At 43.0% G+C, this 71,910-nt stretch overlaps 2 protein-coding genes across 3 annotated transcripts; both read left to right on the top strand.

The window, feature by feature from the left end:
* The first annotated feature begins 27,107 nt into the window (after positions 1-27,107).
* On the top strand, positions 27,108-42,889 carry UPF3B (UPF3B regulator of nonsense mediated mRNA decay). 2 transcript variants are annotated; one of them, XM_079911541.1, is made up of 11 exons: positions 27,108-27,392; positions 28,051-28,157; positions 28,332-28,438; positions 32,696-32,794; positions 34,095-34,205; positions 35,239-35,282; positions 35,750-35,932; positions 36,336-36,374; positions 38,227-38,387; positions 38,723-39,017; positions 41,896-42,889. In XM_079911541.1, exons 1-11 carry the CDS (start codon positions 27,216-27,218, stop codon positions 42,043-42,045), a joined length of 1,473 nt encoding a protein of 490 aa, XP_079767667.1. In that variant the 5' UTR covers positions 27,108-27,215; the 3' UTR covers positions 42,046-42,889. The 2 variants fall into 2 exon arrangements, with proteins under 2 accessions (XP_079767667.1, XP_079767668.1); XM_079911542.1 differs by lacking the exon at positions 36,336-36,374.
* A 14,891-nt stretch (positions 42,890-57,780) lies between these two features.
* RPL39 (ribosomal protein L39) lies at positions 57,781-60,752 on the top strand. Its single transcript, XM_079911548.1, has 3 exons — positions 57,781-58,066; positions 59,298-59,401; positions 60,564-60,752. Exons 1-3 carry the CDS (start codon positions 58,064-58,066, stop codon positions 60,610-60,612), a joined length of 156 nt encoding a protein of 51 aa, XP_079767674.1. The 5' UTR covers positions 57,781-58,063; the 3' UTR covers positions 60,613-60,752.
* The last annotated feature ends 11,158 nt before the right edge of the window (positions 60,753-71,910 follow it).

Below are 71,910 nucleotides of genomic sequence, written 5' to 3'. Positions count from 1 at the left end.
TGTTTACATGATATATCTTTTTCAGCCTATTTATATCTTTGAATCTAAAGTGTGTCTCCCGGGAATTCCCTGGCAGTCCAGTGGTTAGGACTCCTTGCTTCCACTGCAAGGGGCACAGGTTCAACCCCCGGTCAGGGAACTAAGATGGCACAGCCCCCCCCCCCCCAAAAAAAAGGTGTGTCTCCTGTAGACAATAACAGTTGGATCTTGTTTTTTTACCCAGTGTGACAAACTTTATCTTTTGCGTTGTTTAATCCATTCACATTTACTGTTACTGTTGATAGAGTTGAATGTATGTTTGTATTTTACTTTTTTTCATTTATGTTCCTCTGTTCCAACTTTACTGCTTTCTTTTGCATTAAGTGAATATTTTTCTAATATAGCATTTTAACTTCTTTAATGATTTTTTCACATTTTTGGAATTATTTCCCTAATGGCAGCTCTAGGGTTTACCATTCATGTCTTTTTTCTTTTTGGCTGTGCTGGGTCTTCATTGCTGCGCACGGGCTTTCTCTAGTTGCAGCAAGCAGGGGCTACTTCACTGCCATGCTTCGGCTTCTCATTGCAGTGGCTTCTCTTGTTGTGGAGCACAGGCTCTAGAGTGCGTGCCACAACTACTGAGCCCACGTGCCACAACTACTGACACCCATGCGCCTAAAGCCTATGCTCCACAACAAGAGAAGCCACTGCAGTGAGAAGCCCGCTCACCACAACAAAGAGTAGCCCCTGCTCACCACAACTAGAGAAAGCCCGCGCACAGCAACGAAGACCCGATGCAGCCAAAAATAAAATTAATTAATTAGGGCTTCCCTGGTGGCGCAGTGGTTGGGAGTCCGCCTGCCGATGCAGGGGACACCGGTTCGTGCCCCAGTCCTGGAAGATCCCACATGCCGCGGAGTGGCTAGGCCTGTGCTTCGCAACGGGAGAGGCCACAACAGTGAGAGGCCCACGTACCGCAAAAAATATATATATATATCCTTTATAAAAAAAACCTCAGATTTATACTAATTTATACTAATTTATTTCCAGTGAGATATAAAACATTCCTATATACTTCTATACCCTTTTGCCCCTTTTTGTGATATTACTGTTACACATATTACATCTATAAATGTTACAAACTAATAATACATTATTATATTACTTTATATAATTTTATGACTTTTACAGGAGCTAAGAAAAGAAAGGAGAACAAGTATATATTTATACCTTCTGTTATATTAACCTTCTTTTTATCATTTTTCCTTAGCCCAATACATCTTTGTTCCACCCACCTCCTTTGTGCTACTATTGGAAAATATATTACATTTCTATGTTATAGGCCCAACAATACACTATAGACATATCATTTTCTACAGTTAATATATAAACTGGTTAAGAGAAGAAAGGAGAAGAAATATGCATTTATATTGTCTTTAATAATTATACAACTACTGTTGGTTTGTAACCTCAGGAGTTCCCCAGGTGAAATCTGAAATTGGCCCCCTTACATGGAGGGTAAGGAGATACCAATGAAAGAGGCAGACCACTCCAGATTTGTAGGTGGCAGTTTTAATAAGCAAGGGAACTTACATAGGAGGCGTGTCTTGGGTGGTTGCAAGCTAAGTAAATCTCTGCATCCACCCATCAGAATCTTAAAAGTTTACATAGAGGCCTTAACAGGGTTCAGTCACATATTCAGTCCAGGTGGTCTCAACAATTCAGCATTACTCTCTCAAGGCTACATTCTTGAAATGGCACCTAGTGTGGGAATGGTGGGTAGAATACATATTCCACTGACTCAGGTAGTGGGGATAAGGAGCCTCTAATTGCCTGGGTCCAGCTTTCGGGTCAACCAACGATCACATCTTGATGACCTCCTCCAACAATTACCTTTACCTTTGTTCTTTGGGGTTTTTTGTATGGATTTGAACTAATATCTGGGGTCACTTGATATCAGCCTAAACAACTTCCTATTTCTTGTAAGGTAGGTCTACTAGCAATGAAGTCTCTCAGTTTTTATATACCTGGGAATGTCTTTATTTCACCTTCTTCTTTTTTTTTTTTTTTTTTTTGTGGTACGCGGGCCTCTCCCTGTTGTGGCCTCTCCCGTTGCGGAGCACAGGCTCCAGATGCGCAGGCTCTGCGGCCATGGCTCACGGGCCCAGCCGCTCCGCGGCATGTGGGATTCTCCCAGACCAGGGCACGAACCCATGTCCCCTGCATCGGCAGGCGGACTCTCAACCACTACGCCACCAGGGAAGCCCCACCTTCATTTTTGAAAGATAGCTTTGCTCAATACAGGATTCTTAGTTGACTGTCTTTTTATTTTTCTTTGAGCACTTTGAATACATTGTCCTACTTTCTTCTGGCCTCCACTGTTTCTGATGAAAAGTCAGCTTTTAATCCTATTGGGATTCCCTTGTAAATGATGAGTCATTTTTCTTTTGCTGCTTTCGAGATTTGTTCCTTGTCTTTATATTTCAGCATTTTTATTATGATGTGTCTGTTTATGGATCTTCTTGCATTTGTTTTACTTGGCGTCCATTGAGCTTCCTAGATGGGTAGATTGTTTTTCAATAAATTCAGGAAAGTTTTTAGCCATTATTTCTTCAAATATCTTTTTTTCCCTCCTTTCTCCCACTCCTCTCTTTCTGGTACTTCTGCTACGTATATGTTGGTGTGCATAATGGTGTTCCATATTTCTCTGAGGCTCTTCATTCTTTTTTCTCTCTATTCTTTGGATTGCATAATCTCTATGAATATATCTTCAAGTTTATTAATTCTTTCTTCTGCCAATTCAAATTTACTGTGGAGACCTGTTATATAGGCAGAATTGTTTCCCTCCCAAAAGTCATATGTTGAAACCGCCAGTACGTCAGGATATGACTATATTGGGAGATAGTGCCTTTAAAGAGTTGACTAAGGGGGAGGACTAAATTGGGAGATTTACACACTACTATATATAAAATAGATAACTAATAAGGACCTACTGTATAGCACAGGAAACTCTACTCAATACTCCATAATGACCAGGACTTCCCTGGTGGTCCAGTGGTTAAGACTCCATGCTCCCAATGCAGGGGGCTGGGGTTCGATTCTTGGTCAGGGAACTAGATCCCGCATGCCACAACTAAGACCCGGCACAGCCAAATAAATAAATAAATAAATATTTTAAAAATACTCTGTAATGACCTATATGGGAAAAGAATCTAAAAAAGAATGGATATATGTATATGTATAACCGATTCACTTTTCTGTACAGCAGAAACAAACACAACATTGTAAGTCAACTATATGCCAATAAAATTTTTTTTAAGATTGATTGGGAGTTTGGGATTGACCTATGCACACTGCTATATTTAAAATAGATAACCATGGAGGGCTTCCCTGGTGGTGCAGTGGTTAAGAATCCGCCTGCCAATACAGGAGACACGGGTTCGAGCCCTGGTCCAGGAAGATCCCACATGTCACGGAGCAACTAGGCCCGTGTGCCACAACTACTGAGCCTGCGCTCTAGAGCCTGCGAGCCACAGCTGCTGAAGCCCGTGTGCCTAGAGCCCATCCTCTGCAACAAGAGAAGCCACTGCAATGAGAAGCCTGCGTACCGCAACGAAAAGTAGCCCCTGCTCGTCGCAACAAGAGAAAGCCTGCACACAGCAACAAAGACCCAATGCAACCAAAAATAAATAATAAATTATTTTTTAAATAATAAAATAAAATAAAACAGATAACCAACAAGGACCTACTGTAAAAAAAATTAAAACTCAGTGGGATGAATTGGGGGACTGGGATTGACATATATACACTAATATGTATAAAATAGATAACTAATAAGAACCTGCTGTATAAAAATAAAATAAAATAAAATTCAAAAAAGAATTAAAACTTAAAAAAAAAAAAGGTGACTGGGCTTCCCTGGTGGTGCAGTGGTTGAGAGTCTGCCTGCTGATGCAGGGGACACGGGTTTGTGCCCCGGTCCGGGAAGATCCCACATGCCGCGGAGCAGCTAGGCCCATGAGCCATGGCCGCTGAGCCTGTGCGTCCAGAGCCTGTGCTCCCCAACGGGAGAGGTCACAACAGTGAGAGGCCCGTGTACCGCAAAAAAAAAAAAAAAAAAAAAAAAGGTGACTAAATTAAAACAAGACTGTTAGGGTGGGCCCTAATCTAATCTGAGTGGTGTCCTAATTTTTTTTCTTCCAGTATTATTGAGATATAAATGATATACAGCACTGTGTAAGTTTAAGGTATACAGCATAATGATGTGACTTACATACATCATGAAATGATTACCACAATAAGTTTAGTGAACATCCATCATCTCATATAGATACAAACTTAAAGAAATAGAAAAAAATGTTTTCCTTGTGATGAGAACTCTTAGGATTCACTCTCTTAACAACTTTCATATATAACACACAGCAGTGCTAATTATATTTATCATGTTGTACATTACATCCCTAGTACTTATTTATCTTATAACTGGAAGTTTATACTGTAAACAGAGAATGTGGCCTGCCATTCCAGTTCTACAAGGATCAAGTCATTGGCCACTGCAGTCACTGACCTACAAGGGCACCCTGAAAGGAATTCAGGATGAAGCATTGTGTGTTTTGGATATATGAGCCCCTGGATAGTTAAAATGCATATGTAAGGAAGAATTTCAATGACACCATATGCTCGCACCTTCCCATACTTAGAAAAGTACTAAAATCATTGACTGAGATATTTGATCCTCATGAGCAGTAAACCTTTACCGAGATCTTGACTGCACTATATATGCTGGCTCTTCCCCTACCTCTTCGGAACTGTTTCTCAGAGTTATCTGAGGGGCTATCTCCTGGGCTACAGTCCTCAGTAAGACACGGAATAGACTCAGCTCACAGCTCTTACATTGTATGTGTTTTTTCCAGTAGCTTTAGACTACTTTCACCCAACTCTCCCTCCCCCCCAACTCTGGTAACCACAAATCTGATCTCTTTTTCTAGGAATTTGTTTGTTTTTGAAGTATAATTGACCTACAACACTATGTTAGTCGCTGGTATACAACATAGTGATTCAATATTTATATACATTTCAAAATGATCACCATGATAAGTCTACTTACCATTGAGCAGTATCCTTATGAGAAGAGGAAATTTGGATACAAAAAGAAACAACAGGGGCACATGGACACAGAGGAATGACCATGTGAGAACACAGTTAAAGATAGCCATCTGCAAGCCAAGGAGAGAGGGCTCAGAAATAACCAAACCTGGGGATTTCCCTGGTGGTCCAGTGGTTAAGACTCCACGCTCCCAATGCAGGGGGCCCAGGTTCGATCCCTGGTCAGGGAACTAGATCCCACATGCTGCAACTAAGAGCCCACATGCCGTAACCAAGACCCAGCACAGCTAGATAAATAAATGGAAGGAAGGAAGGAAGAAAGAACCAAACCTGCTGACACCTTGATCTTGGAATTCTAGCCTCCAGAACTGTGAGAATATAAATACCTGCTGTTTACGCCACCCAGTCTGTGGTATTTTGTTATGGCAGCCCTAATAAGGTAATATAAGACCCTCTAGTGAGTTTTTCTTTTCAGTTACTGTACTTTTCAACTCCAGAATTTCCAGTTCTTTTTTATATATAATTTATATTTATTGAATTCTCTATTTGATACATTGTCTCATACTTTATTTCTTTAATCATGGTTTCCTTTAGTTCTTTGAATGTATTTATAATGGCTACTCTGAAGCCTTTGTTAACTCTGACATCTGGTTACTCTCACAGGAAGTTTTTGCTACCTGCTTCTCCCCACCACCCTATAGTGTATGGGTAATACTTTCCTGTTTCTTTGTATATCCCATAATATATTTTCTTTGGAAACTGAATGTTTTAGGTAATATACTAACTATGGGTGGAGGCCCCCCAGCCACCACTCTGGGCTTATTATTGTTACTTGCTTAGTGAATGGCTGGATCATTACTGAAGTCTATCCCTGCTGTCCCGCCACCCCCCAGTGTTAATCCTCTGATGTTGGTCCTCAAGGGGTGCGGCCTTGGGTGAACCCTTAGTCTCCCAAGATGACAGTGGTTTTGACAGGTTTTTCTTTGTCTCTTTTCCTGACAGTGCCCAGCTGTTAAACTCTGTTTGCAAAATGATTGTTCTATTGTCTTCAACACCCTGGGGCATAAATTGCTCTACTGTCCAAATTACATTTTTCAGTATTTACCTTACTTCTCTGCAGCATACAAATTAGAGCTCCTTTGTTTTTTTTGCGGTACGTGGGCCTGTCACTGCTGTGGCCTCTCCCCTTGCGGAGCACAGGCTCCGGACACGCAGGCTCAGCGACCATGGCTCACGGGCCCAGCCGCTCTGCGGCACGTGGGATCTTCCCAGACCGGGGCATGAACCCGTGTCCCCTGCATTGGCAGGCGGACTCTCAACCACTGCGCCACCAAGGAAGCCCCTCCTTTGTTTTTTGTTTGTTTTTGTTTTTTGGCCATGCTTCATGTGGGATCTTAGATCCCTGACCAGGTATTAAACCCACACCCCCTGCACTGGAAACATGGAGTCTTAACCACTGGACAGCCAGGGAAGTCCCTAGAGCTCCTTTGGAGGAACAGTTCCTGAGATCAATGTTTGAGAGTTGTTCTGAGCCTAGGAGGGCTCCTCCCAGCCATCTCCTTACCCAGTTCTCTCTTGTAGATGAGGTGGCCTACAGTTTAGTTTATATATCTCCACTGAACCTACCAAACTCCTCCCAAAGGCCACTACCTCCACTGTTTTTGAGAATACCCTTAAGCTCGAACTTCCTATTCTGTGTTGCTGATGAAGTCAGTTCCTTTGGGAAGAGATTATGGACTGTTTTGTAACCTTCTCCCCCAAAGAAAAATCTCCAAGCCAAGACTATGGGATTGAGGGGCGAGGTTGCTTCTCTCTGAGCAACATCCCCACTTTAGGACTTAAGTGCTAGGTAGAGGTGGGGTGGTAGCCTCAGGTCTTCTCAGCTTGCCTCTGCCAGTGTGGAACCACCATACCAGCCTGGGCAACGGTAATCAGGGTCCCAGTATTTTCAGCCCAACCATGCTCAAGGTAGAGCTTCTGTCCCACCAGAGGGGGCTGGGTGAAAGAAGGGACCCCTACCTTTCAGCCACATTACCCCAGAACTTAGCCTCAGCAACAGGTAGCTAGCTGGAGGCAGGATGAAAAATGGTGATGTCCCACCCCTTCTGGGAAGATAGTCCTCTATGGGAGCTGCATAGAGGGCGAGCCCTGTATTCTTGGCTACACCCATCTGGAATGGAGCTTCCATCTCACTGAGCTGGGAAAGGAAGGGAGAGAACAGTCCTGGTTCAAATACCACAGGCTCTTGCTGTTCTTATGGAATCCTAGTAGATATTCTTGAATAGATATTTTCTTCATTTGGTGTATACTCTTAGGATTATTTCCAGAGACTGTAAATGGTTGTTGCTTTTTAATAATCTTCACCAGTTTCACTGGGGAGTGGGTCCATGGAGCTCCTCATGCTGTCTACAAGAATGCAATCTCTCCTCCCACTTCCTCTTTAGCTCACCAAAAAAGCCCTCTTTGGGCTTTACCATTTCTCAGGGACATTATTAATGCTGACCAATATCTTGTTTCCCTTCCTTATGGGGCATAGGGAGACTACACTTCCCAATACTCTTGTATTACACAGTGCCACATGACTAGATCTAACCAAGGAAATGTGAGCAGAAGCAATACGTGCACAAAGCCTCTATGTGATTCTCCAGTTTCTCTCTTCCTCTGCTCAAGTGAACTTGGAAGCCTCAGGTTGAGATGGTGAAGTTAACATATCAAAGCATATTCAATTGCTTAGTCAAGCCAGGGAAGGCAGCTGTTTTTTTTTTTTTTTTTAACATCTTTATTGGGGTATAATTGCTTTACAATGGTGTGTTAGTTTCTGCTTTATAACAAAGTGAATCAGTTATACATATACATATGTTCCCATATCTCTTCCCTCTTGCATCTCCCTCCCTCCCACCCTCCCTATCCCACCCCTCTAGGTGGTCACAAAGCACCGAGCTGATCTCCCTGTGCTATGCGGCTGCTTCCCACTAGCTATCTATTTTACGTTTGGTAGTGTATATATGTCCATGCCACTCTCTCGCTTTGTCACAGCTTACCCTTCCCCCTCCCCGTATCCTCAAGTCCGTTCTCTAGTAGGTCTGTGTCTTTATTCCTGTCTTACCCCTAGGTTCTTCATGACATTTTTTTCCTTAAATTCCATATATATGTGTTAGCATACGGTATTTGTCTTTCTCTTTCTGGCTTACTTCACTCTGTATGACAGAAGATGTGGCACATATATACAATGGAATATTACTCAGCCATAAAAAGAAAGGCAGCTGTTTTGAGGAGTTGTCTGGACCTGCTGCAGACTTTGGATGAAGGAGAAAGAGACTCTTATCTTACACCATTGAAATTTCTGGTATTGTCTGTAGTTGCAACATAGCCTAACCTATCCTGATAAATTCAGCACTCCAGGGAATTACCTGGAGGTCCAGTGGTTAAGACTCGGCTCTTTCACTCCCGTGGCCTGGGTTTGATCCCTGGTTGGGGGAACTAAGATCCCACAAGCCGTGTGGCGTGACCAAAAAAATAAAAAATAAAGGGCTTTAAAAAAAAATTCAGCACTCCACTGTAATGACGTTTGCTAAGGTCACTCAGCCTTAGCAAAAGGTTTATACCTTTCTAAGGTACGACCCAGTTCCAAATTACATTTTTTAGTATTTACCTTGACTTCTCTGCAGCATACAACTGCTACTATTTATTGAGACACACGTGACTAGCATTTTATAAACATTATCTAATGATAATAAAACAAAATCAAACTTGTCAGATTGTGGGTCCTAATTTGGGGGTGGTGGGAACTAAGTCACGGTGGCAGAGAAGTTAGCACCTGTTTCTAGAAAAATAGCCCATGGTTGAGACCGCTGGTCTAGGTATACCACACAGCCAGCATTTCCTAACATGACATGCTGTTTCATACCTCTGATAATTTGCATAAACTATTTCCTTTGCCTGGAATATCTTCCCCCTCCTCCTCTGTCTGACAACTTTTGTTAATGGTTCAAATACCTGCTTTAAAGCAATACTTCTTGGGTAAAGTCTTTGTTTCCCGTGTTAATTTCATTTTTTGTAGCTCCAGTGCCTAACACAGTTCCTGGCATAGAATAGATGCTGAATGAAAAAAAGGTAAAAGAAAAAAATAGGTGCTGAATAAATGTTTGCTAAAAGGATTAATCATCATTATTAAGAGATTTTTATTGAGCTCCTTGTGAGCACTGAATTTCATAAAAGGTATAAAGCAGAATCCTAATTCTAGGGTGGTTTATAATTTAATAGGTGTGATAGAAACTGTTAATTATTCCCCATTATCCTTTCTCTCCTTTTGTCTTGAATAAAAGAAGCCCTGATGTCTGCCTAGTAAAAACATTTCCCAACTTCCCTTGCTAAGTCCTAGCCAAGTGATGTAAGTGAAAGTGGTATGTGTCCTTTAAAAGAGGGGGGCATGCTGTTTGTGCCTTCCTCCTTCCTTTTGGCTAGAATGCAGATGAAGTGGCTGGAGCTCAAGCAGCTATTTTGGGGGGTTTTTTGTTTGGGTTTTTGTTTTTAGGTTTTTTTGTTTTTTGTTTTCAAGCAGCTATTTTGGACTATGAAGCAGAAGCCTCATGCTAAGGATGGTAGAGCAACAATAGAGAACATGCCTGTGTCCCTCATGAACATCAAGCCACCATACCCACCTTGGACTTCATGCCTTCTGACTTCATTTATAGCAGAAAGAAATAAACTTTTATCTTGTTTAAAACAGTGTTAAACTTAATCCTAAATAATTGAGTTGGGAATACCCAAAGCAGACAAGACTGGATTGAAGCAGAAGAGCGAAACAGAATCCCAGGAGGCATGAGGTAGTTTGCACAAGAGTAAACAAATGCAAAAGTGGGTGCAACATCAAGGATGCATCAGGCCCAGAGATGCTTGGGAGTAGGGTTTAAATTTTTCACACCTGCAAAGTGCAGGGTCCCTCAAACTGAGAAACAAACAATAGTAACAACAAAAACAACAGTAAAACAGATCTGAACTGGTGGGAATCAAGGGACCCAGTAAAGGCAAACACAAACTTTCTCTGTAAGGACATTGTCATACACAGGTACATGGGACTTCTACAGAGAGCAAGCCCAATGAAGAAGGGCTTACAGCTAAGATTACAGACCATATCAGGAAATTAACTGCCTTGAGAGAGGAGTCACAATAGGCAACAAATGGGATAATTTACATCTAAGGAACTAGAGATAATAGAGCAATCCCAAAGAGCTTTTGGAAAAAGGAAGGAATAAGAACCATAAAACAAACATGTTAAAGCATTAAAAAAGATGGATTTGAAAAATATACAAATAGAAATTTTATCAGCATATCTGTTTTCTACTCACTAGATGCCAGTAGCACTCTCCTGGTTGTAACAACTAGAAAAATGTCATTAAATTTTAAACAAAGTTTAAAAATTATGGACTAGACACAGCCAAGGAAAGAATCACTGAATTGGAATACACATATGAAGAAATGACCTGGAACCCAACACAGCAAAACAATGAAAAAGAAAAGGAAAACCTGGTTACATGGTAGGGGGAATGAGACATTCTAACACACATCTAATAGGGAGTCAAGAAGGAGAGAATGGGAAACAGACAATATTTGAAGAGATAACAATTGAGAAATTTTTAGAAATAAAGTAAATCTTCAAGGTAAAGGAGCAACCTTAAGTACTTAGCAAGATAAATAATAACAAATCCACATCTGACATGTTGTAGTAAAATTGCAGAGCATCAAAAACAGAGAGAAAATCTTAAAAGATAAGAGAGGTAGAGTACCCAAAAAGTAACAAAAGAAGAATAACTACAGACTTCTCAAAAAAAAAAAGATACCAGAGATGATAGAATAAGGTGATAAAATAATATCTTCAAAGTGCTGAAGAAAATAAGTCAATCAGGAATTCTATATTCATTCAACAAACTCAGCAAGTGCAATGAATTTATTTTTTAAAAACTCTGCACCTTCTGCTTGCCAGGTATTTTTCTAAAGGCTTGGGATACATAGTGAATGAAATAGACAGAAATCCATGCCCTCATAGAATTGACATTCTAGTGGGGAGAGATAGGAAATAAACAATAAACAAATAGATGAATTATGTAATAGGCAAAAACAAGTAAGGGAATTGATACTGCCTGGGGCAGGAAATGGTTTGAAAGTTATTAAAGGTTTGTCAGGGTCACCTCATTAAGAATGTGACATCGGAGCAAAGGTGAGGTACTTGGTTAAATGTATCCAGCTAAATTTTCATTTGAGAATGAAAGAGAAATAAAAGCATTTTTAGATATATAAAGCTTGTGGGCATTTACTATTTATTTGCAGACCCTCACTGACATAACTATTAAAATGAAGATTTTTGCAAGAAGGAAATTGAACCCCAAAAAGGAGAACAAAGCAAAAAGAAATGGTGAGTAAAGACTTTGTAAAATCTAAATATGTACTAACTGTTAATATAAAAAGGGGAGGTTAAAAAAATGAAGCCCCCCCCGCCAAAAAGAAACCCAAATACCTTACAACCATAACAGAAAAGTGGATGGTGTGATTGGAAGGACTGGAGTTAAAGCACTGGAAACTCCATCTATCAACTCTAAACTCATTAAAAATTAAACATGCATGTTGAAATTTTAAATCAATACTAAAAAGACAGCAAAAACATACATCTAAAAACTAAAAACACAACCCTAAATAGCCAACGAGTTAATGAGAACATCCTAATGAAAATCATGAAAAAGTTAAAACTGAATAACAATAAAACACATATAAAAAACATAGGAGAGGCATCTAAAATGGAATCATGAAGAAAATTTAGTGTTAAGTGCACCTCTAAAAATATTCCAAATTAATGCATAAAGCATTCAATTCATGAAGCTAGAGAAAGAGCAGAACATCCCTAAGATAGAGGGAAAAAATAATAATAAAGAGCAAAATTAATAAAACAAACACCCCCAAAAAGTGGAGATCATCAACAAAACCAAAAGCTGGTTCTTTGAAAAGACTAACATAACAGACATACCTCTATCAAGATTGACCTGCTGGGACTTCCCTGGTGGTCCAGAGGTTAAGAATCCACCTCCCAATGCAGGGGATGCAGGTTCGATCCCTGGTCTGGGAACTAAGATCCCACATGCCACAGGGCAACTAAGCCCGTGTGCTGCAACTACCAAGCCCGCGTGCCACAACTAGAGAGAAGCCCATGCACCGCAACAAAAGATCCCGAGTGCCGTAACAAAGACCCAACTCAGCCAAAAATAAATTTTAAAAAACAAATAAATATAATTTTAAAAAATTATATTGACCTATTAAAAAGATTAAAGGTATACATAAATAATATTGGAAAAAAGATATATAACTACAGACCTGATTTAAATTTAAAGCCATATAGAACACTTTGGAAACACGTTTTCATCTCCACAACACTCTGAAATCCCACTAAAATGATAATGGATAAAAGATATGGACCCACAAGGACATAAAACTTGCTTAGCTGAATGGAGGAATTATGAGACTAAGTACACGCATGGGGAAAGCCAACAGGAAATAAGCCAGTTTGTGCTGCAGAAACCCAGAAAAGTTCAGGAACTGAAGACATCAGCAAAAACAGTATTTCATGTTATGTGCAACAACTGTAATGTGCTAGGAAAAGATCTATGATTTCTATTAGTCAAACTCACAAGTACTGCTAATATTGCTATGGTTTGTTGTCTACATTCATAATTGAGGGAAATGCTAAATTTCATTTAATGGTTAGTGAAAATAAAGACGGGAATTTTTTCCATCCAATTTCACAAGTTCACCATATGCACAACCTATGACCCAGCAATTCCACTCTTAGGTATACACTCAACAGAAATCCTTATGTGAAGAATCATGTACAAAAATGTACATAATAGGGGCTTCCCTGGTGGCGTAGTGGTTGAGAGTCTGCCTGCCGATGCAGGGGATGCGAGTTCGTGCCCCGGTCCGGGAAGATCCCACATGCCGCGGAGCGGCTGGGCCAGTGAGCCTGCGCATCCGGAGCCTGTGCTCCGCAATGGGAGAGGCCACAACAGTGAGAGGCCCGCATACCCCCCCCCAAAAAAAAGTACATAATAGCCAAAAATTGGAAACAACCCAAATAGTCAAAAACAGAATGACATCCAGCAGACAGGGGAATCCAAGAAAGGCAAAGTGAAGTCCCAGGAAAACATCTGTGTAGCAGGCCTAAAGATCAATCAATCCTTACAGGAGTAGAAGGGTAGATGAATGACTTCTACCTTCAGGGGGAAATATGTCTCCAAATAGAAAACAAAAACAAAAACTAGATTACCTGATTTGTTTGACCTTATGGAGTATGGCTTTACATCTCTGGAGGGGTTTGGCAGAAAAATTAGTAATAGGTAATACGAGGAAACAAATCAGTCAAACTAACTAAATAACCAAAATAGGAATTCCCTGGCAGTCCAGCGGTTGGGATTCCGCGCTTTCACTGCTGAGGGTGCGGGTTCAACCCTGGTTGGGGAGCTAGGATCCCACAAGCCGCAGGGCGTGGCCAAAAAAATAAAATAAAATAACCAAAGTAATTAATAACTCCAGGAAAAACAAAATGTCATATATGAAAGGAAGCATAATAATGGTATATTATATGTCTCAGCTAGGAACAACATTTACATAGTCATAATAATGTTAACACCGACTTAGGATTAAATGAAAGATATAAAACTAAATGGGATAAGGGGAAGTATATGCAAGAACAAGATGTGGCATTGTGAATAAATCCTATTAGAAGCACTACTGTTATTTACTTGTGGTTTATCAGTCTGCCATGACTTGAGTGGTTAATAACATATACAATTTGTGAGCTGGAACTATTTTCTACAATAGACATATTTATGACATCATGAAATTCTCCAAAACATGTTTTACAAGCTATTGGAGCTAATACATGCCTAACACAGGGTGGGTAAAGACAGGTTCTTTAGCAAAATATTATGAGTCCTTAATTCCTTATACTAAATGTCAGGGAGGCACAATAGAAAGGACCCCTATGGCTTATGACAAAGAGAAAAGCATAGTCAAATTTACTCTTACTTGGAAATTTGCCTTCAAGATGGTTAAGGTTTCTTATTTAGCTAACAAGGTCTTAAATATTCTCCAGCTTTTTTTTAATTAGTAAAGAGGAAAGTAATCTATAACAAAGCACATATTAAAAAAATAAAAAATTACTAACAACAACAAAAAAAACAAAGCACATAAATGAACAGAATATCTTAGGTCCAAAAAACTTTTTTCTTCATCCAATATTCCATGTCTATTCTTCTCTTTTGAGAGTGGACAGAAGAGACAAATAATTGTATTGTACATTTTCCCTCTCAGATACTTTCTGACTCTACTTGTGTGCCCACACATGCGTGTTTGTGGGTGGCAGTGGCTATAAGAGAACTCAACGCTCATCTTCAATAAAATTCAATAGATAATTACTTCCTTTGTTTCTATGTGAAACTGAGTGGAATAGGGGAAGAATTTGGGGAATTAATTAGGCAAGCAATCTTCTGTTTTAATATTTAGGAAAAGAAATCCAAATAACTTTTTAAAATTGTGGCAGAAACTAATCTAAAATTATTTATGTTAACATCATCAAGATAAATCTTTTCTTTTTTCTTTTTTGGCCGTGCTGCACAGCTTTTGAGATCTCAGTTCCCCGACCAGGGACTGAACCCAGGCCACGGCAGTGAAAGCCTGGAATCCTAACCACTAGGCCACTAGGGAACTCCCAAGATAAATCTTTGCTATTTTGAATACCCTGTTGTTAGCTGGTGACTCTAGATGGTATCATTTTTTTTTTAGGGAAGAAGTGGATTTATTTAGAGAGAAACACATTCCATAGACAGAATGCGGTTCGTCTCAAAAGGCAAGAATGACCCTGGGAGAAACACTCCACAGAGTGTGGGCCATTTTAGAAGACAAGAGGCCAGTGATTTCATTTTTTTTTTTATTTGGCTGTGTTGGGTCTTCGTTTCTGTGCGTGGGCTTTCTCTAGTTGCGGCGAGCGGGGGCCACTCTTCATCGCTGTGCATGGGCCTCTCACTGTCGCGGCCTCTCTTGTTGCGGAGCACAGGCTCCAGACGCGCAGGCTCAGTAGCTGTGGCTCATGGGCTTAGTTGCTCTGCGGCATGTGGGATCCTCCCAGACCAGGGCTCGAACCCATGTCCCCTGCATTGGCAGGCAGATTCTCAACGACTGCGCCACCAGGGAAGCCCATCATTTTTAAACTCACTATTATTCATTACTCATATGATTAGCTGAACCACGGTTTAAAGTATTTGAAACAACCAAAAGGCAAAGGATTTCTAATGTCTATAAAGAGAAAACATGAACTACTGAAACCAAGCAGAACCCCGAGGGGCCTTACCTGGGACAGACCGCTCCATGTCCCTCGCATCTGTTTGCAGAAAAGCTTTAGCCTCCTAGGCCTTCCCTAGGGTAAATTTAATTAGAGAAGTGAGAAAATGCAGAAACAAAGGAAAGTAGTCAAGCAAGACAACATAATAATAGTTTATCCATAAAACAAAGTCAAGGACCTTTAGTTTCTCCTCAATGGCTAGAGATAATATCCTGAGCTACATCCTTGAGTTGTTTTGCAGATACTAAAACCGCCACCAATTGGAAAAAGTTAACTGCATGCTGACCACCAGCACTGAGACCCCAGACTGGCTGGAACCAGCAGGTTGATGATTGAGATTCCCAAAACATCACTCTGTTACCTCACCATCAACCAATCAGAATTGTGCATGAGCTGATCACACTCCCTCACACTGTCTTTAAAAACCCTTCCCTGAAAGCCATCAGGGACTTTGGGTCTTATAAGCATGAGCTGGCTATTCTCCTTGCTTGACCCTATGTTGGGCACCTTATAATAAACACTGTACTTTCCTTCACCACAATCCAGTGTCAGTAGATTGGCTTGACTGCATAGGGTGAGTGGACACAAGTTTGGTTCAGTAACACTATGAGATCTTTTAACATTGGAAGCTTTCTTTTGTCTTTGGAACATTGCCCTACTTGAAATTAGGAAAGTATTAATTTTGAACCATTTTCCCCCTTAGCCTTAGAAGTTTCTGCTTAGTAGCTGTTTACCATACATAGAGAAGAAACACTTCTGGTCATAACTTTTTTGTTTTCTTATATATTCGTCTTTGATGTCTTTTTCCCCTTTGGGGTTTTTTATAGCTCCAAATCCCTCGAACCTGAATTTCTATAAGTTCATTATTTCCCTTTCTAATTGTCCTCCTTTACTTCTCTATCTATAGAATGTGTTACTGTACTTGTTTAATATTTGACAAAATCTCTTCATATTTTTATAATATAAACATCGTTTTATTAACATTACTGTTGCATCTGAGAATTTACCAGTATTTTTAAGATAAAAGATAACTAATTTTTTCTAGGTTTGTTTTTTTTTTAAACTAGCAGCCTTGGAGATGTAATTTGGGTTCATGAATCAGCTGTATTACTTACTAACCATGTAATTTTGGATTTGAGTCACCAAAATATGTCTTAATTTCACCCACTGCAAAACAGTGAAGGCAATAGCAGCCACCTCATAGGGCTGGTGTGAGGGCTAAACAAGTTATTACACCTAATGTGCCCAGCACAGGGTAAAACTGAGCTTTTTTCACGATTGTTTCTGTTGTTGTGAGTCCGTAAGTCTTTTGTCTAAACATATTCTCACTCTCAGTACATAGGCTCTTTCTAAGTCCATATTAGAGAATATGATTAACTTGTAATTTTTGTTTGACTTTTATATCTTGTAAATTTATTCACCCGAGAAAATTATACATTTTCAGGATTTTAAACCGTATTTTATTTACTTACAAGTTCACATAAGTGTGGTATTCTCACTCAGAATCTAATGTCACTCCTCCAAGCCTCAGACACCAATTTTAAACTGAAAAAAATTTTTTTAATTGAGAAATTCACCTTTGTTTCCCATGAAACTGAATTGCTTATGTCATATCTCCCATTACCTCTTGTTTTATGTCATCAGTACACATGGGGTATAGCTGGTTAACATCTTTTGTTATAATCCTTGACCAATGGGAAGGTACTTTAAATAATTATACTGTGTAATCCTCCTTTTTACATTGGAGTCCAAAGTTCTCAAACATATCTTTAACTTGGCTAATATATAAAGTAAACTATTATCCTTTCCTTTACAGATAACTTTAGAATCAGCAGGCACTTAAGTGGATTTTTTTTTTTTTGTACTTTACAAATTATCCAACTCCTTTTCTCATGTCTGCTTGGGATTTGGGTAATTTCAGAGCTGCTCTGGATCAAAAATTAATTAAAAACAACAACAAACACAACAGCATTTAAATGAAAGGCACTTTGATCTTGAAATTGGGTGTTAGTGTTATATTGCCCATTATGCTGGGTGGAGCTGAACATCGGGCAGTCCCACGTGATTCCCACAAGGAATTTTATTTGTGAAAGGAGTTAATACAAAAGGGGCAATACAACTTATAAAAAGCAGTCTGCTCAATGAAGGCCAGGGAAGAATTTTTAAAGTAAGGGTTTTTCTCTGTGTATGTGTAAACATTTTCTTTCTGCTTTTCTACGGTGGAGTCCCAACCATGATATTGCCAACTTGGGAAGCGGGAAGAAGGATCTTGGAGTGTACAATCAAATGCTGAGAATCAATGATGTAAGGAACTTTGAAGAGAGTTTCTCTCTCTCTCTCTCTCTCTCTCTGGCTCTCCTTTACTCGCCCCCTTAACTGGTGAAAAGGAGCCGTAACACCTCCGCACCTTGGTTTTGTTTTTTTAATTTTGCTTTGGAATAAATAATATATTAACATGGTGCAATAACCAAAAGGTTAAAAAGGCATACAGTAAAAAATAAACATATGAAAAGGTGCTCTACTGCACTAATCATCAGAAAAATGCAAAGTAAAACTACAATGAGCAACCACTACACACCCACCAGACATTAGCAAGTGTTGGGAAGGGTGTGAAGCAATTGGGACTCTCACACACTGTTGATAAGAGTGTAAATTGGTACAACCTCTTGGAAAACTCTTTGGCAGTGTCTAATAAAGTGGAGCATATGCTTACTCTGGGATCCAGCAATTCCACTCCTAGGTATGTATCCAACGTAAATGCATACATATGATCACCAAACAACACGTACTAGAATGTTCAGAGCAGCACCCCAAATATTGGAATAGATAAATAAAGTGTGGTAGATTCATTCAATGGAATATTATACAGCAACGAGAATGAACAATTCAAAGCTACATACGACAATATAAATGAATCTCATAGTCATAAAAGTTGAGAGAGGGAGTTCCCTGACGGTCTAGTGGTTAGGGTTCTGGGCTTTCACTGCCATGGCCCGGATTCAATCCCTGGTCAGAGAACTGAGATCCCACAAGCTGCATGGTGCAGCCTAAATAAATAAATAAATAAAAGTTGAGAGAAAGAAGCTCGGCATAAAAGAATACATGCTGTGTGATTCGATTTACATAAAGTTTAAAACAAGCAAAACTAATCAATCGTGTTAGAAGTTAGGATGGTGGTATTCTTGGTGGGGGAAGTGACTGAGCAGGAACGCCAACAGAGCATCTGGAATGCTGGCATGTTCTACTTCTTGATCTCAGTGCTAGTTACATGAGTGTATTCACTCTGTGAAAATTCATCAAGCTATATGTTTATTATTTGTGCACTTATCTGTACGTGTTGTACTTTAAAATTTTAATTAAAAAGAAACTTCACAGGGCTTCCCTGGTGGCTTAGTGGTTAAGAATCTGCCTCGATATACTCCAGGGAAGATGGCAGAAGAGTAAGACGCGGAGATCACCTTCCTCTCCACAGATACACCAGAAATACATCTACACGTGGAACATCTCCTACAGAACACCTACTGAATGCTGGCAGAAGACCTCAGACCTCCCAAAAGGCAAGAAACTCCCCACGTACCTGGAAGAGGGGATTAAGAGCGCTGCTTAAAGGAGCTCCAGAGACGGGCGTGAGCCGCGGCTAAAAGCGCGGACCCCAGAGACGGGCGGGAGACGCTAAGGTTGCTGCTGCCGCCACCAAGAAGCCTGTGTGCGAGCACAGGTCACTATCCACACCCCCCTTCCGGGGAGCCTGTGCAGCCCGCCACTGCCAGGGTCCCGGGATCCAGGGACAACTTCCCCGGGAGGACACACGGCAGGCCTCAGGCTGGTGCAACGGCACACCATCATGCTGGCCTCTGCTGCCGCAGGCTCGCCCCGCCCTCCGTGCCCCTCCCTCCCCCCGGTCTGAGTGAGTCAGAGCCCCCGAATCAGCTGCTCCTTTAACCCCGTCCTGTCTGAGCGAAGAACGGATGCCCTCAGGCGACCTACACACAAAGGCGGGGCCAAATCCAAAGCTGAACCCCAGGACCAGAGCGAACAAAGAAGAGAAAGGGAAATCTCTCCCAGCAGCCTCAGAAGCAGTGGATTAAAGCTCCACAATCAACTTGATGTACCTGCATCTGTGGAATACATGAATAGACAACGAGTCATCCCAAATTGAGGAGGTGGGCTTCGAGAGCAAGAACTATGATTTTTTCCCCTTTTCCTCTTTTTGTGAGTGTGTATGTGTATGCTTCTGTGTGAGATTTTGTCTGTATAGCTTTGCTTCCACCATTTGTCCTAGGATTCTATCTGTCCGTTTTTTAAAAAATTTTTTTCTTAATAATTATTTTTTATTTTAATAACTTTATATTTTACTTTATTTTAATTTACTTTATCGTCTTTCTTTCTTTTTTCCTTCCTTCCCTCCTTCCTTCCTTCCTTCCTTCCTCCCTCCATCCCTCTGTCCCTCCCTCCCTCCTTTTTCTTTCTTTCCTTCTTTCCTTCATCCCTTCTTTCCTTCTTTCTTTCTTTCTTTCTTCCTTCGTTTCTTTCTTTCTTTCTACTTATAATTCTTTATACTTTTTCTTCCTTTTATTCTGAGCCATGTGGATGAAAGGCTCTTGGTGCTGCAGCCAGGAGTCACTGCTGTGCCTCTGAGGTGGGAGAGCCAACTTCAGGACACTGGTCCACAAGAGACCTCCCAGCTCCACATAATATCAAACGGCGAAAATCTCCCAGAGATCTCCATCTCAACGCCAGCACCCAACTTCACTCAACGACCAGCAAGCTACAGTGCTGGACCCCATGCCAAACAACTAGCAAGACAGGAACACAACCCCACCCATTAGCAGAGATGCTGCCTAAAATCGTAAGTTCACAGACACCCCAAAACACACCACCAGACATGGACCTGCCCACCAGAAAGACAAGATCCAGCCTCATCCACCAGAGCACAGGCACTAGTCCCCTCCACCAGGAAGCCTACACAACCCACTGAACCAACCTTAGCCACTGGGGACAGACACCAAAAACAACGGGAACTACGAACCTGCAGCCTGCAAAAAGGAGACCCCAAACACAGTAAGATAAGCAAAATGAGAAGACAGAAAAACACACAGCAGATGAAGGAGCAAGATAAAAACCCACGAGACCTAACAAATGAAGAGGAAACAGGCAGTCTACCTGAAAAAGAATTCAGAATAATGATAGTAAAGATGATCCAAAATCTTGGAAATAGAATAGACAAAATGCAAGAAACATTTAACAAGGACCTAGAAGAACTAAAGATGAAACAATAAACGATGAACAACACAATAAATGAAATGAAAAATACTCTAGATGGGATCAATAGCAGAATAACTGAGGCAGAAGAACGGATAAGTGACCTGGAAGATAAAATAGTGGAAATAACTACTGCAGAGCAGAATAAAGAAAAAAGAATGAAAAGAACTGAGGACAGTCTCAGAGACCTCTGGGACAACAAACGCACCAACATTCGAATTATAGGGGTTCCAGAAGAAGAGAAAAAGAAAGGGACTGAGAAAATATTTGAAGAGATTATAGTTGAAAAGTTCCCTAATATGGGAAAGAAAATAGTTAATCAAGCCCAGGAAGCACAGAGAGTCCCATACAGGATAAATCCAAGGAGAAATACACCAAGACACATATTAATCAAACTATCAAAAATTAAATACAAAGAAAACATAATAAAAGCAGCAAGGGAAAAACAACAAATAACATACAAGGGAATCCCCATAAGGTTAACAGCTGATCTTTCAGCAGAGACTGTGCAAGGCAGAAGGGACTGGCAGGACATATTTAAAGTGATGAAGGAGAAAAACCTGCAACCAAGATTACTCTACCCAGCAAGGATCTCATTCAGATTTGATGGAGAAATTAAAACCTTTACAGACAAGCAAAAGCTGAGAGAGTTCAGCACCACCAAACCAGCTTTACAACAGCAACAAAAAAACTACAGGCCAATATCACTGATAAACATAGATGCAAAAATCCTCAACAAAATACTAGCAAACAGAATCCAACAGCATATTAAAAGGATCATACACCATGATCAAGTGGGGTTTATTCCAGGAATGGAAGGATTCTTCAATATATGCAAATCTATCAACGTAATACACCATATTAACAAATTGAAGGAGTAAAACCATATGATCATCTCAATAGATGCAGAGAAAGCTTTTCACAAAATTCAACACCCATTTGTGATAAAAACCCTGCAGAAAGTAGGCATAGAGGGAACTTTCCTCAACATAATAAAGGCCATATATGACAAACCCACAGCCAACATCGTCCTCAATGGTGAAAAACTGAAAGCATTTCCACTAAGATCAGGAACAAGACAAGGTTGCCCACTCTCACCACTCTTATTCAACATAGTTTTGGAAGTTTTAGCCACAGCAATCAGAGAATAAAAGGAAATAAAAGGAATCCAAATTGGAAAAGAAGAAGTAAAGCTGTCACTGTTTGCAGATGACATGATACTATACATAGAGAATCCTAAAGATGCTACCAGAAAACTACTAGAGCTAGTCAGTGAACTTGGTAAAGTATCAGGATACAAAATTAATGCACAGAAATCTCTGGCATTCCTATACACTAATGATGAAAAATCTGAAAGTGAAACCAAGAAAACACTCCCATTTACCATTGCAACAAAAAGAATAAAATATCTAGGAATAAACCTACCTAAGGAGACAAAAGACCTGTATACAGAAAATTATAAGACACTGATGAAAGCAATTAAAAATGATACAAATAGATGGAGAGATATACCATGTTCTTGGATTGTGAAAATGCAAATCAAAACTACAATGAGGTATCATCTCACATCATCTCACAACAGTCAGAATGGCCATCATCAAAAAATCTAGAAACAATAAATGCTAGAGAGGGTGTGCAGAAAAGGGAACACTCTTGCTCTGCTGGTGGGAATGTGAATTGGTACAGCCACTATGGAGAACAGTATGGAGGTTCCTTAAAAAACTACAAATAGAACTACCATATGACCCAGCAATCCCACTACTGGGCATATACCCCGAGAAGACCATAATTCAAAAAGAGTCATGTACCAAAATGTTCATTGCAGCTCTATTTACAATAGCCCGGAGATGGAAACAACCTAAGCGCCCATCATCGGATGAATGGATAAAGAAGATGTGGCACATATATACAATGGAATATTACTCAGCCATAAAAAGAAACGAAATTGAGCTATTTGTAATGAGGTGGATAGACCTAGAGTCTGTCATACAGAGTGAAGTAAGTCAGAAAGAGAAAGACAAATACCGTATGCTAACACATATATATGGAATTTATGAAAAAATAATGTCATGAAGAACCTAGGGGTAAGACAGGAATAAAGACACAGACCTACTAGAGAATGGACTTGAGGATATGGGGAGGGGGAAGGGTAAGCTGTGACAAAGCGAGAGAGAGGCAGGGACATATATACACTACCAAACGTAAGGTAGATAGCTAGTGGGAAGCAGCCGCATAGCACAGGGAGATCAGCTTGGTTCTTTGTGACCGCCTGGAGGGGTGGGATAGGGAGGGTGGGAGGGAGGGAGATGCAAGAGGGAAGAGATATGGGAACATATGTATATGTATAACTGGTTCACTTTGTTATAAAGCAGAAACTAACACACCATTGTAAAGCAATTATACTCCAATAAAGATGTAAAAAAAAATTGTACTCCAATAAAGATGTTGAGAAATATATATATATAACCTGCATTTGCAAACAAATGCTTCAGAAGCAGTTAAGAAAAAAAAAAGAATCCGCCTCCCAACGCAGCGGACATGGGTTTGAGCCCTGGTCCAGGGCGATCCCACATGCTGCAGAGCAACTAAGCCCGTGCGCCACAACTACTGAGCCCACGTGCCACAACTACTGAAGCCCATGCACCTAAAGCCCGTGCTCTGCAACAAGAGAAGCCAATGCAATGAGAAGCCCGCGCACCGCAAGGAAGAGTAGCCTCCACTTGCTGCAACTAAAGAAAGCCCGCGCGCAGCAACTAAGACCCAACGCAGCCAAAAATAAATAAATAAATAAATGAAAATGAAATTCCCTTAAAAAAAAAAAAGAAACTTTACAGTGTGTGGTAGGCAAAATAATGCCCCCTTAAATTGTCTACACCCTAATCCCCAGAACCTGTGACTATGTTACATTATATGGCAATGGGAATTAAGGTTGCTAATCAGCTGACTTTAACATAAGGAGAGTATCCTGGATTATCCAGGTGGGCACAACGTAGTCACAGGGGTCCTTAAAAGTGGAAGGGGGAAGCAGAAGAGAGAGTGAAAGAGACATAGATGAAGATGGTCCGAGAGAGATGCTATTTTTATTTATTTATTTGGCTATGATGGGTCTTAGTTGCAGCATGCAGGATCTTTAGTTGCTGCATGTGGGATCTAATTCCCCGACCAGGGATCGAACCCAGGCCCCCTACATTAGAAGCACGGAGTCTTAGCCACTTGACCACCAGGGAAGTCCCGAGAGATGCTATATTATTGGCTTTGAAGATGGAGGGAAGGGCCACAAGCTGAGGAATATGAGCAACCTCAAGAATCTGGAAAAGACAAGGAACTAGAGTCTCTCCTAGAGCCTCCAGGGAGCAACTCAGTCCTGCCATCACCTCAGTTTTAGTCCAGTGAGACCTCTGTTGGACTTTTAACCTACAGAACTGTAAGATAATAAATTTGTGTTATTTTAACCCCCAAAATTTGTGGTAATTTGTTGCAGCAGTAATAGGAAACTAATACAGGCGTTGTGGGGAGTGATCAGGTGTTCAGTTTTGGACATGTTCAGAGAATCTGAATGTGTTAGACATCTAAGTGGAGATGTCAAATTAGGCAGTTGATATATGTCTGGAATTCAGAGGAGATGTATGGACTGGTGATATAAATTTTGGAGTAGTCAGCGAAGAGAGAAAATCCACAAGAACAGATGAGACTAACAGAGGAGTGAGCGTAGATAGAAAAGGGGTCTAAGGACTGAGCCCTGGAACACCCAACTCTGACGACTGAAATACAGCAGTTGTTTAAAGCTAGCAAGCACTCCAAAACAGGCATACACCAAGATGTAAATGCAAAGCTAAGTAGGAGTTCAGAGGCAGATAGATACTTAAGCTAGGCTTGTACGAGTGGGCAGGTGCTGGAGGCAAGAGTGAGTAACAGATCCCAAATACAGGGAAATAGCCTTGGCAACAGGAATTAGGAACACAAGCATATGCTTGGCAACAGAAGTGAGACAGTTTAAGAACGGAGTCTGGATAATATATTCCAGACGTCAGCAAAAATGGGTCCTTGGCCCTGAGCCAGCTTTCTGCCTTGGGTTTCTATTGCATCCTTAACTTGGTTCCTGCCTGCTGGGGATGTCTGTGTCTCTCTCTGGCTTATCATTTGCCCTTCTCTCCCATTTCACCTCCTTTTTCCTTAATTGCACATAATAGAGATATACTATGCTCAATTGATACTAACACTTTTTTTCACATTTTAACACCTCTGAAATCAAGATACATCTTAAAATTGATAGTGTGTCATAGTTCAATTGGCAGCATTTTTTCTTTCTTTGTATATAAAATAATGGTTTTAGATTCGATGGTATCTTAAATTTGATGAAATACAAACGCTCTATCATTTAGAGCAATATTTTTCTTTTTATTGAGATATAGGCTTGGGTTGGGAAATATCTCTGCAAGTTATGCCTCACCAGGGAAATGTCAATTCTAATCACCCTGGGACAGCTTTTGGAGCTTTTTCTTTTTCTTGAAGCTGCTGCTCTTGCTGGCAGCAGCCTCTTCAGGTCCACTGCTGAGTGGCTCCTCCTTGGAAGAGAATTTCCTCTTTTTCTTTTCTTTTTTTTACATTTTCAGTACATTAAATTTACTCATAAAAACATTCTAAAATGTACAATTTTTCCTTTTTAACAAAGTATAATAAAACATTAAAAAAACCCAAATCAGAATACTTGACATTTACAAGAGAATTTCCTCTTTTTCTTGGGGACACTTGTTTCCTGCCTCTTTAGGGTCACTAATTGGTTCCTTTTTGGAGAAAGATTTCTTCCTCTTGTAAAGACTTCCACTGCCAGCTGTCTCTTCAAGATCACTACTAACCAGCTCCTCCACGGAAAAAGATTTTTCTTGGGTTTGGAGAAGGAGACAGATTCCATTCCATTCTCCTGAGGAGCCCCCTGGGGCTTTTGCTGAGCAATATTTTTCAAGTTTTGCATTTCTTTTAATCTGAGGGGCTGAATTTCAATAAAATATAATTTACATAAAATAATATTTGCCAATTTTAAGTGTACAATTCAATGAGTTTACACAAATGTCTGCAGTCATGCAACCACCACCACAATCATGATAAAGAGCATTTTTTATAATTCCAAAAAGTTCCCTGGAGCCCTTCTGCAGTCAATCCCTTCTCCCCACCCCCGACGCCCCCTGGCAATCATTGATCTGCTTTCTCTCACTATGGTTTTACCTTTTCTGGAATTTCATATCAATGAGATCATACAGCATGTATTCTCTTTGTGTCCTGATTCTTTCACTCAGCATAATCGTTTTGAGATTCACTCATGTGGATGGACGTATCGCTTCATTTTTATTGCTGAGTAGTATTTAGATCTATGGATGTGCCACATTTTGTTTATGCATTAGCCGGTTGACAGATATTTGGGTTGTTTCCAGTTTGGGGCTATTACAAATAATGCATAATTAGCCTTTTTTAAAGCGGGAAGGAGGGCAATCCCATCTAAAGCAAGTTGGGTTTTATTTTATTTTCTCCTCCCTGCGGGGCATCAGTACCATGATAGGTTCCTTTTACTTTTAAAAACGGTGATGAAAACAAATCTCATACATTTTGGTTATAATGATCCTTTAATGTCAGTGTTCTGTGCGTGTTTATTAAGTGTCTGAATCCTAATCAATATAAGGAAAAAAACCTCTAAAGACTCTGAAAGGACACTTCACAACCAATGATAGAAAATACAAGTCGTTCCCCTAGTGAGGTAAACTTTGGATAACATCGGGTTTATCTGAGGAAAACAAAGCCCGCAGAAAGTATCTTTAGATCTGAAAAACACTACACTTTCAAGATTAAGGATTCCATTTACTTACAAATAGGAACCCTGAAACACCTACGACTCCAGACCTCCCGGCCAGAAGCAGCGAGCGGGGGCTGCTCTTTCTTGCGATACGCGGGCTTTTCATTGCGGTGGCCTCTCCTGTTGCGGAGCACGGGCTCTAGGTGCGCGGGCTTCAATAGTTGTGGCGCGTGGGCTCAGTAGTTTTGGCTCGTGGGCTCTAGAGCGCAGGCTCAGTAGTTGTGGCACACGGGCTTAGTTACTCAGTGGCATGTGGGATCTTCCCAGACCAGGGCTCGATCCCGTGTCCCCTGTATTGGCAGGTGGATTCTTAACCACTGCGTCACCAGGGAAGCCCGAGTAAGTGCTTTGCATGCCGGGATTTGCAGTCCGTGAAATACTCGTCCCAGCCAAGATGGCGGAGCTGCTAATGACGTGCCCCGAGGGAGTCTGGGTCGCAAGGGGATTGGGCGGTGCGGGGATTCCGCGGGCGGGAAGCTAAGACCAGGCGTCCTGAAGTCTCGCGAGATCCTGGCGGGGCCCAAAAGAAAGCAGGATTCCGCTTAGAAGGCGGGGCGTCCGTTGGGGGCGGAGTTCTGTTCGGAGTGGGCCGGGAGTCGTTAGGTGCCGGCGTAGTGGCGTTTAGGCCGGGCCACCGTGATGAGGAGCGAAACCGTGGCCATGAAGGAGGAGAAGGAGCATAGGCCTAAGGAGAAGCGAGTAACCCTCTTGACTCCCCCGGGGGCCACAGGCAGCGTCTGTGGGCCTTCGGGGGACAGCATCAAAGCGGAAGATAAGCAGGATCGGAACAAGGAGAAGAAAGAGGCGTTGAGCAAGGTGACTGGCCGGCTGTCGGCCCAGGAGAGGGCGGGACCGTTCCGCCACCCGTGGAGGATGGTTGGGAAGGGGCAATAGTGAAGAGGCCATCAAGGGTGGGAGTAGTTTGTGATAGGAAAATTAATAGAGGCTAGTTGAGGGAGTGGGTGGGTGGGGGATATTATGGTCTGGGGGCCAGATCGGGTGCATCCTTATTTGGGGAGCAATGAGGGAATTTGTGGTTTTCCTTAGAATTTTGAATTCTTTATGCTGATTGAGTAAGGATTTTATTTTAGGATGTGTTGGATGTGGTAGGGAAATATTAATAAATCAAGAATTCATGGCACCCACAAAAGACCAGGGTTGGTTTACTAATTTCTTACCACTGCTGAAAATGGGTGATAGAAAATGAGGCGAAGACCTAGTAAACTGTGGGGCTTCAGGTAAACAGAACCTGAGATTTTCCTTGCTCCAGGCAGTTCTCGTTTTTGAGAGTTGGTGGTTTTTTTTAACTACGTTACTATTATGTTTGACTAATCATTCTGAGCTTTCTGAACATTCTCTTGGGTTTTTATAAGTGATCTCATCTTTTAAAGGCCAACTTTCTTCAGGGACAGTGATTCAGGTTTGACAGAAAATTGCTTTGTACTAATTTTATTTTCCTTATTCATTTCTTAAGGTGGTAATACGGAGATTACCGCCCACTTTGACCAAGGAGCAGCTTCAGGAACATCTTCAGCCTATGCCTGAGCATGATTATTTTGAGTTTTTTTCTAATGATACTAGGTAAAATAAATAAATAAAAGAGGGAGGGGGTAAATGAAAAAGGTTTCTTCCATTCTTTTTAATCCTACTAATGTTTTCCATTTGATTTTTGAGCCTATCTTTTTAACATATGCATACTTGTAGTTCAGTCAGACACCTGCAAGCACATTGACATAATTGCTTTCCTCCCTGCAGCCTGTATCCTCATATGTATGCCAGAGCATACATCAACTTTAAAAACCAGGAGGACATTATTTTGTTCAGGGATCGTTTCGATGGTTATGTGTTCCTCGACAATAAAGGTAAGTCCTTTTAACTGAGGGGGGTGGTTTCTTTGTCATTGGTATGTTTAAGACAATGTGTGTATCACAGTGTTTTCTCGATGCCTTCATGGCGTTTCTAAAATCCTGGGTGATAAGATGAGCAACATTTAAAGAGTTTTACACATTTGATAAGCTTATGACAGCCTTATAAATAGATAATATGACTTTTTACAGTCCTCAGGTATTTGTATTAACCTATTATTTCTGTAGTTTGATCAACTGAATGAAATTGCCACAGTTTTCTCCTCCTGTGACTATTCTTTTGCCCGGTATTAGATGATCTGTTGTTTTGAGTATTTACTAGTTTCAACAGTGATACTGATAAATGACTCTTTAAACTTGTATGACAAATTTTAAATATTTACTTCTCATCTTGCTTCAAGGACTAACACTTATTTAAGTCAGATTCTTTATGTCAATAGTTGCCAGCTGGAGTACTGTTTAACATTCTAAGTTGTATATAATTAAAACATTGAACTTGATGATTTCCCACTTTGTATCCAGGAGTTTATAGGGAAGAAAAACTTCTGCCTTAACTCTCATTTTATTATCTGCTGCTTGCAACATTTAGTCAGAGAATGTCCACACTTCCATTTGCCACTTTTCTTTTGACTTTGCAATCATAGGTGAATGATGTGTCTTTTTGTTAGGTTATGTTTTTTCAGTATTAGTTCAAAGTTGGTAAAAAGGAAATCTTTGTCAGGAAATATGCCAGTAAAAGTTGAAGGATTGCTACTGTGTTTGTCCAGCTTTTATTAATCCCCTCAAACCGGCTACTTCTCCACTCCAAGTTTATTCCAGTAGATAGCAGTGATTTCCTGGAAATCTGAGTTGTGTTTAACTTTTTTCCTCTCTTTTTTATCCCTTACATTTAAACAAGTGATGGATTTTGTCAATTTACTGCTTTTTAATATCTTGTTCATCTAGACTTAGTAATACTTTCACACTCTATATCCTCATCACCAAATGCTTAGACAACCAGTCTCTAACCTTATAGGATTTTCCATTTTTTTCCACTTTCTGTATAATTTAATAGTCTTATATTGCCATGAAATTAATCTTTTTGAAAATAGTGACTTAAGATAGCAGTTGTGAACAAAAGTCCGAATTCCTTAGTCTGGTAGTCAGCATCTTCCATAGTTTGGCCTCACTTCTGTTTTTTTCAGCCTGTCTTCCACAATTTCCTTTTGTTTCAGTCTGGTTTATCTGTTCCTTCTCAAATGTATCAGTTATTAAGGTAATATGATTCTGCATTCACTAGGATTTCTAAAACCTTGTTTCCTGTGTGACTGCTTTGTGATGCCTAATGGTCAATTCTAGTAATTTATCCTGGCTTATGTTTACATGCCAAAGATCTAAGGATGGAATTTTTTTTTTTGCGGTACGCGGGCCTCTCACTGCTATGGCCTCTCCCGTTGCGGAGCACAGGCTCCGGACGCGCAGGCCCAGCGGCCATGGCTCACGGGCCCAGCCGCTCCCTGGCATGTGGGATCCTCCCAGACCGGGGCACGAACCCGCGTCCCCTGCATTGGCAGGCGGACTCCCAACCACTGCGCCACCAGGGAAGCCCAGGATGGAATTTTATACCTTGTATGACATTATTCTATAGCAGGGATCTGGTGTATTTTTCCAGTAGTCACTTGGGTTTTTTTTTTTTAATTGAGATATAACTCACATACCATAAAATTCAATGGTTTTTAGTATATTCACAAGTTTTGTAACCATTACCACTATGTAATTCCAGAATGTATACATCACTTCAAAAAGAATCCTGTATTCATTAGCAGTCATCTCCCATTCTCCTCTCCCGCTAGACCCTGGCAACCACTGATCTAACTATGGATTTCCTTATTCTGGACATTTCATATGAACTGAATCATACAATATGTGGCCTTTTGTGACTGCCTCTTTTACTTAGTATGTTTTCAAGGTTCATCCATGTCATAGTATGTATCATTACCTCGTTACTTTTTTTGGTTTTTTGCATTATTAAAAATTGTGGTAAAATGCACAAATAAAATTTACCATCTTAACCATTTTTAAATGTGCAGTTCAGTAGTGTTGAGTACATTCACGTTGTTCTGCAACCAATCTCTAGAACTTCTTCTTGTAAGGTTGAAACTCTACCTGTTAAACAACTCCCCATTTCTCCCTCTCCCAGCCTCTTGCAACTACATTCTACCTCCATGAACCACCCTTCTGTCTATGAAGTTGACCATTCTAGGTACCTCATATAAGTGGAATCATAGTATTTGACTTCTAGTGACTAGCTTATTTCACTTAGCATAATGTCCTCAAGGTTAATCCATGTTGTAGCATGTGTCAGAATCTCCTTTTCCATTGTATGTATATACTTCATTTTCTTTATCCATTCATCTGTTGAGGGACATTTGGCTATTGTGAATAATGCTGCTATGAATGTACAAGCATCTGTTCAAGTCTCTGCTTTCACTTCTTTTGAATACATACCCAAAAGTGGAATTGCGGGGTCATATGGTAATTCTATTTTTAATTTTTTTGAGGAACCACCATACCGTTTTCCATAGTGGCTGCACCATTTTATATTCCCACCAGCAATGCATGAAGGTTCTAATTTCTCCATGTCCTTGCCAACATTTGCTATTTTCTGGGGTTTTTTTCCCCTTTAATAGTAATCATTCTGACAGGTATAAGATGGTATTTCATTGTGGTTTTGATTGGCATTTCCCTAATGATTAGTGAGGTAATAGTTTAATCTTTTCATATGCTTGAGCACATAGCATCTTTTCATTTGCTTATTGGCCATTTGTATACCATCTCTGGAGAAATGTCTATTCGAGTCCTTTGAACATTTTTTAATCAGATTATTTGGGGTTTTTTTTGTTGAGTTGTAGGAGTTCTTTACGTATTCTGTATATTGACCCCTTATCAGATATATGATTTGCAAATATTTTCTCCAATTCTATAGGCTTCCTTTTCTCTCTGTTGATTATGTCCCTAGATGCACAGAAGTTCTTAATTTTTTTTTAATTTATTTATTTTATTTATTTTTATTTTTGGCTGCGTTGAGTCTTTGTTGCTGGGCACAGGCTTTCTCTAGTTGTGGCAAGTGGAGCTGCTCTTCATTGTGGTGCGCGGGCTTCTCATTGTGGTGGCTTCTCTTGTTGCGGAGCATGGGCTCTAGGCGCACAGGCTTCAGTAGTTGTGGCTCGCGGGCTCTAGAGCACAGGCTCAGGAGTTGTGGCACACAGGCTTAGTTGCTCCGCGGCATGTGGGATATTCCCGGACCAGGGCTCGAACCCGTGTCCCCTGCATTGGCAGGCGGATTCCCAACCACTGTGCCACCAGGGAAGCCCCATAAGTTCCTAATTTTGATGTAGCACAGTTTATCTATTTTTCACTTTTGTTGCCTGTGCTTTGGTGTCTCCTGGTGTATTTTTTAATAACAGCTTTACTGAGATATAATGCATATGCCATAAAATTCACCCTTTTAAAGTGTACTGTTCAGTGTTTTTTAGTATATTCACAGAGTTGTGCAGCTGTCGCCACAATCTAATTTTAGAACACATTTCTCTAAAGAGAAACCTCGTACCCATTAGCTGTTACTCCTTATCTCTAGACAAGCACTAACCTACTTTCTATCTCTGTAGCTTTACCTGTTCTAGAGATTTCTGATGTATATTTTTGCACTTATAAAAAATCAATTTTATTAAGGTATAATTTACATATTAAAATGCATCCATTTTATGTGTGCATTTGGTGACTTTTGACATATTTATACCCCTGTATAATCAGTATTGTGATCTGGTTTTTTTGTTTGTTCGTTTGTTTGTTTTGGCCATGCTGCATGGCTTGCAGGATCTTAGTTCCCCCACTAGGGATTGAACCTAGGCCCCTGCAATGAAAGTGCCGAGTACTAACCACTGGACTGCCAGGGAATTCCCTCTGATGTATTTTTTAAATGAAAATTAGTTTGTAGATTTTTTTTCCCCCACATATCACAATATCACACTTAGAAGTTGAATTTAAGTGAGTATTTTAATTCCCTCCCATATCTTTTCACTAAGTTATCAGTATGAACTGGGAGCTCCTTTGGCAACATGTTGATTTTAGTTGTGCCAATGTGATTTATGCCTGTTGGGAGACCTGTTCAGACCACTGTCATCAAAGGAAGCCTAGAGAGTGGTGGGTTGAGTCTCTTGTATCCACTTTTGACCTTTTCTTTCTTACAACAAGTATGCTATTTTTTCTAAACAGGTCAGGAATATCCTGCCATAGTAGAATTTGCACCTTTTCAAAAAGCTGCAAAAAAGAAGACTAAGAAAAGAGATACTAAAGTTGGGACTATCGATGATGGTACAGTATAGCTCTAGTTATGTAATGCTAATGCCATGTTTTTTTTAATTTAATTTTTATTTTATATTGGAATATAGTTGATTTACAATGTTGTGTTAGTTTCAGGTGTACAGCAAAGTGATTCTGTTATACATATACATATATTTATTCTTTTTCAGGTTCTTTTCCCATATGGGTTATTACAGAATATTGAGTGGAGTTCCCTGTGTTGTATATATAGTAGGGCCATGGGTTTTTTAAAAATATTACCTTTGTGGGAATTAAGTGGACTCCAATCTTTTAAATTAAGAAAACATAGGAAATAAAGTTCATGAGAGATGTAATTCACTGATGAAAGCTTTGCTTGTTAGAATGGAGGTGGGTTTCCTCTAGTTTTCACTCTCTTTGGCTAATGGCTTTTCATCCCTTCACCATTAAGCAATATATTTTGACTGTTGAGTAGTAAATCACCTTAGGTATATTAGAAGACAATGGGAAAAAATCAGATGTTTCAAATTACAACTCCTTGAGGCCTCTTACCATTTTTATGATTATTTATTTGACTTTTGGTTTCCATTTTTATAAAGAGGAAGCGTTATCATTGAGAGCTGTGATGGAAAATTTTCTATACTTGAGTAACTTAATATAAAGTATCTGTAGTGGCCAGTCCTGTTTTCTAGGCTTTGAATATGCAGTTAACTGCACACATAGTAATTCCATTGAACTGAAATACTAGAACTAAAAAACTGAAATAATTGCCATTTACGGTAAACTGGATCCAGATTTTGAGATCTCTGTAATGTGGTTGTGTTGGCTAAGGACTTAGCTGCAATATTTTATATCAGATGGGCATTTTAGAATCAACTAGTTTGGTTTCCATTATTTATTACTATAATGGGTATTTTATAAGGAAAACACAGAAAAGACTCAACACACAGCTGCTTATTGATTATATCATAGATTCAGACCGTGAAGACTAGATCAAGTGACATGCTCCACAGTGCATGCTCCAGATACAACATAATGACTCAGATGTGTTACCCTTTCTGATGTCGGAGGCATCTAGGAAAGAATTCCAGAAGTTACTATCACCTCTAGTGCCACATCTAGGACATCTGCCCTCATTTATCTGTTTAGAACACCTGATTTTCATATGCTGAGTTTAATTAAAGTGAGGTGTACTGATGCAGAAACTGCTTACATGCTATAAATGATAGTCTCTGAAGGTCCCATAACTATGGCTTGCAGTTCTCCCATAGATAATATTTCCTATTTTGTTTAAAGTCTGCTATGTTTTCTATTTACTTAAACAATTATTTAGATCCAGAATATAGAAAATTTTTGGAAAGTTATGCTGCAGATAATGAGAAAATGACATCTACTCCAGAGACACTGCTAGAGGAAATAGAAGCAAAAAATAGAGAATTAATAGGTAAGTGGGCAAAAGGAATTAAGGGCAACAGCTTTTTCATCAGAAGACCTGTCAGACTCCCACTTCTGTCACTTGCTAGCTGTTTGACCATGGGAAAGGCACTAACTTCTTTAAGACTCTGTTTGTTCTACTATAAAGTGCAGATAATACCTGCCTCACAGGATTATGAGAATGCATTGATAAGATGGGAAAAATTCTGACTTATTTAGTGCCACACAAATGTAACAGAAGTATAAAAAGTTTGAAGACTCATATAGGACCTTAAGATGTTGGTAAGCCTTTGAAGATCAATTGGTGTTTTCTAGTAATAAGCTCATATTCCTAAAAAAAATTTTGACCTGAAAATGTCAAAAAATGAAGTTAGTTACTGCAAAATTGAAAACCACTTGAGAAATTCTAGCTTGGATATTGGTTTTAGTAGTAAGTTGTCACTACTATATCAGCTCTAAACATAAGCACAGCCTCTGACCCAGGATTTCCACTCCTAGGAATTTATCCTAGGAAGGAAGTATGCTTTGCAAAAAGCTAGCTACAAGGTTAGATAGCATTGTTCAGAATATTGAAGAATGAGTTAAATATTCTTCTAAAACTTGGTTTTTATTAATGGATGCATAATATAAGCCCATCTCCGATACTTTCCATAGAATAAATTCCCAGAAGTGGAATTATGGGGTCAAAAGTATTAGATATTTTTAGCCCCTTACCCCAGTTTCTTCCTGGTTGAGCAAATTTATACTCCCATCTGTAAAACAAGAGAATGTCCTTTGCACTTTATTCTCACTGACCGGGAATTGCTCTTTTTAATAATTGTTTTATTGTTTTAATTTGAATTTCTTAACTTTTAAAAAATTATTTTAAACCTTCAGAATCGAAATAGAATACTGTAAAACTTCTTTCCAATAATATAGTTGTGAACTTACTGTTTAAGGGGTGTAGTTTTCCCACCTTGGGTGGTTGGCAGGGAATGTCAGAAAACAGAATCCTTTCTAGGGGTTGATTAAGTATTATTAATAATCTGTTTACATTTATGTAGCTAAAAAGACAACCCCACTTTTGAGCTTCCTGAAAAACAAGCAGGTAAACCTTTTGTTTTTATAGTTCTCTCAATACTTCTATTTCATTGGTTTGCATTCTGTGAATATAAGAGCATTGGGATCCTATAGGAGAGATAGCTGCTTCTTCTACCATTATTCTTTAAAGAGTTGGCTCATTGGCCTCACTCTCTGGCCTTCTTCTTCACTCTGGTTGTTGGACCAAAGATTCACTCTGCAAAACCAGGGAGTCCTTAGCTTGCTCCAGAGACACACTCTTGATTTCCTGAAAGCCTCTGGATAATGTAGTAAGGCAGCATTGGGAGACTCTGATATTAGCAGGCCCTGGTCTTTATTCTCTCTCATATTTTGAATGGGGTGGTGAGGGGGTTAAGGAGATAGAAAATGGGAAGGAAAGATGATATAGTTAAGTGGGTGCCCACCGTACCTTCAAGACTAAGTTTTTGGTGGCAGTTATCTTGTTTGAAGGTTTGTGTTGATGTTTCTTTCTAGAGGATGAGAGAAGAAAAGAGAGAAGAAAGAAGGAGGCGAGAAATAGAAAGAAAAAGACAAAGAGAAGAAGAGAGGAGGAAGTGGAAAGAAGAAGAGAAACGAAAAAGGAAAGATATAGAAAAGCTAAAGAAGATAGACAGAGTTCCAGAAAGGGACAAATTAAAGGATGAACCAAAGATTAAGGTATGAAAATAACTTAAACTGACTGCATGTTGCTGAAATTTGCATGTACTGTATCTACTTCTTCAAATATGCATGCATCTTGTGTTGGTGTAAACAGTTTTTTTGGTTTTGGTTTTGTCTTTTTTGGGGGGGGAGTGAATCAACAGAAGCCTTTCCTATAATAGTAATAGTATTATTCTTTTAATTTAAGATAATTTTAAAGGTTAAGTAGTTTACATGGTATTCAGTGCAGATCTGTGTTATTTTTAATCATTGAAAATGTTCAATTTTGGATTATTATTTTCTCAATTCTTCATAAATAAGGGCTTAGGGCTGGCTGGCATGAATTACGGGTTTTATTCAGCTTTTCCTTCATTTTTGATACATGAAGTTGCCTCATCTGTTTGTTTTCCACTGTCCTCAGGTACACAGGTTTCTGTTACAAGCTGTGAATCAGAAAAATGTAAGGACCAAGTACATGATACAGAGCACCTAGTATCATGTCACACACACAGGTCTTAGTTAATAAGTCCTTTTGGTGGTGGTGGTAGTGTTACCTGTAGAAAACCCCTTCAGACTGACCTAAGTCTTCTTAAAAGCTGAGCCATTTTAAATTCCTACCTTAGAAGGAAGCTCAGATGACTTGCTGATGCTCTGCTGTGTACCCAGGAGCTTCAACAATATACAGCTAGAGGACAACCATGCCTAAAGAGCTCTTTCCCTTCTCTTCTTTTTATATGCCTCTCATAACTGGCTGCCTTGTGGGAGTACTAGGGATATACCCCCTGCATTATGTCCTTTCCCCTCTCACAGGATTCCCCACGTTACCTTCTTGCATCTACCTGGGAATCTGTGAGCAGCAGATTCTGATTAATATATTGCATGTAGGAAGAGGAAAACCTATAGAAAGATCCCAGCCTTGCTACTTCCCTTCTGAGGGCATGGCTTGGCAGCCCTTACTTCAGCGAACTTCCTGGGGAAGTACTTGTACATAGTACTTCAGAGAAAGTCAGAGAAAATCTCACCGAGGTGATGGCAGGGTCTCCTTTTACCTCCTCAAAATTCAGCCGTTCACGTGGCTAGGGTTCCCCTAGGCTCTCCAGGACTCATTATTGGTGATAAGGGGCTTGGCGGCAGGGTGGGGAGGTTCCCATCTTAATTCCTTCTAGCGATTTCTCTGTCCGCCATGCCACAAGTGACTTGACTTGCTATTTCTGTCAGCAAGGCAGAAGGTAGAGCCAGCCATGCTAGAGATATCCGTTAATGTTCTTATTAGAGTAATGAACATCTTGGCTTCTAACAAAGATGTTCATTAGAGAAATAAGAACACTTCCAGTGAAACCTGCACATGGTATCCTCACTTTACACTGGTGCCTTCTTAGTGTCCAGTTTGGACTCACCATTTGCAGTGGCTGTCTGTGTGCTGAAACACTTCATGCTTAAGTCTTGTGGTGCTTTGCCTCTTGCTTGGTGGCTTGTATGATGCCTTCACCCTGAGATGAAACTTTCTATGATGCCTTCACTCTGAGACTTGAAATTCTTCTATTTTGACTAAAAATCTCTCTGAATATCCAACACTTGGGGGTATTCTAGAGAGATTTATAGCAGTGGCATGAGAAAGAAATTTTTGTTAGCAATTTGGACTTTATAAACCACTTTTAGTTTAGAATTGCATTCTGTCATATATATGACATTGAGCAGAATTCCTATTCAGTACAGATGGAACTTCACAGTTCCATTGTATGAGGTATTTGGATTTTTAAATCAAATGCCAAATAATTTTTGCTTTTCATCTCTAATGATAATATGATTGTACCATCATAAGTATGTAACTACTCTCAGACTCAAGGCAAAATTATTCCTGCAATGGATCTCTCCTTTGGTGACCAAGGTATTTGTCTTTATAATTACTACGTAAAAATAGTCCAGCAGTAATGATCTGCTTAGCATTTTAAATTCATACCATATTTTCCTATCAAGTTATGCCAACATGCTGGGCTACAGAAGGCGTACTTGAAAGTGTACGTTGGTCTACTTAAAGGTTGACCCATTTAAGCCAAAGGAGTCTTGATCCTATTGCCACAAAGTGATTAAACCACTTCATTTGAGTGGATAACACTTTCACATTAATAGCGTCCTTTTAGCAAATTACTGCTCTCATGCACTAGTTGTTCACCTGAAAGTTTATGAGTACCTGCAGAGACGGGGGCCTTCTATAGCCTAAATTGAAAATATTTAGTATATTATTTTCTTTGGTAGAATCAGAAGACAATGTCCCACCCTTCAAAATAAACTTAAATTTGTTCTCTTTAAAGCTGCTCAAGAAGCCAGAAAAAGGCGATGAAAAAGAAGTGGACAAAAGAGAAAAGGTCAAGAAATTGGACAAAGAGAATCTGAGTGATGAAAGAGCCAGTGGGCAGAGTTGTCCATTGCCCAAACGTTCTGATGGTGAATTTAAAGATGAAAAGCCTAAGAGGTCGGTAGTTGAGGGCTCTTTGGTACATTTGTTTTTGGTATGTTTCTAGGTGCTAGTTTTACTGCTACTTTCTGGACTTGTACCTGAATCAAGATACTTGGTTTTACGAGGTGTAGGGGGATGAGGAGGACAGGTTTCAAATATTTTAGTATCTTAATCTGGGGGAATGACTTTGGGGTTTTTTTTTTATTGTTTTTCAAAATACTAGTAGTTTTTTTTTAATGCTGCTCCAAAAGTTCAACCTCATTGTAGTGGCCAAGTCAGGATCAGAATGTTCCTGCATTTGTGATTAGAAGAACTTTGAGGGTGCATACTCAGATTTGTTTCTCACGCAGACCTGAAGATGAGAGTGGCAGAGAATACAGGGAGAGGGAGCGGGATTATGAACGAGACCAAGAGCGCGCCCTGCGGGAAAGAGAGAGGCTGAAGCGGCAGGAGGAAGAGCGCCGCAGGCAGAAGGAGCGCTACGAGAAAGAGAAGGCTTTTAAAAGAAAGGAAGAAGAAATGAAAAAAGAGAAAGAAGCCCTTCGGGATAAAGGAAAGAAGCCTGAAAGTACAGAACCAGTAGGCAGCTCAGAAAAAACTGAAAAGAAAGAAGAAGTGGTTAAGAGAGATCGCATAAGAAACAAGGTGCTGCTTTTCGTTAAACTTATTTTCATGAGGATTTCTTTTTCTTTTCCTGCAAGTATAAAGGAAAGGGCTAGCTCGTTGTTCATTATAGAATTTTAGGGGAACTTTAACTATCTGCACCTTTTTTTCAGTCTTGGTGGGGTCCTTTTATTAACTTATTGTTAATAAGTTTGTGTATGTATTTCAAACACACACAAAAGTAGAGAGAACAGAGGAATAATGTGATGTACCCATCACCCAGCTTCAGCAATTATCACCTCATGGCCAATCTTCTTTCTACTCTAGCCTATCTTACTCCTACTGGATTATTTTCAAGCAAATCCTAGACAGATAATCTCTTCTTTAAATACGTCAATATTAAGAGTAAAGACTTTTTTTTTTGGCCACGCCCCGAGGTGGCATGCAGGATCCTAGTTCCCCAGCCAGAGATCGAACCCATACCCCCTGCAGTGGAAATGCAGAGTTTTAACCACTGGACTGCCAGGGAAGTCCCAAAGGCTTTTTTTCTTTTTGTTTTTTTTTTTTGTTTTTTTTTTCTGGTACACGGGCCTCTCACTGTTGTGGCCTCTCCTGTTGCGGAGTGCAGGCCCAGCGGCCATGGCTCACGGGCCCAGCCACTCCGCGGCATGTGGGATCTTCCCGAACTGGGGCACGAACCCGTGTCCCCTGCATCGGCAGGCGGACTCTCAACCACTGCACCACCAGGGAAGCCCAAGACTCTTTTTCTTAATAAAATAACCCTAATATCATTTTCACACCAGAAAAAAAAAAAAAACTGACAATAACTCCTTAGCATCCTACCTACTCAGTGTTCAGATTTTCCCAATTGTCTCATTAACATCTTTTTTATAGGCTCTAAACAAGGTCCACAAACTGTATTTGCTTGAAATGTTCCCTTAAGTGTCTCTTAATCTAGACAATTCCTCCTCCTCTTGCTTTCCTACCATTTATTTGTTGCAGAATCCAGTTTGCCCTGTAGAGCTTCTAACAGTCCAGATTGGCTAATTACATCCCTGTGGTATCATTTAACATGTTCCTCTACCTTCTGTGTTTCCTTGAAAACCAGTAGTCATATCTAGAGCAGTGTCAGCAAATTTTTTCTGTCAAGGGCCAGATGGTAAATATTTCAGGCTTTGTGGGCCATGTGGTCTCTGTCACAACCGGTAAGCTTTGTAGGAAAGTAGGCATAGACAACATGTAAAAGAATAAGCCTGGCTGTGTGCCAATCAAACTTTATTCACAAAAACAGGTGGCCCCTCATCTAGAGGCCTGAATATATTCAGACTCAATTGTTGGCAAGAATACTTGATAGGTGGTGGTGTGCAGTTCCTACTGCATCATATCAGGAAGCATACAATGTCTGGGTATCCTTTTATTGTGACGTTAAGATTGACCAATAGTAATCGTATTATGGTTATGTGATAGGATGTCCTTGCTCTTAAGATACACAGGCTGAAATATTTAGCAATGAAGGGTCATGATGTCTGCACTTACTCTCAAATGGTTCTGCAAAAATATAATGTGTCTATATACGTGTATGCCTGCACACACTAGAGTCGGAAAAGGCACATGTGACAAAATGTTAACCATCGTGAATCTAGGAGAAAGGTATGAGGTATTTGTTGTACAAGTTTGGCAACATTTCTATAGATTAAAAATTTTTTAAGATAAAAAGTTGGAAAAACAACTGATCAATTAGTTCAGGTATTATAAGCCTGATCCATATATTATAAAAATTTTTATCAGCTTTTCTCCTGATAATTTTGTTTAGATGCGTTATTTCATAAGGTGGAGGAAAGGCAAGAAAAGCATTTGATCCTTTCCCTTTATTTACAGTATTCAGAGTAATGAGTTGGTGTCCCAGCAACTTGTAGGGGCTATCCATGAGTTTTGTTCCGTTTAGTCTTTAAGAACTTGTGGATTTAGAAATATTTGGTGTACTCCAACTTGTTACTATCAGTTATTGTCCTTGTTGATGGATGTTTAAATTGTCCCATCTTTGCACAGTAGGAGCCCCATCATCTGTTTCTTTAAATGCTACGCAGCAGTCTCATTTGTTTTAACGTTTCATCTTGTTAAAATAGTGAAATATTTTGCTGGAATTATTCACTTGGGAATAATGCTTTAAGCCTAACTTTCATATGTCAGAGAGAAAGGGTAAGGAAGGCTCATGTCTTGTTTTATTGAATTTGAAAAAAGGCCTATACATGTAAGTTTTCCAGGGTCATACTGTCATAACCAAACACATTACTTGAACTGAGGGGTACCTGGTGACTTTATTGAGGATTATTTAGGAACCTGAGATCTAAAGTGCCACCTAGAGAGTCTCAAACTAGGCTATTACCTTGTTAAACCTGAATTAAGAGACAGTCATATTTGTGCTAAGTTACAAGGGTCTGAGCTCATAACTTCAGGGAGGTCTTCATTTAAGACTTTGCATTCTTTATTACTTTTGTTTTTACTCCTAAAATTTTCTCAGGTGGTGGTGCATTTTAAAGTGAATTTACTGATGGGGAAGAGAGCCAGTGGCCATGGTTTCTAAGGAAAAACTATTCAAGCTGATTCAGTTCATCTTGAGATGGTTGAGAAAATTAGGCAGTAGACTTATCAAAAATTTACTCTAGGCATATAAAATAATACGTATTTTTAACTGTTGCTTAAAAAGTGAAACGGTTGTTTTTCTTTGTAGATAGGGGAAAGGAAGCGGGCAGTTTGAAGCAAATTAACCATCGGCACTTACTGTCACGTACTGTGCCCTCACATTTTGGTCTTGTGTGGGTTCTTTTTGGTATATGTCAATATATAACTTATGACTCTGAAAATCCCCTGTAAATGCTTAGTAGCAATGTTGTAACATTAACATTTCATTTTACTTTAGGATCGCCCAGCAATGCAGCTTTACCAACCAGGAGCTCGAAGCCGAAATCGACTCTGTCCCCATGATGACAGCACCAAGTCTGGAGATTCAACCATAGAAAAAAAGCAGGAAAGTGGTATTAGCCATAGAAAAGAAGGAAGCGAGGAGTGATAGGTCCAAATGGCCTTAGGTGTCCTGACTGTCTAGGCAGCCAAAGAGCACGAATTAAGCAATCCAGAAGTGCCTTCAGGGCAAAGGAATAGAGAGAGAGAAAGGGGGTCGCTGTGCTGGTGGGGTACACTGCAGAGGAGTATGTTTTGCGTCAAAGCAGGAGCCCGATTGCAGGTTCAGATTGGAAGTACAATTTCATTTTTTATGCAGTTCATACAAATTAATTTTAAAGTGTCAGACAAAGCTGAGGGAGAGGACATACATTGCAGTTTGCAGGCAGGAGACGTCAAGAGAGGACTTAATTAGGTATGACACGAGAAGAAGATACGGGAACTGGCTCTAAAATCAAAAGGTTTTGTTAATCCTGGATTGAATTTTCTTAATTTCAGTGGAGCAGAGTCACTTTGAAGTCTTGTTCAGATCTAGTTATAGTCATTGTTGTTGATAACTGTTGACTTTGTGTAGTGTAGAAGCAACAAGCATGTAATTGTAATACAAGTACAGTGAAGGATATAACAGATTTTCGCTTCTGCAAAAATTTAAATAGTCATGTCTTGTCTATATCCTATGTCCTAAAGTTTTAGGATTAGTTTTAGTTTTTTGTTTGCTTACGTGAGCTTAGCATAAAAAAAACTTTTTTAACATCTCCTTTTGCCTTTAGCAATTTTTATATTACTAAAGCTTAACCCTTAGTTGGTGCTTGACAATCCAGTCTTTGTTTTATCTTAGGTCTGGAGCTGAGTGCCTACCGTCTCCAGGAAGGAAACTGCACCAATATTTGTTCCTGTTAAATAGCAACTTTTAATCTTAGTTTGTTTTGCGTCGATATCAATAAACATCAACATCACTCAAGTACGAAGCTAAGTGTTTATTAACTTTACAAAATAGCTGTTAGTTTTGAGAAATTAAGCTTTTGATACTTAATTAACCTTTTGGGAATTTTGAAAGTGGATGAATGATATTTGTTACTACCTTCACTAGCACTATGCCTATATTTTGCTCACCTAGAAGGCCAAATCATTGTTCACCAGTCTTGTTCCATAAGAACCAAAATGTCTGGACAACATCCTTGAGCTGCTGCTTCATTTCCATCCTGCCATCTTCTCTAATGTGACATCAGTTTGCCTTTACTTTATAAGTCACTGCTTTATGTTTACTCAGCTTTTAGAAACCAGTAGCCCAAGAGGCAGGTAAAGAGGAAGAGCCATCGAAGGTGATTGAAAGAGAATGGTCCTCAACTGGGAGAGAGTACTGGCATAATGGAAGGGGTATTTTCAAGGAGGAGAATGGCTGGCAGTGTCCCATGCCACAGAGAGATTAAGAAAGATAAGAAATGTGCACTGTTCACTGGATTTGGCAGTATTGAGGCACATGTGAACTGGTGAGGCAGAAACCATGTTACAGTGAGGGTGAGTGGCAGGTGGGAAATGGAGATGGGGGCAGTTGGATATACAGGTCTTGGAGCTCAGAGAAAAGATTTGGGCTAGAGATACAGGTTTGGAATTCATCTATTTTTAGGTGATCATTGAAGCCATGGGCCTGGATTTAATCACTTAGGGGGAGAGAGTAGAGAAAGAACAGAAACAGGCCTAAGGCCCAGCCTTAAAGAACTCTAAGGATACTGTACAGGTAAGGAAATGTATAAAGACAGAAAAGGAGTAGCCAGAGAGCAGGTGAAAAACCAGAAGACTGGTATTATATTACCTAACCCAAGGATAAGAATGAAGAAGGGGAGTGGCCATCAGGGTTGGATGCTGCTGGAAGGTCAAGTGTGATGCCTGAAAAAAGGCCATGGGGGGATTTCCCTGGCGGTCCAGTGGTTAAGACTCCACACTTCCATTGCAGGGGGTGGAGGTTCGATCCCTGGTCTGTGAACTAAGATCCCACCTGCCATGTGGCACAGCCAAAAAATATTTTTTTAAAAAAAGGCCATGGGATTCAGTGACTTACAAATCATTGATGACCTGGAATGATAAGGAATGAAAGCCAGACTGGGCTGAGAATGGAAACAGCATAGACAACTTTTCAGAGAAGTTTGGCAGTGAAAAAATGGTGATGATAAAGGGTATTGGGGAAGGATTTTTTTTAATATGAGAAATACTAAAGCATGTTTAGAAGCCAAAAGGAAAGAACTGAGAAAGGATGAATACCCAGGGGAAGTGATAACCACTAGTGTAGGTTTCCTGAGAAGGCAGGTGAAAAGGGAACCTGTTGGCAGCTTAGGAGAAGCATCACCCCAGCACCATCAGTCATGAGTTGGCATCACTTGCCTCTGTACCCAGCCTGGGGCCCGTTGCCAGCCCTCTCACAGTTGTTTTCATGTCAGTGCCTCCCTCTCTTGTTCTGCTTGCTGCCCAGTCCAACTCATTAAACCACACTTCCCCACCCCCTCTTTTTTTTCTTTTAACTAATTAATTAATTTTTGGCTGCGTTGGATCTTCATTGCTGCATGTGGGCCTTCTCTAGTTGTGGCAACTGGGGGCTTCCCTTATTGCAGAGCACAGGCTCTAGGCACGCAGGCTCTAGAGCGCAGGCTCAGTAGTTGTAGCGCATGGGCTTAGTTGCTCCGCGGCATGTGGGATCTTCCCAGACCAGGGCTCGAGCCCGTGTCTCCTGCATTGGCAGGCGGATTCTCAACCACTTTGCCACCAGGGAAGCCCCTTCCCACCCCCTCTTAAATTTCTTCCATTCACTTATGTATTCACTTAACATTTACTAGTCACTGACTGTGTGGAGGCCCTGGGGTTCAAGGACTCAAGTCCTTGTCCTTGAGGAACCATGGGCCAGTGGTGTCAAGAGACAACCAGAAATAACCAGGGCACAATGCACCATGTGAGAGGGGCTGTGATGATGGCCTGGGGTGGGAGTCTCCTTCCCCTAAGCTGCCAGGTGTTGTTGAAGAAAATCCCTAAACCAGACAAACTGCTGAGACTGCAGGAGGGCCCTCCCTCTTGATAAGCAGTTGATTCCATTTTTGCCTTCTTCGGACACAGGTTTGATTTCTTTGGAAATGAAGACAGGATGGAGACAGCTCAGACACTGGATATCTGAACATTCATCTAGCACCTCCTATGTGTTGGCACTAAGGCCACAGTTGTAAACAAGGTCCCCACCCTCCAGATGCTGACAGCCCTGGAGAGTTTGCTGCTCTGGTGGAGAGAAGCGATTCTAAGGGAAGTAGGCATGAGAAGTTCAAGGAGTGAGGGCAGTGGGAATAACTACCTCCAGGGCAGTGAAAAGGGAGTGGCTTGGGCATTCATGAGGCTTTCATGCCTTCAAAATCGGGAACCACACCTCCTTGCCCAGCAGGCATATACAAGGTAGTCCTGAGGCAGTAATTTAACTCATTATAAATTAAGATCTAGGGCTTCCCTGGTGGCGCAGTGGTTGAGAATCTGCCTGCCAATGCAGGGGACACGGGTTCGAGCCCTGGTCTGGGAGGATCCCACATGCCGTGGAGCAATTAGGCCCGTGAGCCACAATTACTGAACCTGCGCGTCTAGAGCCTGTGCTCCGCAACAAGAGAGGCCGTGATAGTGAGAGGCCCGCGCACTGCGATGAAGAGTGGCCCCCGGGCTTCCCTGGTGGCGCAGTGGTTGAGAGTCCGCCTACCGATGCGGGGGACACGGGTTCGTGCCCCGGTCCGGGAAGATCCCACATGCCGCGGAGCGGCTGCGCCCGTGAGCCATGGCCGCTGAGCCTGCGCGTCCGGAGCCTGTTGCTCCGCAACGGGAGAGGCCACAACAGTGAGAGGCCCATGTACCGCAAAAAAAAAAAAAAAAAAGAGTGGACCCCGCTTGCCGCAATTAGAGAAAGCCCTCGCACAGAAACGAAGACCCAACACAGCCAAAAATAAATAAATAAATAAATAAAGGAGTTCCTTTAAAAAAAATCACAAACCCTTTAAAAAAATTGATTAATTAAAAAATAAATTAAGATCTAACTTCCTATGGTATTCACAGACCTTATCTCAACTAGTTCCATAGGAGAAAGAATAGAGGAGTTTTGTGGCCTTTTGTTGGTATATAGAGGCTCTATATGTTGCATGTTTTTATGGAGGTGGCCCAGAATTTTCTTTACTGTCTCTGGGACTGTCCTCTACATGACAAAAATTTATTATGACCATTTATATCCTTATTAAGGAAGGCAAGGTAGCAAAGACAGGCTGAGATTTGGTGAATTCTTAGAAAATATGTACCGACAATACCTAGGATTGGCCATCCTTAGAAATCTCACAGAGCTCATTTATTCATCCACCAAATATTTATTAAGCTTATACTACAGAGGCATGGTTAAATACATGATTGTTTATTGCTACTGTAATGCATGATGTATTATCTATATTTCCAGACTTTAAGGCTATCCTCCATACCTCCAGCCCTGACCAATCCCTTGATCTCAGATGCAGCTCCCTACCGGACATCACCCAATGACCCCAAATATCCCTGGCCCCAAATTGAACTCAACGTTCCTCCCATCCTCCTGCTTCACAGAGGATGTGAACCACCTACTCACTCAGCACTGAGGATCATGTCTGATTCCATCCTCACTCCCCAAGGCCGCTCAATCATCCTGTGCCATTCATCTCCTTCCTCTCCAGGCCTTCATTGCCCTAGTTCAAGCTGCCATCATTCATGCAGTCACTTATTCATTTGCCAATTTTTGAGCACACACCATGTACCATTCATGTTCTAGATTCTGGAATTACATCAGTGAATGAAACAGACAAAATTCCTGCCTTCATGGTACTTACATTGAAGTGGAGAGAGAAAGTAAATATATCAAGCAAAATATGTATTGTTAGAAAGTGACGGGTGCTTAGGAGAAAAAATAAATCAGGGGAAAGGAGTATGATGTTCATGGATAGGGGTTGAAAGGCTTCAATGAAAAGATGACTTTTTAAAATATTTATTTATTTGGCTGCATTGGGTCTTAGTTGCTGCGTGCGGGATCTTCGTTGCGGCATGCGGGATCTTTAGTTGTGGCAATGTGAACTCTTAGTTGCGGCATACATGTGGGATCTAGTTGCCTGACCAGGGATCAAACCCGGGCCCCCTGCATTGGGAGCACAGAGTCTTAGCCACTGGACCACCAGGGAAGTCCCGAGAAGATGACTTTTGAATAAAGAGTTGAGGAGGAAATGAGATAAAGAAGAACCAGAAAAAAGAGATTCTGAAGGAGCAGGCAGAAGGATAGGAAGAAAACCAAGTGTTCTGTCCTGGAAGCCAAGTGAAGAAAGTATTCTAAGGAAAGGTCAACTAAGATAAATGTTGATAGGTCAGATCAGATCCGAGAAATTAACTTAGGATTTAGCAACACAGAGGTCACTGATGATCTTAAGTACAGTTTCAGCTTGAGTGCTAGGTGAAAACCTGATTGGAGTGGGCTCCAGAAAGGATGGGTACCCACTAGGATGGCTGTAATTTTTTTTAATGGAAAATAATAAGCATTAGTGAGAAAAATGTGAACTCTCATGCAGTGTTGGAGGAAATGTAAAATGGTGTAGCCATTGTGGAAAATACCCCAGCAGTTACTCAAAAGGTTAAACAGAGTTACCATATGACCCAGCAATTCCACTCCTAGGTATATATCCAAAATAATTGAAAACAGTTACTCAAACATAATTGCACACCACTGTTTATAGCATTATTCATTATAGCCCAAAACACAGAAGCAACCCTAGTGTCCATCAACTGATAAATGGATAAACAAAATGATTATGTCCACACAGTGGAATATTATTCAGCCATAAAAAGGAAAGAATTACTGACACATGCCACATGAAGGAACCCTGAAAAATTGTGAAGGAAGCCAGACACAAATGGCCACATAATGTATGATTCCATTTATATGAAACGCCCAGAATATTCAAATCCATAGAAACAAAGTATGTTAGTGGTTGCCTAAGGCTGTGGGGGAGAAGGGGAATGGAGAGTGACTGCTAATGGGCACAGGTTTCTTTTGGGGGTAATGAAAGTGTTCTGGATTAGATACCAGTGGTGGTTGTACAACCTTGTGAACATACTAAAACCCACTGAACTGTACACTTTAAAATGGTGAATTTTATGGTATGTGAATTATAGCTCAAAAAAAAAAGAATGAGGAGAGTAATTGGAAGTAGTAAATATAGACAAATCTTTCAGTTTTGTTGTAAAGGAAGGAAAAGAGCAGTAGTTGGAAAGGGAGTCGAGGTAAAGAGCAGGTTTTTAAGATGGGAGAAGCAACGGCGTATTTATTTGTGTGTTGATGGGAACAATCCAGGGAAAAGCAGGGACAGAAAGGGAGGAACTGCCAGAGGCAGGTTTCTGAATAGGTGACGGGGGTTAGGATCCATTGTAGGAACGGGATGAAGGCAGAGCATTCGAGTACAGTGCTGGTAGCTGGGATGTGGTAGGTGAGTTATGGAAGTTCTCCTGTCATTGCTGAAGTTTTCTCGGTGGCTAGGAAGCAAGGGCATCCCTGAGAGTGAGAATGGAGGAAGAAGGGTTAAAACTGTCATTTAGGCCAAAAGTGAACCAAGCCTGGCCACTGCCTATTTGTGTACAGCCTGCTAAGAATGGCTTTTATATTCGTAAATGATGGAAAAAATCAAAAGAATAATATTTTGTGATACAAAAGAATTCTACGAAATTCAAATTTTAGTCTCCATAACTAAAATTTTATCGGAACCTGGTCACACCCACTAGTTTATGTACTGTCTAGCTACAGCAGCTGAGTTGAATAGTTGTAATAAACATCATATATATATGTCGCCTGCAAAGCCTAAAATATTTGCCATCAGAAAATGTTTGCCAGCCCCTGGCCTAGGCCCTTGCTGATCACAGGCCAGCAGCATGCAGGTCACCTGGGAAGGTGTCAGAATCTGTAGTCTACGAAGATCCCCAGGTGACTCATGTGCACATTAAAGCTTGAGGAGCACTGCTCTAGGAGAATGGGAGGGTGGCTGCACTGGAGAAATGTAGAACTGTGGGGTAGTCTTCAGGGCCCACTGGAAGTCAGTGGTTGTGAACCTGGAGCGAGGTCAGTCGGTTTCCTCCAGGCTCATTCAGCTGTCAGCAGCACAGGCTGTCGGGCAGGTGGAGGACTGGATTTACTAGGGTTATGGTCTCTCCAGGCAAGTACAAAGAAGGGCAGGGTGCGGACGAGTGAGCGGCTGATACAATTTAAGCTAAATAAGGAGGGAAGAGGAGACACGGAGGGGCAGCGGAAGGAACAGGGAAATGGCATAGCTTCAATGGAAGGGTGGTCCCGGTGGGGTGGGAGCATCGTCGTCAGTGCTGGGGTCCTAGAGAAAGTCAGCTGCAAGGACATCAGAGAGTGGGATCATGCCAAGGTCAAAGGGCTGGCAAGGGAGCAAGTGGCTGCGGTGCAGCGGAGGACGGGGTCACCGGAGGAGAGGAAGCCAAGGGGCCGCAAGTGGGTACTGAACTCACCAGGAACCATGACAGGAGCAGTGTTGGAGAGAGCGGCAGTGAGCCAGGAGCTAAATCTGCAAGGAATGACAGGGAGAGACTGGGAGGGACTGGGAAGCAGCTGCAACAAAAAAGAGCATCTTTGTGCTGGGACTGCAGCAGTGGCCCCCGTGGGTCTCCTTGCTTCCACTCTTACCTCCGCTACCATCTGCTCTCGGCACAGCTGCCCAAGCGATCTTTCTAAAATAACCACATAACTGCTGCTTGCCCTTCAAAAGCTTTCAACGGCTCCCATTTGCCTTCAGCAGTCATTTTGAAGCTCTACTCTGAGGAACCCTCTTGGCTGGGCAGAAGTGCTTCAGGGGTTCCTCAAACAAGAAGTGTCCAAGTCAAACAGTGAAGCTGTCAACTGCCCTGAGGGGCCTGTTCTTCTGTTTTGTCTGTTTGAGGTATTTGACTTCATTTGTTGATTCATTCATTCATTAAATATTTATTGAGCACCTACTATGTGTGAGGCACTGTTCTAGGCTCGGAGAAGACAGCAGTGAACAAAACACATAATCCAAGCCCTCATGGAATTTACATTCTAGGGAGGGAGTCAGGCAATAAAGAAAGAAAATAGGGACTTCCCTTGTGGTCCAGTGGTTAAGACTCTGCACTTCTAATGCAGGGGACTGGGTTTGATCCTTGATTGGGGAACTAAGATCCCACATGCTATGCAGCCAAAACTTAAAAAAAAAAAAAAATATATACGTGGTGTTGTAAGCTCCACGGAGAACAATAAAGCAGGAGTGGGGGGTGGGGTGGGGGTGGGGGTGGGGAACGCTCAGTGAGGGCAGACGCTGCGCTTTTATTTTTTAATTTTTTACTTTTTTGTGGTACGCGGGCCTCTCACTCTTGTGGCCTCTCCCGTTGCGGAGCACAGGCTCTGGACGCGCAGACTCAGCTGCCGTGGCTCAGGGGCCCAGCCGCTCCGCGGCATGTGGGATCTTCCCGGACCGGGGCACGAACCCGTGTCCCCTGCATCGGCAGGCGGACTCTCGGCCACTGCCCCACCAGGGAAGCCCAACGCTGCGCTTTTAGATGAAGAGGGCGGTCAGGGAAAGCCTCAAGGAGAAGGGGGTGTGAATCAAGCCCTGAAGAGACTGACGGAGGCAGCTCCCAGGCAGAGGGAACAGCAAGTGCGAAGTCCCCAAGACAAGAACGTAACGGCCAGTGTGGCCCAAACAGAGTGAGCTGAAGGTGAGAGCAGCTGGAGATGAGGTGGGGGGGGTGTGGGCGGGGTGAAAGGGCCTGATGGCACTTGCCCCTTGCAGGCCGTTGTATGGACTTGGATTTTTACCTGAGTGAAATTAGCCATTAGAGCCCCTCTGAGCAGAAGAGTGATGCGATCTGACAGGTTTTAATAGGATCACTCTGGCTGCTGTGTTGAAAAGACAGTGTAGGGGGCAGGGTCAGAAGAAGGGAGATTTTTGTAATGATCCAAGTGAGAGATGGTGGTGTCTTTTTTTTTTTTTTTTTTTTTTTTTGGCTGGGTTGGGTCTTCGTTGCTGCGTGTGGGCTTTCTCTAGTTATGGCGAGTGGGGGCTACTCTTCGTTGTGGTACACGGGCTTCTCATTGCAGTGGCTTCTCTTATTGCAGAACACGGGCTCTAGGCATGGGGTCTTCAGTAGTTGTGGCTCGCGGGCTCTAGAGAGCAGGCTCAGTAGTCATGGAGCACGGGCTTAGTTGCTCCGCGGCATGTGGGATCTTCTTGGACCAGGGCTCGAGCCCGTGTCCCCTGCATTGGCAGGCGGATTCTTAACCACTGCGCCACCAGGGAAGCCCTCATCTATAGTTTTATCTGTAGACCCATATAAAAGTATTTTTAATTTATATTGAAATATAACACCCATAGAGAAAAGCACACGAACCTGAAGTGTACAGCTAGATGAATTTTCACAAAGGGAACACACCTACAGAACTAGCACCCAGATCAAGAAACAGAGTATGACCAGCGCCTCCTCCCCCCAAGGATAACCACTATCCTGACTGCTAATGGCACAGATTAGTCTTGCCCGGTTTGTGTCTTTATGTAAATGGAATCATACAGTATGCATGCTTCTGTGTCTGGCTTCCTTTGTTCCACATTTGTGGATGTTTGTGAGATCCATCCGTGCCACTGTGGGTAGCTGTAGTCTGTTCATTCTCATTGCTGTATAGGAGCGGTTCACAAATGTTTTAGTCTTAGGACTAAAAATTATTGCACTTAAAAATTATTGAGGACTCCAAAGGGCCTTTGTTTGTGTGGATTATATCTATCGATATTTACTGTATTAGAAATTAAAACTGAAAAATATCTAAAACCCAAGAACACACAAACACACATTCTATTATTGTGTGTCAGAGCAATGAAGTTATTACAAGTCATGGAGCCTCTTGGAAACTCCACGGTACACCCGTGAGAGGACAAGAGCGAAAGAAGCAGATGACTTCTTTGTATTATTATAAAAATAGTTTTGGGGCTTCCCTGGTGGCGCAGTGGTTGAGAGTCCGCCTGCTGATGCAGGGGACACGAGTTCGTGTCCCGGTCTGGGAAGATCCCACATGCCGCGGAGCGGCTGGGCCCGTGAGCCATGGCCGCTGAGCCTGCGCATCCGGCGCCTGTGCTCCGCAACGGGAGAGGCCACAGCAGTGAGAGGCCCGCGTACCACAAAAAAAAAAAAAAAAATAGTTTTGACCTTGCAGACCCTCCAAAAGGGTCTTGAGAATCCCCCAGAGTTCCCTGGATCACACTTTGAGAACCATTGCTGTATAGTAGCCCTTGGTAAATATACCACAGTTTATCCATTCAGCTGGAGAAAGATAGTTTCCTGTTTGGGGCTGTTAGAAATAATTCTTCTATAAGCAACTGAGTACATACATTTTTTCAAACTTTAAAAAAAAATTATTGGGGGCTTCCCTGGTGGCACAGTGGTTGAGGGTCCGCCTGCCGATGCAGGGGACACGGGTTCATGCCCCGGTCCAGGAGGATCCCACATGCCGTGGAGCGGCTGGGCCCGTGAGCCATGGCCGCTGAGCCTGCGCGTCCGGAGCCTGTGCTCCGCAACGGCAGAGGCCACAACAGTGAGAGGCCCGCGTACCGCAAAAAAAAAAAAAAAATTATTATTTATTTTTAGGTCGCACCCTACGGCATGTGGGATCTTAGTTCCCTGACCAGGAATCGAACCTGTGCCCCCTGCCTTGGGAACATGGAGTCGTAACCACTGGACCGCCAGGGAAGTCTCAGAAATGACCAATTCTTGAGCTCACCACCCTCTCTCACTGCCCTCCTTTGTCTCCTCTTCACACCCAAACGTCCTAAAAGCCTCTCCTCCCCACAAGCCCTGCCCCCACTTCACCACCCACTCTTTCTCCTCTTGCCCCCTTCCTCACATCCCGTGTATACTGCCCAACTTCCAAGGGCACCAGGGAGCACCCTATGTCAAATCCGGGAGCCTCTTCACAGCCGTTGTCCTTTCTGACCCTATGGGACCCAGCTCTGTGGAATTCCAGCCCCTGAAACTTGCCTCCCTGGCTCCAGCCAATCAGGAGGTACAGCACATTGGCTTGTGACTGGTGGCATGCTGTTCCTTCTAGCTGGAATGCCCTTCTCCCCACTCCCCATGTCCTGATCCCACCTGTCTTAGTTGGTGAGAGCTGCCATGACAAAATACCACAGATTGGGTGGCTTAAACAACGGAAGTTTCTCACAGTTCTGGAGGCGAGAAGCCTGAGATCGAGGCATCAGCAGGTCTGGTTTCTCCTGAGGCCTCTCTCTTTGGCTCGCGGGTGGCCGGCCACCTTCCTATTGTGTCCTCACATGGCCTTTCTGCATGCATGCGAGCATCCCTGGTGTCTCCTTGTGTGTCCTAATCTCTTCTGATGAGGACACCAGTCAGACTGTATGAGGGCCCACACTAGGCAGCCTCATTTTTAAAAAATATTTATTTATTTATTTGGCTGTGCCAGGTCTCAGTTGCAGCATGTGAACTCTTAGTTGTGGCATGTGGGATCTAGTTCCCTGACCAGGGATCGAATCCAGACCCCCTGCATTGGAAGCGTGGAGTCTTAGTCACTGGAACACCAGGGAAGTCCCTAGCCAGCCTCATTTTAACTTGATTACCTCTGTAACGACCCTACCTCCAAATAAAGTCACATTTTGAGGTACTGCATAAATTTCAAAGTCAAACTGACCAGATTTGCTGACAAATTGGATATGGGATGTGAGAGAAAAGAGAAGAGTGGATGGCTTCCCTGGTGGTGCAGTGGTTAAGAACCCGCCTGCCAATGCAGGGGACACAGGTTCAATCCCTGGTCCGGGAAGATCCCACATGCCACGGAGCAACTAAGCCCATGAGCCGCAATTACTGAGCCCACGAGCCGCAACTACTGAAGCCCTCGCGCCTAGAGCCTGTGCTCCGCAACAAAAGAAGCCTCAGCAATGAGAAGCCTGCGCACGCAACGAAGAGTAACCCCACTCGCCACCACTAGAGAAAGCCCACGCGAAGCAATGAAGACCCAACGCAGCTAAAAATAAAATTTAAAAAAAATTTTTTAAAAAAGAGGAAGTATTTTTTTAAAAAGAGTGGAAAATAAATTTTGGCCTAAGCAACAGGAAGAATGGAGGTGCCATCTGCTGAGATGGGAAGGACTTTTGAGGGAGCCAGCTGATGGTGAAATATCAGGAGTTCTGTTTGGGACACATTAAGTTTAAAGACATCTATTAGACATCCAGGTGGGGACGTTGAAGGTAGTAGTTCAAGGAGACATCCAGGCTGGAGACATACATTTGGGTGTCGTCAACCAAGAGAGTATTTAAACTTTTCTCTTTTTTTTGGCCGTGCTGTGTGGCATGCGGGATCTTACTTCCCTGATCAGGGATCAAACCCGTGGCCCCTGCAGTGGAAGCGCCGAGTCTTAACCACTGGACCGCGGGGGAAGTCCAAGAAAACATTTAAAGCCATGATGTTGGATGAGGTCACCAAGGAAGGGAGTGTATATAGAAAAGAGAAGAGGTCCAAATCTGAACCTCAGCGCTCTCCAATGTTAAAAAGTAAGTGAGATAAGGAAGAATCAGCAAAAGAAACTCAGAGCGGGTGCCATGCAATGCAGAAGGAAAGAACAACAAGTGTCCTATAAAGCTGTAAGAATTAAAAGGATGATTTATATAAGCTCTTAGCACAGTGTCAGTCCCACTCTAAACCGGAGGAAATGGTAGCTATGATGACGATGATGATGACGATGATAATTCATCTACTAAAGGCTTATTTGTTGCTCCTTCCTTCTGGTCACCAAAAAGAAAATACTGGCTCTTAAGTAAATAATAAAAATCCAAGGTAAGAAGCCCAAGGTCTCACTTGAATTAAATGTAAATTTGGATGAGGGTCTGAATCTAAAAACTGGGTGGGATTAAAGTAACTAAACTGTTGCTGTTAAAAACTGGTAATTATTCGGGAATTCCCTGGCAGTCCAGTGGTTGGGACTCCGTGCTTCCACTGCAGGTGGCACAGGTTTGATCCCTGGTCGGGGAACTAAGATCCCGAAAGCCACATGGCGTAGCCAAAAAGCAAACAAACAAAACCCCGGTAATTATTAAATTGGGCTCAAGCTTCCTATGGTTTCTGTATTCCCTCTCTAGATCTAAGGCACCAGCATCCAGTTGCCCAAGGCAGAGACCTGGGACTAAGACCTGTTAACTTTATGTCACAATCACCTTTTTTTTCCCCACATATGTAACCATTTGAGAACATTCAAAAAAATATGGAACGCTGCCCCAATTTGCGTGTCATCCTTGCGCAGGGGCCATGCTAATCTTCTCTGTATCCTTCCAATTTTAGTATATGTGCTGCCGAAGCGGGTACCACAATCACCTCTTGATCTTGTTTCTTCTTATTCAACGTCATGGTGACTACCTTACTTTGTGCCACCATCACTTCTTTTTTTTTTTTTTTTTTTTTTTTTTTTTTTTTTGCGGTACGCGGGCCTCTCACTGTTGTGGCCTCGCCCGCTGCGGAGCACAGGCTCCGGACGCGCAGGCCCAGCGGCCATGGCTCACGGGCCCAGCCGCTCCGCGGCACGTGGGATCCTCCCGGACCGGGGCACGAACCCATGTCCCCTGCATCGGCAGGCGGACCCCCAACCACTGCGCCACCAGGGAAGCCCTCACTTCTTTTTTTTAAAAAAATAAATTTATTTATTTATCTAACTCTTTTTTTAAAAAAATTAATTAATTAATTTATTTTTGGCTGTGTTGGGTCTTCGTTTCTGTGCGAGGGCTTTCTCTAGTTGCGGAGAGCGGGGGCCACGCTTCATCGCGGTGCACGGGCCTCTCTGGTTGCGGAGCACAGGCTCCAGACGCGCAGGCTCAGTAGTTGTGGCTCACGGGTCCAGTCGCTCCGCGGCATGCGGGATCCTCCCAGACCAGGGCTCGAACCCGTGTCCCCTGCACTGGCAGGCAGACTCTCAACCACTGTGCCACCGTGGGAGCCCCCCACCATCACTTCTTGTTTAGACTATTTCCAAAGCCTCCTACTTAGTTTGTTTGTTCTACCATCTGTCACTACCCCAATCCAGGGATTCGAAACCATTTTTGTGCCATAGAACCATTTGGCAGTCTGAGAAAGTTTCTGGACTTATTTTCAGAATTAAAAAAATATATTTTATTTTATTTTTGGCTATGTTGGGTCTTAGTTGCGGCATGCGGAATCTTTATTGTGACATGCGGGATCCTTTGTTTCGGCACGCGGCTCTCTAGTTGTGGCTCACATGCTCAGTAGTTGTGATACACAGGCTTAGTTGCCCCGGAGCATGTGGGATCTTAGTTCCCCAACCAGGGATCGAGCCCGCGTTCCCTGAATTGGAAGGCAATTCTTAACCACTGGATCGCCAAGGAAGTCCCTCAGAATCGTTTTGTGTTTTTTTTTAATAAATTTTATTTATTTATTTTTGGCTGCATTGGGTCTTAGTTGCTGCAGGCAGGCTTTCTCTAGTTGCGGCGAGCGGGGGCTACTCTTCGTTTCGGTGCGCAGGCTTCTCATTGCGGTGGCTTGTCTTGGTACGGAGCACGGGCTCTAGGCGCGCGGGCTTCAGTAGTTGTGGCCCGTGGGCTCCAGAGTGCAGGCTCAGTAGTTGTGGCGCACGGGCTTAGTTGCTCCGTGGCATGTGGGATCTTCCAGGACCAGGGCTCGAACCCGTGTCCCCTGCATTGGCAGGCAGATTCTTAACCACTGCGCCACCAGGGAAGTCCTTCTCAGAATGTTTTTAAATGCATAAAACAAAGTACACAGGATGATAAAGAAAACCAATCACACTGCGATACAGCTATCAAAATATTTTCTAAAAGAAATGTGTACTATAGCAACATACAGGATTAACAGAGTTCTTGTGGGTCTACTGTAATTTCAAAGAAGTGATGAGTACATAAATGATATTTCGAGACATCTGCATCAACTGCAGTGTGATATGAAACCATCTTTGATTTCTATTGGTGACCAAGTCACAGGTACTGCTAATGTCACTGTAGTTTGTTGTCTACATTTGTAAATAAAGAAAGCACTACATTTCAGAGTTTGATGAAAACGAAGTTGTGATTTTTTTTCCATCCACGTTCGTACCCTGTGAATTCTATACATTGACCCTTGTGGACCCCAGGTTAAAAACCCTTACCTTAATCTATTGGTGCAAAAATGCTTGAAGTGACTGTAGAGATCTTTATTCCTAAATGGGGAGAAGAAAAAGATGAAAACGGGGAACATCCAAAACACGTTAACATCCAAAACGTGTGCCATTAATTCCTGTACATTTTGCCAAAGGTGGGTTACAAAGTCAGTCTGAGCTTCCTAGCAGCCAAGGGAATGTTCTGTCCAGAACTTTCTCAGTTTAAAACCTTGATTGGGGCCGTGATCCTTAGTACTCTGCGTTGTGTAAAACCTTGATTGGTTATACAGTGCTGTATGTCAATTATATCTCAATATAACTGGAAAGGAAAAAAAAAACCCTTGATTGGCAGCCTCTTGCCTAGTCTAACGCCCCATGGCCAACACCACTGTACATTCCCATCCCGCACGGCCCAGCCTAGTGGACACAACCGCCGAGAAAGAGCCGGGGTCCAACCCCCTAGTCCACTCCGGCGGGGCGTTCCTAGCCCCCACCCCTAGGCGCGCTCCCTCCCAAACGCAGGACCGAAGTCCCTTGCGCCGGGACATAACCTCTTCCCCGCCCTCCTTGGAGATAGCCCCGCCCACTCCGCTCCTCCCGCCTTCGGAAGGGTTTCTGCCTTGGCAGTTATCACGGACTGTGTGTCTCACCCATGACACAGGGTGCCCCTGGCACACTAACGGGGTCCTGAAAAACCCGATTACGGAACTGAAGCAAAGGGAATTCCATTTCGCACGAATGAGCGCAGTTTCCCACGGCCTCACGGTAGCTTGCGCAGAGAGCGGCCGCCAGGGGGCGATGGTTGGCTCATGGCGTGTCCTCCCCAAGCCCGGCCCCCGGCGGCGCTCTCTAAAACACGTACTTCCGCTTGATTCTCCCTCTTTTCTCTTGTCCTCCATTCTATCTGCGGCTGGATTTGATCATCGCCATGGTAAGTCCATCCATTACCATCGGGTCTGGGGTGGCTTTCCGAGATCTGAGGTCCCCGCGAGCTCGCCGGTGCCGCGGGCTGCGCCGATGTGCGGGACCCTTTTTAAGGCCTTTTCCAGAGGAGATGGAGTTGGGCCACGGCTCCAGTCCGTGGGCCTGCTGGGAAGCGAGCGAGCACCTGGGGAGGGGCGGGCTGTGCCGGCCCCGCGAGGTCCGAAGGGGCGCTCTGTGCTCCAGGCCACTGCTCAGGCGGGCAGGGATTCCCGTTTTTCCCGGAGCGAACTCTGTTTCGGGGGCAAGAAGAGAAGTCGAGGGGGTACCCCAGAAATCGTGGCCTGACTTCGGGCTGCCTGCGACACGCGGGATGTTCCTGGCATCGAAAAGGCAATGTAGGCTGCTGGTTTTCGAAGAGTGTTTTTACTTGGGTGCCAGGATCCTTCCACGCTATGAGATTACAGGACTTTTTAGCCCTTTGTTAAGGGACTTGAACGTCACCTCGTAGAAACGCCTGGATCAAGGAGTGATGTGCTCTGAATGTGACGGGAAGCTGGGAAAGTCATCCTTGGGAAAGTGACGTTTTAAATAGAGTTAGAATTAATACCAAAATGGTCAGAGGGCTAGAACAGATTTACCGAAAGTCAGGGACTTTGTGTAAATCTTTTTTTTTTTTTTTTTTTTTTTTTTGCCGCTCCGTGTGGCTTTTTGGATTCCCGACCAGGGATCGAACCGGGGTCCCCAGCAGTGGAAGCGTGGGATCCTAACCACTCGACCACCAGGGAAGTCCCAGTACTCTGGTGTATAAAATAGTGCGCTGAGACTCACTGACTTGCAAGGGATTGTTCCTGAAAACCACGTGATTTAGTCCCCGCCATCTCTGACTATAGTCCTCTCAGTCCTGGGTTGACAGCAGGGAAGACTGGAACACGCCCTAGCCTTGGAGCAGAGAGGACCTGGGTTTGAATCCCAGCCAAATCTGCACATTAATACTCTGCTTTGGGGCAGGTTACCTACCTCCCTGACTACTGATTTTTCTTTGAACAGTGGGAATTATGGTATCTGCCTCCGGAGAAGTGAGGAACAAAGCAAAGGGCAGTGATGGGTTTAGCATCGAGAGGGTTGTTCTTGGTATATGTTAAGCATTTGAATATTTGTTGGATTTAGGGAGTTCTTGACTTTGAATCATTGGAGCAAGTTCTGGTATTGCTGTTAAATTGATTGCATTTCCTTCCCAGTCTTCTCACAAGACTTTCAGGATCAAGCGATTTCTGGCTAAGAAACAAAAGCAGAATCGTCCCATTCCCCAATGGATTCGAATGAAAACTGGTAATAAAATCAGGTAAAGGCAAACACTCCCCACCCTTGTGTTTTGTTGAACTTAGGATTACTTTGGGGGTGTAAATGCACAATTGAAAGTTATATGCAGTTTAATTCGTCCTGAGCCACCATTCTGAAATTCTTTTGGGTTTTTTTTTTTTAATGTGCTTCTTCTGGGTTTCTGGACACAGTCAGCCCACAGCTGAGCTTAGGGGCAGACACTCCTCCAATATTTGTTAATTTCCTTGTTGTCTTCAGTCTGAGCCAGAACATAAGATGGAAGGCCCATTTCCTTAATTCATTTAGCCAGTTACACATGTGAAATCACCACCCACTGTAGCTTTATAGGCCAATTAATTGCAACCTTTGGTTTATCGTGTCCTCATCCAATGATGGTAGGACCTGCCTTTATAGTTGTGAGGAGTGAAAGAAATGTATATAAAGCTCAGTGCCTAGCTCAATAGAGGGTACCTGCAGTTATCAGATGCTGGTCTCTTGCTCTGTGGTCTGGCTTTTTGTGTGTGTGTTGTCTAACTTTTAAAATGTATTGAAAGCAGGTTGCAATTACAGTGCTCCGTTTCGTGGAAGTACTGACATAATCCTGCTGAAAGAAAATCTGTGTTGATCATTTTTGATTTTGCCTTTTATGGGGGTAAAATCATGACAGATTGACATGAACATTTCTGAGATGGCCTTAGCTCTGCAAATAACTTGGCTGTGGTATTGAAGTGACTGAGGGTGTTAATGTAGTATTAAAATTATGCAAGAGCTTTTTTGTATGTGTGACCTATTATGTAGAATTACTGGTTTTGATATAATTTAGAAGGGAAGGTTATATGTCTCTGGGTCTACCCCAGGTCTGTTGAATCAAAAGTGAATGAGTGTACACTTGGGGAGAGGAGAGAGCTTCTCCACTACTTAGTCCCTATAAGGAACCAGTGTATGTTTTCCTTAGCCTGGAATCATTTTGAGAGGTAAAAAATTGCTTTGACTAGTTCTTTAACACATCTAGCAAATTGTTTTTTACTCTCCAAAAAGAGCTCCAAACTTGTTAACGGTAGGGAAAGTGGAACGCTTTTTCTTTCAAAGATTTTTATGGTACTTCAAGGCAAAGTTTGTGGTCAGTAAGAGCAGCTAAATTGAGGTCAGACTGCCTTTGTAATTTGTGATTTCCTTCTGTGTAGGTACAACTCTAAGAGAAGACATTGGAGAAGAACCAAGCTGGGTCTATAATGAGCCTCACATATGAATTCACACACATTATCAGAACATCACTAGTGTCTGGAACAGCTGCCTGTGTTTGATGCTCTCTCCTCTTGAGCTTTCCTCATCACTGCTCACTGTGTAGCTCTGTAATAAACATGTGAACCTTTTGTTGGAACTGTTATTGTATTATTCTGGTTTGTGATGATGTACTGAATAAATACTCCTCCTATCAGATGTAACACAGGACTGTCCAATGATAGAAATGTTCTCTAGTTACCAGGTACTTAGAAGTATGTCTAGTAAAAGTAAGGAACTGTTTTTTTTAGATTTTGTTGTTTAATAGCTCCCTGTAACTTGCAGCTCTTATACCTACTGTTATGGGAAGTGCATGTATGTGTCATCCTCATACCTGAGGGTAGCACCTTAAAATAAAAGGCTTTTGTGGGTGGGGGGCATGCCACGATGCAGGCAGGGTCTTAGTTCCCTGACCAAGGATCGAACTCGTGCAGTCTTAACCACTGGACTGCCAGGGAAGTCCCATAAAAAGCATCTTCATATACTATTCTGTGGTGCCAGTCCTCAGAGTAGGAATCATGTGAGCCAGGGATTGGCAAACTGGTCTGCTGACTGTTTTCGTATGGCCTGTGAACTAAAATTATGCATTTTAAAATTTATTTTAAAATAAATTTATGTATTTATTTTTGGCTGCGTTGGGTCTCTGTTGCTGCGCACGAGCTTAGTTGCTCCGTGGCATGTGGGATCCTCCCGGACCAGGGCTCGAACCTGTGTCGCCTGCATTGGCAGGCCAATTCTTAACCACTACCATGCCACCAGGGAAGTCCCTCCATTTTTATTATTTATTTATTTATTTATTTATTGCAGTATATGGGCCTCTCACTGTTGTGGCCTCTCCTGTTGCGGAGCACAGGCTCCGGACGCGCAGGCTCAGCGGCCATGGCTCACGGGCCCAGCCGCTCCACGGCATGTGGGATCTTCCCGGACCGGGGCACAAACCTGTGTCCCCTGCATTGGCAGGCGGACTCAACCACTGCGCCACCACGGAAGCCCGGCCCTGCATTTTTAAATGGTTGAAAGAAATCAAGAGTATTTTTGACATGTAATACATTCGAATTTACAGGCCAGGCACTATTCTTAGGTACTTGAGTTTAACTGATGGATAGACAGATGTACGTTAGGCTAGTAATGGGCCAATACACAGGCCATATCTAATGTCTGGGAAAGATGGGAGAAAGCCAGAGTGCCCCAGCTAGTTACCTGTGGAATTAGGCTGGAACTGCCGCAGAGGAAGGGGGTCAGGTTTAGTGCTAACTCCCTACCCAGCTTGTAGGGAGCCTGCACTGGACAGAGCCGATAAAGCAAGTGACAGGAGCTGTCAGAGTGCAGCAAATGGTGGTTGCACCCCTTGCACAACCGAGGGGCCCCTGACCTGTAACCAAACTAGGAGGCTCATGACCACGGTCCTTAAGAAGCACCACTGTGCTCACCAGAATTTTGAAGGGTGGGCTGCAGAATACCCACCAGCCCAAGAACGTGGGAGCTGCCAACAGATCTTGGAAAAACACTTCCACTTCCTTTACAAGCTCCTAGATTTCAAATATTTTCTCTTATTGCATCAGTGTTTCCTTCATATTCAAAGACAGCTGCCACTGTGTGAACAGCAGTTGGTAAATGTTAATGTGCTAAAAATGTTATTCAAGTCCAAGGCAGAGGGACTTGATACAATTAACAGTCATGTGATGGAAATTTCTAACCATTTTGGAGTATTAGGAATACCTCACCCTCACCATTCAGAGTAGGTAGGCTCCTCGCTGAGCCCGGGGAGGTTATGACAAGGCCAAGGTCACACGGCAGAGGGAGCTTTCTCTATAGACCTTGAATAAGGAGGATTAAAATTGAAAGGGAAAATGATGGACACCAGGGTTGGTTGGCCGTGTAAAAGGGGTTTCTTTTGAGCCTGGGGTTGGACACAGGTCCTGGATCCAGTGGTTCCTCACTGCCTCGTGCAGTAAGTGCCGGTATTTGTTTCCTCGGTGGACTAGATTGCTGCTTCCTGAAGGGAGGAATGGGAGCTTTGAGATATTTAGGACTTATATTTACCTATAAGAGGTGCAGCATAAGATCAGCTTTTAAAAGACAGTCAACTCCGTGGTGATGCTGGCCATCCCTCGATGGCCTACTGAGAAGCAGGCAGCAGCAGAGTGGTGGCCAAGAGTTAGCAGTCTGGAGTGGCAAGACTGCATAGTCTGCATTCAAATCCGGCTCTTCATGCACCAGCTGTAAGCCTCAGTGTCATCTGCAATGTGGGACCTCCCTCAGAGGGCTTTGAGGATGAAGTTAATAACGCACTGAAGCAGTTGACTCAGCGCCTAACTAGGAAACGGGGAAGAGGAATGGGGAGTAAGCAGGATTAAAGTTTTGGTGTGGACCCCTCCCCAGCAGACGTGGGCTGTATGCTGGATAAAGCAAAAATAAGACACAGGGACCGAAGACAGTGGGAAGGGGCAGGTTGTCAGGGGGGACATCAGGCAGAGCTGGCATGGAGTTGGTGCTTAGTGTCAGCCTTTGGAGAGATGCCAGTTCCCTTCTAGTTCCAGGATTTGAATTTGGAGTAGAGTAACCCCTCGAGGTCTTGGAAAGAAAGGAGGTAGGGTGACTTGAGGACGAAAATCCTGGGCCTTACACTCACCTCCAGGTGAATCCCACCTCTGTTACTGAACCAGCTGTGGAAACATCAGGAGACTTATCCAGAATCATACCTACTTCGGGTTTGTAAGGATTGAATGATAATGTCGGTCAAGGATCAGTCCTAGCAGATAATTCTCCCATTTTACAGATGAAAAAAAGTTAAACAATTCTCAAACAAGAAAATAAAATTTAAAAAAGAGAAGGGCTTCCCTGGTGGCGCAGTGGTTGAGAGTCCGCCTGCCAATGCAGGCGACACAGGTTCGTGCCCCGGTCCGGGAAGATCCCACGTGCCGCGGAGCGGCTGGGCCCGTGAGCCATGGCCACTGAGCCTGCGCGTCCGGAGCCTGTGCTCCGCAACGGGAGAGGCCACAACAGTGAGAGACCCGCGTAACGCAAAAATAAATAAATAAATAAATAATAAATAAATAAAAAAGAAGAAAGGGGAATTCCCTGGCAGTCCAGTGGTTAGGAATTGGTGCTTTCATTGGCCAGGGTAAAAAAAAAGTCCCACAATTCTCATTCCTGCTGATAGCAACTAACAGTTTGAGTACTTAACATGGCAGGTAGCTGCTGTCAGCAGGAATGGCAATGAGAACCAGATTGAACAGGAAGTAGATTTTCTTGGAAAGAACAGGGTGAAGTATTAACCATTTACCCTTCCCTGAGGGTGTTTTAGCCCAGAGAAGCAAACATGAAGCCCCTGCTTATACAAAACGTTGGGTATTTGGGGAGCCAGAGGCAAGTATGACCCTCACAGGTATTGCAGTCAAGAGAGCGTGCCGTGCATCTGTACCTGTGCACATCAGATATGCCCGTCTGGTAACGGAGGGAGAGAGGGTGGGTGGCAAACCCTCGGAGAAAACTAATCGATGCCTTAACGTGTGTTTACAAAGGGTGAAGGAGGAATGACTTGCCTGAGGAGTTGCGGGAAGGCCTCACCCAGGTTCACGAGGAGGCAAATGGTGTGTGTGTGCGCATGCGTGGTTGGTAGGTAGGTAGCTGGGGCTTAAGGCACTAGGGAAAGAATGTGGAGAATCGGGCACATCATGAAAACTCAGGCATAACGAGTAGGGAATGGCACTGTTCTCACTACTCACCCTCTGTAGGAGCACCTCATTCACCACACTGGTGGGCCAACACCTGCACTTGAACTATGGTCACTGATGAGGCCACCTGCAGCTGCATGTCCAAAGCTGTCACTTGAGACCCAGGAGCAGTGGGACAGGACTTGTGCCTCAGCCTGACCCTAAGTGGAACTGCGTTCTCTCTTTTTTTAATTAATTAATTAATTGATTTAGTTGTGGCTGCATTAGGTCTTTGTTGCTGCGCGCGGGCTTTCTCTACTTGTGGCGAGCGGCGGCTACTCTTCGTTGCAGTGCACGGGCTTCTCATTGCGGTGGCTTATCTTGTTGCGGAGCACGGGCTGTAGGCGCGCGGGCTTCAGTAGTTGTGGCACTGCGCCACCAGGGAAGTCCCAGCCCCATTTAATGTTAACACATGGCTAATCGTGAAAGCCACAGTCACAGTGCAACCTACCTTACCGTTTAAATGAAAGAAGACAGGCATTACCAACAGTTAGGTGCCAGAGTAACTGAAGTAAGACAAGATATAGTCCCAGTTTTACAGCTACAATGAGCCTGCTACTAACAAACCACGTCAGCTTTGGGGACTTCAGTTTTCTGCCGCTCAAAATGAGGAAACTGGTTCTAAATCATGAACCTCTAATGCTACATTTGTAAGTCTCTAAATGTATATCTGATTCATTAGAAAAAGTGTTTCCACTGGGGCCACCAAAGGGAGAAAGGCATTGGAACAGAACGCAAATGACCTACAAAGAAACAACTATTAGTTTAATCAGAAAGCCTGTGGCTCTAGTTCAAGGTCAGCTGCCTCCGACTCCCACTTGTTCATTCCGCAAACACCCAACACAGACTACGAGGTGGATGCATGGCGCTGGGTGCTGGGTGCTGGGCTGCAGGGGTGAGCCACATCCACAGGCCCCAATTTTCACCGGCTCACAGTCTGCAGGGGACAGACGAATGTGCAGACAGCCACAGCCCCCGATGCTAAGTGCTGTGCTGAGGAAGGCACTAGGTCCTTGGGAACCTGACCTGAACATGGGAGTGAGGAGCTGAGGAAGAGCAAGCTGAGCCCCGAAGGCCAAAGAGGAGTTAGATCTGGCGGGTGGAGTGTGGTGTGTTCATGTGCTACACAGAGGATACAGACTGTGAAAAGGCCCAATCAGGAGAAAGCTGGGAGGGACTTCCCTGGTGGTCCAGTGGTTAAGACTCCACGCTTCCACTGCACGGGGCGTGGGTTCGATCCCTGGGCGGGGAACTAGATCCCACATGCCATGTGGGCAACCCCCCCCTAAAAAATAAATAGAAAGCTGGGAGAATTTAGGGAACTGAAAGTCACTCTGTGTGGCAGAAGTGTGGGAAGGGGACATACTCGGGGGTGGCGGGAGAGGGGTGCCCAGAGGAAGTAGTAATGAAGGAGGAAGCTGGAGAGTAAGCAGAGGCCAGATCAGTGGGAGGCTCAAAGCCTTGAGACAGAGCTTGGATTGCATCTTGAGGCCCAGAAAAACATTGAAGGGCTTGAAAATGGACAGATGCCTATCGGGTTTGGGTTTAAGAAATAACCGGGGTTAGTGCGTGGAGTGCTAAGATCAGACTGGCTGGGGATGGGGCAGCATAGGCTAGAAGTAGAGACTAGTAAGAGGCTGTGGTTTGTAGTCCGCATGAGAAAGGATGGTGGCCAGCACTAGGGCAGAGGCAGTGGAGATGGAGTTAAATGGACAGAGGAGAGATTTCATAGAATCAACAAGACTTGTGACTGAGTGTAGGAGAAGAGGTAGAGGGAAGTGGCAAGGATGATGCCCAAGTTTCTGGCTTGAGCAACAAGGTGGTTGGTGGTGTCATTCGCTGAGAGGGAAAGACCATGAGAATAGTTTTCTGGTGGGAAAGCGGAGTGGTCAAGGGTTCAGTTTGGGGTATATTTAGCACAGGATGGCTGTAAGCCTTCCAGGTGAAGATACTCAATATTGACAGTTGAGTAGTGAATATTCGAGTCAAGAGAGAACTGGAGAAACCTGTGGGGTTAGAGGAGGGGTTTTGTCTTGACCCGGGGAGTGACAGCTTGTTTGCATAATGATGTGAAGGGCACAGAAGGGAAGAAGTAGGAACACAGAGTGGACAATACAAATCGTCAGTGGATCAAAGCTCCCAAGGGCTGGGAAGTGATGAGTCAGAGCACAGGAGTAGGGATTTGTCTCACAGAGGAGGAGAGCCTAGGAGTTAAGAGGTCAGACTCTGGAGTCTGGGTTGGAACACTTGGTTCTAACACCTTCTAGCTGTGAGAACTTGGGCAAGTCACTTACTTTCCCTGAGTCTCAGTTTTCCTTGACTATAAAATGGGGAAATTATGAGAACCTCGGAATTTCGGTGTGACGATTAAAGGAGATAATGCATGCAATATGCTTACTATCGACTAAAAAAAAAACCCTCAAAAACTCCCACAAGCTAAAAGTTGCAAGTTATGTTTTATTCGGGGACCTTAGTGAGGACTACAGCCCAGGAGAGATAGCCTCTCAGAGAGCTCTGAGGAAATGTTCCAGAGAGGCAAGGGAGGAGCCACGATATAGGGGAGTTTTTGCTGGAAAAAAAATATCGTCAAACATCAGAAGATTACTGCTAATCACTAAAAAACAGACCTCTCAAGTTAATGATTTCAGCACTTTTCTATGTATGGGAAGATGCAAGAGTCTGGGCTCATGGAAATCATTCCTTAGATATGCATCTTAACTATCTAGGGCCAGTATCCTGTTTCTCTTCATCCGAATTCCCCTCAGGGCGCGCGGTCGGGACGTCTGCAGTGGCTGATGGTTTGATGGCGGGAGACATTCTTGTTTACTGAAATGGCACGCAACCTGCATTACCATAGTGCCTGGCACACAGTTAACACTGCATCAGTGGTAACTGTTATAACAGGAGCACAGGAAGGGAAAAATGGGTGCACATGCAGATCAGTTCATAGGTTTGGTTGCAGGAAGCTGAACAAATTCTTTTTAGGTGATTTCCGTCTTTTTAATGAAATAGAAAGTGAGGTTATCTACTGGGGGGGACTACCTGCTCAAGTCTCTTTGGGGTAGAAAAGCCATTCATTTGGCACTGACTAGGAGAGAGGACAGTCTCTATCAACAGAGGGTCAACAGACTGCCAGCCACTTAAATCATCAAGACTTGCTTTTTTTTTTTTTTTTTTTTGCGGTACGTGGGCCTCTCACTGTTGTGGTCTTTCCCGTTGTGGAGCACAGGCTCCGGACGCGCAGGCTCAGTGGCCATGGCTCACGGGCCCAGCCACTCTGTGGCATGTGGGATCTTCCCGGACTGGGGCACGAATCCATGTGTCCTGCATCGGCAGGTGGACTCTCAACCACTGCGCCACCAGGGAAGCCCCTAGACTTGCTTTTAAATTAAAGTAAAAATGAAAACAGCGGAATGACTCCTCATTTTGTAGTCTAGTACCAAAACTTGTAGATTACAGGGAATTCCCTGGTGGTCCAGTGGTTAGGACTCGGGACTTTCACTGCCGTGGGCCCATGTTCAATCCCTGGTCGGGGGACTAAGATCCCGCAAGCAGCGCAGTGTGGCCAAAAAATAAAACAAAATAAATTTAACTCAGTTATCTTAAAAAAAAAAAAACTTGTAGAGTACATATTCAGAAGTATTTGTTCATCTGATTTTTTTCCTGATCTAGTTTTTTAAAAATATATTTATTTATTTACTTATTTGGATGCACCGGGTCTTAGTTGCAGCATGTGGAATCTTTTAGTTGCAGCATGTGAGATCTAGTTCCCTGACCAGGGATCGAACCCGGGCCCTCTGCATTGGGAGCATGGAGCCCTAGCCACTGGACCACCAGGGAAGTCCCTCTAGTTTTTTAATAGACTTTATTTTTTAGAACAGTATTAGATTTCGAGAAAAGTCGAGAAGATAATATAAAGTTCATAGTTTATTCAGATTTTTTTTTTTTTCGGTACGCGGGCCTCTCACCGCTGTGGCCTCTCCCGCTGCGGAGCACAGGCTCCTGATGCACGGGCCCAGCCGCTCCGCGGCACGCGGGATCCCGGGGCATGAACCCGCGTCCCCTGCATCAGCAGGCGGACTCCCAACCACTGCGCCACCAGGGAAGCCCCTATTCAGATTTTTTTAGTTTTTACCTAATAGCCTTTTTCTGCTCCAAGATCCCATCCAGGATACCACTTTGGCATATAGTAGTTATGTCTCCTTAGGCTCCTCTTGGCTGTGATAGTGTCTCAGATTCTCCTTGGTTTTTTTTTTTTTTTTTTTGCGGTACGCGGGCCTCTCACCGCTGTGGCCTCTTTCGCTGTGGAGCACAGGCTCCGGACGCGCAGGCTCAGAGGCCATGGTTCACGGGCCCAGCCGCTCCACGGCACATGGGATCCTCCCGGACCGGGGCACGAACCCACGTCCTCTGCATCGGCAGGCGGACTCTCAACCACTGCGCCACCAGGGAAGCCCTCTCCTTGTTTCTGATGACTGCTGTCGAACCCAAGTTCGTGGGCCCAATGTACAGTGAGGCCAAACAAACCAAAACGTTTGAGTTTGGATCAGAACTCTTTGCTTGGCCCTAGCAATAAACCGTTCTCTGCTCCAAACTCTGATGTTTCTATTTGTTTGGCTTCACTGTGTGTCAGGCCCATGAACTTGGGTTCAACAACATGAGCTTGACAGTTTTGAGTACTGGTCAAATATTTTTTAGGACGCCTCTCTACTGGATTGTGTTTGATGTTTTTCTCATTATCAGACTGAGGTTATAAGTTTTGGGGAAGGAAGATCACAGGGCCGTTCTTATCAGATCATTTCAAGGGTATGTACTCTCACCATGATTTATCATCATTGATGTTAACCTTGATCAACTGGCTGAAGTAGTGTTGGTCAGGTTTCTCCACTGTACAGTTACTCTATTTTCCCCCTTCCCGACTGTACTCTTTGGAAGTAAGTCACAATGTGCAGCTCTTAAGAAGTGGGGAGTTATGCTCCCCCTTCTTTAACTCTTCAAGAGACAAGGAGCTCCATAAATTACCCAGAATTTTCCTGCATGGGAGATTTGTCTCTTCTTCCCTGTTTACTTATTCTGTCATTTGTTTATATCAAAATGGACGTATGGATTTTTATTTATTTATTTGGCTACGTCGGGTCTTTAGTTTGCAGCAAGCGGGATCTTTGAGTTGCGGAATGAGAACTCTTAGTTGCGGCCTGTGGGATCTAGTTCCCTGACCAGGGATCGAACCTCAGCCCCCTGCATTGGGAGCGTGAAGTCTTAACCACTGCGCCACCAGGGAAGTCCCAGTATGTAGCCTTTTTGAATTGGCTTTGTTCACTTAGTAATAATGCATTTAAGGTTCTTCCGTGTCTTCCACTGGACCACTAGGGAAGTCCCTGGATGTTTATTTTATACTTATGGTATAAATCCACTACTTCCCCAGCCCAGAATCAGCCATTTCTCCAGGGAGACAAGGAACCTTGGTTCCTTTTATTGGAGAATGGTATTAGAAACCACCATCTAGGCATTAGATATGTTCCATCTGAATAAACTTTAATTTGATCACAAATTTATTATCTTGGAGTAACACAGTTGCTTTTTTATGAGTCAGTGTTCACCCAGAGAAGCACGACAAGTAGGAGATATATAATGAGGGTTTTATTGCAAGGAATTGGCTTCTGTGATTTTGAGGCCTGAGAGGCAAATTGGGAACTCCCAGGGCAGGCCTTCAGGAAAGGCAGACAGGATCTCACAGGCATGGCTGTCCACTGGCTGAAGCTGCTGCCCACAGGCAGAATTTCTTTTCTTGGGAGAGCCTCAACCCGGCTTTTAAGGCTTCGCACCTGATTAAATCAGGCCCACCTATGTTATCTAAGATAATCTCCTTTACTTAAAGTGAGCTAACTGTGGACTTTAATTACATCTGCAAAATACCTTGACTGAAACACCTAGATTAGTGTTTGAGTAACTGGCGGCTGGAGCCTTGCCAAGTTGACATATCAAAAAGACCATCACACCCTTAAAATGTTCTGAATTCAGGAGGACCTTATCTGTTGAGTGTGCTCCATAAACGTACATTTTCTGGATGACTGAGGAGTGCGCCCATATGAATCCAAGCTTTTAGACTGTTACCTATTTAGGATGTGTCATAAACTTCTCTGCCTTCTTCAACAGAGATACTAAACACTTTAAACCAAGTTGTAATGACCCAGGGCCCCTATGTGAACACCATTTATCACACTGAACTGAGCTTACAGGGTTGCTTCGGGGCCTCTGAGGCCTGGAAGGAGCCTTATCTCCACACCCAGGGACCTCATTGCTCTAGTTCTTCTAATTCCTCTGTCAGCTTTCTATTTACATACTTCTTCCTCCTTCCGTTTCTGAAGGCCGCCCCTCCTCACTTCTCTTTCATTAATTCAGTAACTCTGTTCTCACTGCTCTCTAATCTAAGAGGACATTTCTCTCTGGTTCTTTCTGTTTTTTTTTTTTTAAGTAACAGTTTTAATAAGATATAATTCACGGAGTATACAATTCACTCATTTAAAGTGTACAGTTCAGTGGTTTTTAGTATATTCACAGATATGTGCAGCCATTACCAAACTCAATTTTAGAACATTTTCATCACCTTAAAAGGAAATTGCCGGGAGACTGCGGGTGGCGGAGGGGGAAAGCTTCAGAGCCGCGGAGGAGAGCACAGCAACAGGGGTGCGGAGGGCAATGCGGTGAGATTCCCGCCCAGAGGATGGGTGCCGACCGGCACTCACCTGCCCGAGAGGCTTGTCTGCTCACCCGCCAGGGCGGGTGGGGCTGCGAGCTGAGGCTTGGGCTTCGGTTGGAGCGCAGGGAGAGGAATGGGGTTGGCAGCGTGAACACAGCCTGAAGGGGCTAGTGCGCCACGGCTGGCCGGGAGGGAGTCCGGGGAAAAGTCTGGAGCTGCCAAAGGGGCAAGAGACTTTTTCTTACCTCTTTGTTTCCTGGTGCTCGAAGAGAAGGGATTAAGAGCGCTGCTTAAAGGAGCTCCAGAGACGGGCGCGAGCTGCGGCTAAAAGCGCGGACCCCAGAGACGGGCATGAGACGCCAAGGCTGCTGCTGCCGCCACCAAGAAGCCTGTGTGCGAGCACAGATCACTATCCACACCCCCCTTCCGGGGAGCCTGTGCAGCCCGCCACTGCCAGGGTCCCGGGATCCAGGGTCAACTCCTCCGGGAGAACGCATGGCGCGCCTCAGGCTGGTGCAACGTCACGCCGGCGCAACGTCACGCCGTCACGCCGGCCTCTGCCGCCGCAGGCTCGCCCCGCACTCCGCGCCCCTCCCGCCCCCCGGCCTGAGTGAGCCAGAGCCCCCGAATCAGTGGCTCCTTTAACCCTGTCCTGTCTGAGCAAAAAACAGACGCCCTCCAGCGACCTACACGCAGAGGCGGGGCCAAATCCAAAGCTGAGCCCCGGGAGCTGTGAGAACAAAGAAGAGAAAGGGAAATCTCCCCCAGCAGCCTCAGAAGCAGCAGATTAAAGCGCCACAACCAACTTGATGTACCTGCATCTGTGGAATACAT

The sequence above is a fragment of the Stenella coeruleoalba genome (assembly GCF_951394435.1).
Source record: "Stenella coeruleoalba genome assembly, chromosome: X".
Lineage (NCBI taxonomy): Eukaryota > Metazoa > Chordata > Mammalia > Artiodactyla > Delphinidae > Stenella > Stenella coeruleoalba.
Note: the sequence above shows the minus strand (reverse complement) of the source record. Positions and strands in the feature narration are given on the sequence as shown.

Excerpts from the sequence above, each read along its gene's own strand:
- UPF3B (XM_079911541.1), top strand. The coding sequence starts at position 27,216 with ATGAGGAGCGAAACCGTGGCCATGAAGGAGGAGAAGGAGCATAGGCCT. Across the intron at positions 35,283-35,749 it reads GCTTCCTGAAAAACAAGCAG|AGGATGAGAGAAGAAAAGAG; the intron begins GTAAACCTTTTG and ends GTTTCTTTCTAG. Across the intron at positions 39,018-41,895 it reads GAGATCGCATAAGAAACAAG|GATCGCCCAGCAATGCAGCT; the intron begins GTGCTGCTTTTC and ends ATTTTACTTTAG.
- RPL39 (XM_079911548.1), top strand. Across the intron at positions 59,402-60,563 it reads AAAACTGGTAATAAAATCAG|GTACAACTCTAAGAGAAGAC; the intron begins GTAAAGGCAAAC and ends CCTTCTGTGTAG.